The sequence below is a fragment of the Moschus berezovskii genome, chromosome X, assembly GCF_049115385.1.
Source record: "Moschus berezovskii isolate FMDL1 chromosome X, NW_MosBer_1.0, whole genome shotgun sequence".
Classification (NCBI taxonomy): Eukaryota; Metazoa; Chordata; class Mammalia; order Artiodactyla; family Moschidae; genus Moschus; species Moschus berezovskii.
The window spans coordinates 82,001,625-82,073,713 of record NC_142488.1 but is presented as its reverse complement, the minus strand read 5'-3'; positions in this window follow the sequence as shown (position 1 = coordinate 82,073,713).

Genomic DNA, 72,089 nt, shown 5'->3' with positions numbered 1-72,089 from the left:
AATGATAACAGGTTCACTGTAAAACATTATAGAAAAGTCACACAAAACGAGTTGAAATTCCAAGCTTGTTGTTCAGGTGCTAAGTTGTGTCTGACTCTTTGTGACCCCAGGAAATGCACAACATTAAGCTTCCCTGTTCTTCACTGTCTCCATGAATTTGTTCAAATGCCTGTCCATTGAGTGATGCCATCCAACCATCTCATCCTCTGTTGCCCCATACTCCTCTTGCCCTCAATCTTTCCCAGCACCAGAGTCTTTTCCAAACAGCTGGCTCTTCACAGCAGGTGGCCAAAGTATTGGAGCTTCAGTATTAGTCTTTCCTATTAATATTGAGGGTTGATTTCCTTTAGAATTGATTGATTTGATATCCTTGCTATTCAAGGGACTCTCAAGAGTCCTCCAAGCTTCTTAATGCTAATTTAGTACATCAGTGTACTAAACAACTTTCACCTCTGACTTACATTAATTATCTCTTTTCTTCCTAGCTAGGTCAAAATAATTGATCAGTTGACAAGCACATGGCAGTCCAGTTAGAACGTCATGTTTTAAAATTATATATATATATATATATATATATATATACAAGCCAGAAAAAAATTAGAATCTGAGTATTGCTCATAAGTAAGTTGTGTGTAGATAACATCACAAAAGTGGGGTCCATTATAATTTTTTCTAATCACTAAGGACGCCAGCTCCAGCAAAACCGACCATGCAAGCAGAAGCGTGGCCGAGGCCAGGGGCGGCAGCCAAGAGGAGCTACCCCACGTCAAGAGGCGGTGGCTGCGCGGGCACAGGAGGGATGAGAGGAGCTACCACACGTTCAAGGTCAGGAGAGGCGACCTTGAGGAGATACACTTTGTCCAAGGTAAGGTGCAGCGGCTGTGCTTTGCTGGAGCAGCTGTGAAGAGATATCCCACAATCAAGGTAAGAGAAAGCCAAATAAGACAGTAGGTACTGCGAGGGGGCATCAGAGGGCAGACACACTGAAATCATAATCACAGAACACTAGTCGATCTGATCACATGGACCACAGCCGAATGTGGTCCACTGGAGAAGGGAATGGCAAACCACCTCAGGATTTTGCCTTGAGAACCCCATGAACAGTATGAAAAGGCACAATGATAAGATACTGAATGAGGAATTCCCCAGGTCGGTAGGTGCCCAGAATGCTACTGGAGATCAGTGGAGAAATAACCCCAGAAAGAATGACAGGATGGAGCCAAAGCAAAACCAATGCCCAGCTGTGGATGTGACTGGTGAGAGAAACAAGGTCCGATGCTGTAAAGAGCAATATTGCATAGGAACCTGGAATGTTAGGTCCATGAATCAAGGCAAATTGGAAGTGGTCAAACAGGAGATGGCAAGAGTAAACGTAGACATTCTAGGAATCAGTGAACTAAAATGCACTGGAGTGGATGAATTTAACTCAGATGACCATTATATCTACTATTGTGGGCAGGAATCCCTTAGAAGAAATGGAGTAACCATCATGGTCAACAAAACAGTATAAAATGCAGTACTTAGATGCAATCTTAAAATAAACAGAATGATTTATGTTCACTTCCAAGGCAAACCATTCAATATTACAGTAATCCAAGCCTATGCCCCAACCAGTAACGCTGAAGAAGCCAAAGTTGAATGGTTCTATGAAGACCTACAAGATGTTTTAGAACTAACACTCAAAAAAGATGTCCTTTTCATATTAGGGGCCTGGAATGCAAAAGTAGGAAGTCAAGAAACACCTGGAGTAACAGGCAAATTGGGTCTTGGAGCACGGAAAGAAGCAAGGCAAAGGCTAATAGAGTTTTGCCAAGAGAAGGCACTGGTCATAGCAAACACCCTCTTCCAAAAACACAACAGAAGACTCTACACATAGACATCACCAGGTGGTCAACACCGAAATCAGATTGATTATATTCTTTGCAGCCAAAGATTGAGAAGCTCTATACAGTTAGGAAAAACAAGACCAGGAGCTGACTGTGGCTCAGATCATAAACTCCTTTTTGCCAAATTCAGACTTAAATTGAAGAAAGTAGGGAAAACGACTAGACCATTTAGGTATGACCTAAATCAAATCCCTTATGAATATACAATGGAAGTGAGAAATAGATTTAAGGGACTAGATCTGATAGACAGAGTGCCTGATGAAGTATGGACGGAGGTTCATCACACTGTACAGGAGACAGGGTCCAAGAACATCCCCATGGAAAAGAAATGCAAAAAAGCACAAGGGCTCTCTGAGGAGGCCTTACAAATAGCTGTGAAAAGAAGAGAAGCAAAAAGCAAAGGAGAAAAGGAAAGATATAAGCATCTGAATACAGAGTTCCAAAGAATAGCAAGGAGTGATAAGAAATGCTTTTTCAGTGATCAATGCAAAGAAATAGAGGAAAACAACAGACTAGGAAAAACAAGAGATCTCTTCAAGAAAATTAGAGTTTCCAAGCGAACACTGCATGCAAAGATGGGCTCAATAAAGTACAGATATGTTATGGACTTAACAGAAGCAGAAGATATTAAGAAGAGGTGGCAAGAATACACAGAACTGTACAAAAAAGATCTTCACGGCCAAGATAATCACAATGGCGTGATCATTGACCTAGAGCCAGACATCTTGGAATGTGAAGTCAAGTGGGCCTTAGAAAACATCACTATGAACAAAGCTAGTGGAGGTTATGGAATGCCAGGTGAGCTATTTCAAATCCTGAAAGATGATGCTGTGAAAGTGCTGCACTCAATATGCCAGCAAATTTGGAAAACTCAGCAGTGGCCCCAGGACTGGAAAAGGTCAGTCTTCATTCCAATCCCAGAAAAAGGCAATGCCAACGAATGCTCAAACTACCGCACAATTGCACTCATTTCACATGCTAGTATAGTCATGCTCAAAATTCTCCAAGCTAGACTTAAGCAATATGTGAACCATGAACTCTCAGATGTTCAAGCAAGTTTTAGAAAAGGCAGAGGCACCAGAGATCAAATTCCCAACATCCGCTGGATCATGGAGAAAGCAAGAGAGTTCCAGAGAAACATCTATTTCTGCTTCATTGACTATGCCAAAACCTTTGACTGTGTGGATCACAATAAACTGTGGAACATTCTGAAAGAGATGGGAATACCAGACCACCTGACCTGCCTCTTGAGAAACTATGTAGATCAGGAAGCAACAGTTGGAACGGAACATGGAACAACAGACTGGTTCCAAATAGGAAAAGGAGTACATCAAGTTTGTATATTGTCACCCTGTTAATTTAACTGATATGCAGAGTACATCATGAGGAATGCTGGGCTGGAAGAAGCACAAGCTGGAATCAAGATTGTTGGGAGAAATATCAATAACCTCAGATATGCAGATGACACAACCCTTATGGCAGAATGTGAAGAGGAATTCAAAAGCCTCTTGATAAAAGTGAACGAGGAGAGTGAAAAGATTGGCTTGACGCTCAACATTCAAAAAACTAAGATCATGGCATCTGGTTCCATCACTTTTTGGGACATAGATGGGGAAACAGTGGAAACAGTGTCAGACGTTCTTTTTTTGTGCTCCAAAATCACTGTGGATGCTGATTTCAGCCGATAAATTAAAAGATGCTTACTCCTTGGAAGGAAAGTTATGACTAACCTAGATAGTATATTAAAAAGCAGACACATTACTTTGACAACAATGGTCCGTCTAGTCAAGGTTATGGTTTTTCCCGTGGTCATGTATGGATGTGAGAGTTGGACTGTGAAGAATGCTGATCACCGACGAATTGATTCTTTTGAACTGTGGTGCTGGAGAAGACTCTTGAAAGTCCCTTGGACTGCAAGGAATTCCAACCAGTCCATTCTAAAGGAGGTCTATCCCTCGTGTTCATTGGAAGGACTGTTGTTAAAGCTGAAACTCCAATACTTTGGCCACCTCATGTAAAGAGTTGACTCACTGGAAAAGACTCTGATGCTGGGAAGGATTGCAGACGGGAGGAGAAGGGGACGACAGAGAAAGAGATGACTGGATGGCATCTCCGACTCAATGGACATGAGTTTGAGTGAACTCCGGGAGTTGGTGATGGACAGGGTGGCCTGGCGTGCTGTGATTCATGGGGTAGCAAAGAGTCGGACACGACTGAGCGACTGAACTGAACTGAACTGAACTGAAGGGCAATAATGATATATTAAGAATAAATCCAGAAGAATTCCAAATAGGAAACGGTGAAGGATTGATAGAAAATCATCATTTTTACAACTTTTATAGTAATAACTTTTTCAGGAAAACTCAAATAGATTCTAATTGTTTTCTTCATGAGAGTATGCTGGGAGGAATGTGTATGCTCTCAAAATCTTTCTATAGATTTCTTATTCCGTTCCATCCCGTTCAGTCGCTCAGTCGTATCCGACTCTTTGCGACCCCGTAGACTGTAGCCTACCAGGCTTCTCCGTCCATGGGATTCTCCAAGCAAGAATACTGGAGTGGGTTACCATTTCCTTCTCCAGGGGATCTTCCATACCCTGTTATCAAACCTGGGTCTCCTGCATTTGAGGCAGACGCTTTAACCTCTGAGCCACCAGGGAAGCCCAGATTTCTTATTAGCTAATTACAAAAGGGAAATATTTATCTCTATGGTGAAGAAAGCAGTCAGGTACAACTTTGTCTGTGGTAAAGAAGTACTTTAAGACCATGAAAAGAATCTTTTTCTGGTTCTGGTAATAAATAAATGTCAATGTCTACTCAACAAAGCCTGAAGAATATCCCCGTCAAATGGCTACAGTGTAATTGACATGGATGGAACGGTTAGTTATTCTGCTGTGACCTTCATATTTTTCAAAATGCTTGTAGTTGTATTTTTTAGTTGATTTATTATATTTCATAGATCACACCACAGGAAGTCTCAGTTGACATTCATGAGCCATAGAGTCTGTAGTGTCAAAAAGATTTCAGTTATAGCATGTCTAAAAGCCTTAATTCTGCTTTTATCGTTATGTTGACATTTGAGGAAAGCATCATAAAATAAAGAGCCCTATTGAGATAAACACATGCTGTCTTCTGGAGTGTTAAGCTATTGACAAGGATAACTTCAACTAAATAACCGCAGCAGTTGGGCCCAGAATCAAGCATATGTACAGTGCCCCTCTTACATACTCTTCATTGATGGTTGTTGTTCAATTGCTATGCTAGTTTTTTTTTTTTTTTCCTTTCACAGTAAAACATGAGGATAGGTTTATGTAGCTATCGGACTATTGATACTAAAAAGTTCTTTTTGGATTTTGTTTTCATTATTACTCCTCAGCATTTGAAGATCAGAGTTCCTTCTTATGAAAATGATCATAAAAGCTACTGTAATCTTTTGCTCTATAAAAAGCCTTCATTACCTTTGAAACTTTGATTGTTCTTAACTTCTATTAAACAGGACATCTTGTTAGATGGACAATCTGAGAGTTTCTTTCCCACTCTGTGAAAACTGTCTCTCCAACATTCAATGGAGTCCTATGGTCTAAAAGTAAAGATAGGAAGAGTGTAAAAGAGAAAAATTGTTTATGCAAGGTGAAACAGTGTCAATACAGAAGCTAGTCACTGTAAAAATGCATGCCCCTGGGTTATTTACCTCATTAATTCAACTAACATTCTCATTATTAAAAAAAAAAAAAATGACCAGAATATTTACTGCTAGCAATAAGTCAGTGCTTTCCAGAAATATTTGGCAATATTTTTGTCTTTAATAAAACATCTTGAATACAGAACACTGAAAAAAATACATATGTTACATATATATAAGTAGCCATGTAATAGGCAACAAAGAAAATATTAATACTTAAAAACAGGAAAAGGAAAATTCATATTTCGGACTTGCAGATAAGGATGTTGAATTGATTGCATGCAGCTACTTTTACTTCTTCCCAGTCCACATTTTCCCTCCCTGCCAAAATGTAAATTATAATTTCCTAAGCTCTCAACCCAAAAAACTAGAAGAGAGATGAATGAGTTTTAAGTGACATAGTAAACCAGAGAAAACTGAATCCAAACCTACAGGTGAGGAAAGCCTAGAGCCGACTCAGTCAACAAGCAGAATCCTAAAACACTCACGGATTGGTAGCAACGAATGCTTTTGGAAATGGAGAAGAAGAGGACTATAAAATAGGATAATTTGACAATTTGTTTTAGAAATAGAATCCCAAATCATGTTTCCTATCCTAGTAACAAAAAAAAAGTTTTTTTGTTTTTTTTTTTTTAAGAGCTAAACCAGACACCTTCTGGATTGGGGAACATTGGGTACAATTGTGTGGGATTAGCACACTGAAAATTAAGAGTTTTAAAATGAATATTTTCTTCTTGGGTGCTGAACCATGACCCTCCCAGCTGTTTAACCCCTTTTTGGCTCTCAGATACTGGCAACCATATTCACGTGTAAGCAGGAAATTTGGATGCTTTCTCTAGAGAAGTCAAAACTGTCTTAAAAGCAAAGAGAAATAATGATATCAGTAGTTCCAGGAAATAAGCTCAGCTAATAGTAGTGCTTAGAACTTCAAATCAAATGTTTTAGACTCCATTTTCAATTAATCAATTAATGAGGAATCAATTGTTACAATATATTTGAGGAAAGTCTCCAAGGAAACCAAACAGGGAAACAATACAACTTGGAGGAAATGGTGACTGTTTATAAATTAAAAATCTAAAAAAAAAAAAACTATTAAAAAAGGGACATTCAGATAATTTTTTTAAATGATAGATAGCAAAAATTTTTAAAAACTTGAAGATAAAATCACACAGAAAAGAGAGCAAAAAAAGAATGAGATGGAAATTTGGAGAGAAAAAAATATTAGGAAACAAATCCAGGAAGTCCAATATCTGAAGATAGAAATTCTGGAATGATAGCAGAGATAAAATGGGGGCGGGGAAATAATCACATCAAACAATCAAAATTATTTTCCATAAACGAAAGACATCATTTAAAGGGGCTGCCCGGTATGCCAAAGATTTGAAGTAAAATATAAATAAAACACATTAAAATAAAAACAAAGATGTTACAAACTTTCAGAAAGAGAGGGAGAAGTCAAGTACAAATTATTGACAGTCAGAATGGCATTTAATTTCTTAACAGTAACATGAGAAACTAGAAGACAATGTGGTTACTTACCACACAGAGAAATCATCAGTTAAGATGAGGTTAGAAAAAAAGTCACTTTCAAACATTCATGGTCACAAACAACTACCTCTCATAAATAATTTCTCAGGAGTCTACTGGACAATATACTCAATATAAATGAGAGGAAAAAAGTTAAAAAGAAGAAATATAGAATACAAGATATTGGAGATCCAAAATGAGAGAGCGATGAAGAAATCTCAAGGAAAATGGTGAAAAAAAGTCCCAGAATGACTGCTCAGAAAAAAATGAAAAGGTCAACTTGGTCTGTATTGAGGCATGTGAGAAAGCTCTAGGAGAGAGTTCTCTGTAAAGAAAAACTAAATAGAACACCAGGTGTCCGAATATATTGAAAAGAGATTTCTTTTAAAATTTGTCCAGAATTTAAGTTTTGAAGGAATAAAAAATACAATGATACTGTACTAAATGACTTAGTACTAGCATCACCATAGTCTTGGTAAAGTATGAACTGAATATGAATGAAGCCCAAATTATGATATAACTATATTTAGAATGATCAGGAAGGTACATGCGAGTGATGAATGGGTCATGAGGAAAGATAATCCTTAGCTTTCATAGTGGAAAGTCAATAGAAAATACTTAAAATAGAAAATTTAAGAAGCAAAAATGAAAGTGTTTTAATTAGAAATATAGAGGTAAGTACCAAAACGATCAGCTGAAAATTTAAAAGTTAAAAAATTTTAAAGAGTAATTGAGAGGAGGGGACATGAGACTGTTGTTAAAATACTCACTTTAAACAAATCTTGGGTAAGTATTAGACTGTGTATGAGTAACTGTTTAAAGTAAACATTACATTAAAATAACATGTTCCTTTTCTTCCATAAAGTAAGTTAATGTAAAGCTTAGATTGTCTTTTATGTATATAATCATTCTAGTTCCAAAAAATATTTTCCTTAGAATTTTTTTCTGGAAATAAAGTACTATAAATCAATCAGATAAGACAATAAAATATGATATGGAAGGCTTCCTAAGACATCAGTGCAAAGAAATAGAGGAAAACAATAGAATGAGAAAGACTAGAGATCTCTTCAAGAAAATCAGTGATACCAAAGGAACATTTCATGCAAAGATGGACCTAATAAATGACAGAAACAGTATGGACCTAACAGAAACAGAAGATATTAAGACGACGTGGCAAGAATACACAGAAGTACATATGAAATATCTTAATGAGCCAGATAATCATGATGGTGTGATCTCTTACCTAGAGCCAGACATCTTGGAGTGTGTGAAGTCAAGTGAGCCTTAGGAAGCATAACTACCAACAAAGACAGTGGAGATGATTGAATTCCAGTTGAACTATTTCAAATCCTAAGAAAATGGTGCTGAGAAAGTGCTGCACTCAATATGACAGCAATTTGGAAAACTTAACAGTGGCAACAGGACTGGAAAAATCAGTTTTCATTCCATTCCCAAAGAAAGGCAATGCCAAAGAATGTTCAAATTACTACATAATTGCATTCATTTCACATGCTAGGAAAGTAATGCTCAAAAGTATCCAAGACAGGCTTCAACAGTATGTGAACTGAGAACTTTCTGATGTTCCAGCTGGATTTAGAAAAGGGAAAGGAATGAAAGATCAAATTGCCAGCATCTGTTGGACCATAGAAAAAACAGAGAATTCCAGTAAAACATTTACTATTGCTTCATTTCCTGCACTAAAGTCTTTGACTGTATGGATCAGAACAAACTGGAAAATTCTTCAAGAGGTAGGAATACCAGACCACCTTACCTGTCACCTGAGAAACCTGTACGCAGGTCAAAAAGCCACAGTTAGAACCGGACATGGAACAACGAATGGCTCCAAATTGGGACAGGAGTACATCAAGGCTGTATCTTGTCACCCTGCTTATTTAATTTCTATGCAAAGTACATCATGCAAAATGCCTGGCTGGATGAAGCACAAAATGGAATCAAGTTTGCTGGGAGATATGTCAATAACCTCAGATATACAGATGACACCACTCTTATGACAGAAAGCAAAGAGGAATTAAAAATCCTCTTGATGAAGGTTAAAGAGGAGAATGAAAAAGCTGGCTTAAAAGTCAACACTCAAAAAACGAAGATCATGGCACTCAATCCCATCACTTCATGGCAAATAGATAGGGAAAGAATGAAATAGTGACAGACTTTACTTTCTTGGGTTCCAAAATCACTGCAGATGCTGACTACAGGCGTGAAATAAAAAGACACTTGCTCCTTGGAAGAAAAGCTATAACCAACCTAGATAGCACATTAAAAAGCAGACATTACTTTGCAGACAAAGGTCCACCTAGTCAAAGCTATGGTTTTTCCAGTAGTCATGTATGGATGTGGAAATTGGACCATAAAGAAGTCTGAGCACCAAAGAATTCATGCTTTTGAACTGTGGCATTGGAGAAGACTCTTGAGAGTTCCTTGGGCTGCAGGGAGATAAAACCAGTCTATCCTAAAGGAAATCAGTATGGAATATTCATTGGACGGACAGATGCTGAAGCTGAAACTCCAACACTTTGGCCACCTGATGTGAAGAGCCCACTCATTAGAAAATACCCCGTTGCTAGGAAAGATTGAAGGCAGGAAGAGAAGGGGACAGCAGAGTATGAGATGGTTGGATGGCATCACTGACTCAATAGACATGAGGTTGACCAAACTCCAGGAGATGGTGAAGGACAGGGAAGCCTGGCATGCTGAAGTCCATGGGGATCTCAAAGAATCAGACATGACTGAGCAACTGAACAATAACAACAATAATGGAAGCATTGGGAAAAGGTAGAAGCAAAATTATCATTTTATGCAGATGATTTATGCTATGTTTATATTAAGGAAACCTTAGAAAATCTATTTCAAAAACAATTTGAAGCAATAGAAAGCTTTAGAAAGTCATTTATAAATTTAATATACACAAAGTGATAGCTATTTTATAAACTAGCAGCAGTCATTTAAATATAAAAGATGATAATATGAAAAACAAAACATAAAATATTTAGGGATGTACTCAGGAGGACATGTTTAGGACCAATTTGAATAAAACTTTGAAACTTACCTATGCCTGCTAGAAAAAGAAAAAGAAAAAATAAAACTTAAATGCAGAGACATATATCCTTCCTTAGATAAAATGGACATTTAGTGTATTGATTCTCTTTAATCAACCATTCCAATGCAATCCCAAGCAAAATCCTAATTACGATTTTAAATATCCTGAGGGAATTAATCTAAAGTTTATCTGAAAGAAGAAAAATGTGAAAATATCAAGACAATTCTGAAAAAATGTCTTGCCCCACCCTCCTTCTTTCTGTATAAACCTTCCATTTGTACAACTCCTCAGAGTATCTTCCTATTTGCTTGACGGATTGGTGCCTGATTCATGAATCACTTAATAAAGTCAGTTAGATCTTTAAATTAACTTTGTTAAATTTTTATTATTTAGCAAATCAGAATTTCCGTTACTTGCAACCAAATGCTTTCTGACTGATGCACGTATATTATCAATATTTAATAAGTTGTACCATAACAACATTTCCCACTTTGTTCCTTGGGCCAAAATAAATTTCCGTTGAATCTAAGATTTACTTCCAAAAAAGAAATCATAATATATTATTAGAAAATATGAACATGAGATACCTTTACAAATTTAGTGCTAGATACATGTAAGGAATTGTAGTTATTCCAAACAGTAGAATTTCAGAATCAGTACCAAAATTAATTGTTCTTCATACTTTGAATGGGCCATCAATGAGGCCCAGAAATGGAGGTCTCTGCTCTTGAATAGGCATTTTTGTCAGTTTGATTAGATGTTTTAGTCTTATCCAATTTTGCTGAGATGATGCACTATGAATGATGCATGATATACACCATGCTCCCACATCCCACAAAGAGGTACTCTTCGGGGGGTTTGAATTGCAATAATATGCAATTAAAAATAATGTTGTTATAATTTTTACTAAACACTTTTTGAATGGAAAACACTAATCTTTTACTACAAATGTTATTACAACCCTAGTTCTTATATTTCTCACTAACAATAAATTATAGATGAGAAATTAAGAGGATTAACCAAATACAGTCATTAGACGCTTAGCAATCTAAAACATTTCATTAATGATTTCAGAGACTAGTAATATTTGCTACTGTTCTCTTGTGAATTTGGCTTTATGTTTTTATATAAAGCTTTATGTTTTTACAACATTCAACATATATTCCATTTCTTCAAAAGACCCTTTTCTTGAAATTGCCTCATCATGAAACTGTTGAAATTTCAAAGGTGTGTATCCAACTTGAATTGTAAACAGAAAAGAACTGAAATCTTTGTGCCAAATAAGAGGTTACAGTATAATAGATATACTACTGCGAAGGACAACTTTGTTAATCTAATATATGAAAATACTGAAGAAAGAATTATTAGGCATAAAATGAAGAGAGTATATCTCATTTGGCAAATAATACATTTAAATTCCCTTCATCCATTCTAAATATATTTATTAAATATATATGTACTATGTGCCATATACTAGTGATATGCAATGAACCAACCAATTGAGACAATGCCTCTGCCCTTACAAAAACAAAAAGATAATGGGAAGGCCATACATTAACCAAATAAAACAACTAGATAAAATAATTACAAGAATCAATATCCTGTTTCCAAAAACAAAATATAAACAAATATAGAAGTAAATCTAAACATCATAAAAATGTGTTTCTCCATAAGCTATTAAGAATAATCAGAGAATGTTAGAGCCTGAAGATAATTATAAATTCAACTTGTCTGTCTTCTTTTACTAAGGTGAAAACCGGCATAAAAAAAATTTTTAAAAATTTTCCAAGGTTGCCTAGCAATAGCAGAGATAAGACTATAACTAAGTTGTCTGAATCCTAGTCTAATATTCTATTATATTATGTTGCCATAATGGACATTTAGATGAATGCTGATGAATCCCTTTTTCATGTTCAGGAAACATATATTATTAGGAAGATAAAGTCTAATATTTTATTAATGTTTCCATCTTCTTATATGAGGTTTAGACAAAAGAAGAACAGAACATTTAACAAAGCCATGGACTATAAATTTTTATTTCCTTCAAGGTTTTACTTCAATTTCTTTATTTATTTTATTTTTGTTTGTTTATTTTATTGGAGGCAAATTGCTTTATATTAATATATTGGTTAGTTTTGCCATAGATTGACACGAATCCGCCCCAGGTGTACATGTGTTCCCTTTCTTGAACGCCCCACCCACCTCCCTCTTCCCCATATCCTCCCTCCAGGTCCTCCCCGTGCACCAGCCCCAAGCATCCTGTATTGGGATCAGCATGCATCTATTTATATTGAAGGATTTACCTCAGGTTAATTAATTCCTGCAAGGATTTTTTTTTTTTTTTAACCAGAATAGGCTCTCAATGAAGAGAATAAGCTCATTGAAAGGCTAATGTTTTTTCAGGAATCAATTTAGATTTTTTTTTTTTTTTACCGTGATCTTTAATTTTTTTAAAATTTATTTTATTGGAGGCAAATAACTTTACATTTATATATTGGTTGGTTTTGCCATACATTGACACGAATCCGCCCCAGGTGTACACGTTTTCCCTTTCTTGAACAAATCTCCCACCTCCCTCTTCCCCATATACTACTTTCAGGTCATCCACGTGCACCAGCCCCAAGCATTCTGTATCATGGGTCGAACCAGGACTGGTGATTCATTTCACATATGGTAATATGTGTGCTACAATGCCGTTCTCCCCAATCATCCCATATTCACCCTTTCCCACAGAGTCCCAAAGACTGTTCTATATACCTATGTCTCTTATGCAGTCTCGTAGAAAACTCAGCAGTGGTCACAGGACTGGAAAAGGTGAGTCTTCATTACAATCCCAAAGAAAGGGAATGCCAAAGAATGCTCAAACTACTGCACAATTGCACTCATCTCACACACTAGTAAAGACATGCTCAAAATTCTCCAAGCCAGGCTTCAGCAATATGTGAACCATGAACTTCCAGATGTTTAAGCAGGTTTTAGAAAAGGCAGAGGCAACAGAGATCAAATTGCCAACATCTGCTGGATCATGGAGAAAGCAAGAGAGTTCCTGACAACACATCTATTTCTGCATCATTGACTATGCCAAGGCCTTTGACTGTGTGGATCACAAAAAACTGTGGAACATTCTGAAAATGATGGGAATAACAGACCACCTGACCTGCCTCTTGAGAAACCTGCATGCAGGTCAGGTAGCAACAGTCAGAACTAGACATGGAACAACAGACTGGTTCCAAATATGAAAAGGAGTACGTCAAGGCTGTATATTGTCACCTTGCTTATTTAACTTACATGCAGAGTACATCATGAGGAATGCTGGGCTGGAAGAAGCACAAGGTGGAATCAAGATTGCCGGGAGAAATATCAATAACCTCAGATCTGCAGATGACACTACCCTTATAGCAGAAAGTGAAGAGGAACTCAAAAGACTCTTGATGAAAGTGAAAGAGGAGAGTGAAAATGTTGGCTTGAAGCTCAGCATTCAGAAAACAAAGATCATGGTATTTGGTCCCATCATTTCATGGGAAATAGATGGAAAAACAGTGGAAACAGTGTCAGACTTTATTTTTGGGGGCTCCAAAATCACTGCAGATGCTGATTGCAGCCAGAAAATAAAATGACGCTTATTCCTTGGAAGGAAAGTTATGACCAACCTTGATAGTATATTAAAAAGCAGAGACATTACTTTGCCAACCAAGGTCCGTCTAGTCAAGGCTATGGTTTTTCCCGTGGTAATGTATGGATGTGAGAGTTGAACTGTGAAGAAAGCTGATTGCCGAAGAATTGATGCTTTTGAACTGTGGTGTAGGAGAAGACTCTTGTGAGTCCCTTGTACCGCAAGGAGATCCAACTAGTCCATTCTAAAGGAGATCAATCCTGGGTGTTCATTGGAAGGACTGATGCTAAAGCTGAAACTGCAATACTTTGGCCACCTTATGCGACGAGTTGACTCACTGGAAAAGACTCTGATGCTGGGAAAGGTTGGGGGTGGGAGGAGAAGGGGAAGACAGAGAATGAGATGGCTGGATAGCATCACCAACTCTGTGGACATGAGTTTGTGTGAACTCCGGGAGTTTGTGATGGACAGGGAAGCCTGGCGTGCTGTGATTCATTTGGTCGCTGAGAGTCAGACACAACTGAGCGACTGAACTGAACTGAACTGAACTAATACAGGGTTAAGGTTACCATCTTTCAAAATTCCATATATAGGCGTTCAGTTCAGTTCAAATTCAGTTCAGTCGCTCAGTCGTGTCTGACTCTCGGCAACCAAATGAATCACAACACGCCAGGCCTCCCTGTCCATCACCAACTCCCAGAGTTCACTCAAACTCATGTCCATCGAGTCGGTGATGCCATCCAGCCATCTCATTCTCTGTTGTCCCCCTCTCCTCCTACCCCCAATCCCTCCTAGCATCAGATTCTTTTCCAGTTAGTCAACTCGTCGCATGAGGTGGCCAAAGCATTGGAGCTTCAGATTTAGCATCAGTCCTTCCAGTGAACACCCAGGATTGATCTCCCTTAGAATGGACTGGTTGGATTTCCTTGCAGTCCAAGGGACTCTCAAGAGTCTTCTCCAACACCACAGTTCAAAAGCATCAATTCTTCGGCGATCAGCCTTCTTTACAGTCCAAATCTCACATCCATACATGACCACGGGAAAAACCATAGCCTTGACTAGACAGACTTTGGTTGGCAAAGTAATGTCTATGCTTTTTAATATACTATCAAGGTTGGTCATAACTTTCCTTCCAAGGAGTAAGCGTCTTTTAATTTCATGGCTGCATTCAGCATCCGCAGTGATTTTGGAGCCCAAAAAAATAAAGTCTGACACGGTTTCCACTGTTTCCCCATCTATTTCCCATGAAGTGATGGGAACAGATGCCATGATCTTCGTTTACTGAATGTTGAGCTTCAAGCCATCCTTTTCACTCTCCTCTTTCACTTTCATCAAGAGGCGTTTGAGTTCCTCTTCATTTTCTGCCATAAGTATGGTGTCATCTGCATATCTGAGGTTATTGATATTTCTCCCGGCAATCTTGATTCCAGCTTGTGCTTCTTCCAGCCCAGCGTTCCTCATGATGTACTCTGCATATAAGTTAAATAAGCAGGGTGACAATATCCAGCCTTGACGTACTCCTTTTCCTATTTGGAACCAGTCTGTTGTTCCATGTCCAGTTCTAACTGTTGCTTCCTGACCTGCATACAGGTTTCTCAAGAGGCAGGTCAGGTGGTCTGAGATTCCCATCTCTTTCAGAATTTTCCACAATTTATTGTGATCCACACTGTCAAAGGCTTTGGCATAGTCAATGAAGCAGAAATAGATGCTTTTCTGGAACTCTCTTGCTTTCTCCATGATCCAGCGGATGTTGGCAATTTGATCTCTGGGGCCTCTGCCTTTTCTAAAACCTGCTTGAACATCTGGGAGTTCACGATTCACATATTGCTGAAGCCTAGCTTGGAGAATTTTGAGCATGACTTTACCAGCGTGTGAGATGAGTGCAATTGTGCGGTAGATTGAGCATTCTTTGGCATTCCCTTTCTTTGGGATTGTAATGAAGACTGATCTTTTCCAGTCCTGTGGCCACTGCTGAGTTTTCCAAATTTGCTGGCATATTAAGTGCAGCACTTTCACAGCATCATCTTTAAAGATTTGAAATAGCTCAATTGGAATTCCATCACCTCCACTAGCTTTTTTCGTCGTGATGATCTCTAAGGCCCACTTGACTTCACATTCCGCGTTAGTATACTGTATTGATGTTTTTCTTTCTGGCTTACTTCACTCTTTATAATAGGCTCCAATTTCATCCAGCTCATTAAAACTGATTCAAATACATTGTTTTTGATGGCTGAAAAATACTCCATTGTATATATGTACCAAAGCTTTCTTATCCATTCATCTGCAGATGGACTCTAGGTTGCTTCCATTTCCTGGCTATTATAAACAGTGCTGCGATGAACACTGGGGTACACGTGTCTCTTTCAATTCTGGTTTCCTCTGTGTGTATTCCCAGGAGTGCGATTGCTGGATCATATGGCAGTTCTATTTCCAGTTTTTTGAGGAATCTCCACACTGTTCTCCATAGTGGCTGTACTAGTCAAATTAGATTTTATTTTATTTTGTTATAAATTGGTTGTGTAATACAGTAATAAAATTATTGGAAAATATTCAGTGATAGAAATGATTCAAAGAATTATAGGTAAAGGCAGAAATTTTAGAGTATTTAATTTCTTTAGTTCATAATTGTTAGTCGTTTTGAGTTTTCCGTCTCTTGTCTGTAAAACAAGCCCTCAAACTGAAATTGTGCTCGAGGGAAAAAACAAACTTTTCGCAGGTAATATCCCTGGAATGCCTTTTTGTAAATTTTTAAATCAAAGTTTCTGATTAAATTGTTTTCTACAAGTTTTGCTCTGCTACTGTTTCAGATTCTTTTAATTCTGAAGAACTCTATCAAATGAGTTATAATAGTTTTGATGTAGTGGAGAAAAGCAATTCCAGTTACCAATAACATTGCTGACATTTCAGTTTTAAACAGTATTTAGTAGTAGGTAGAGCAGTAATTTTCAAACATCTTAGACTGCTACCATGAATAAGTAGTATATTTTACATTGTAATCCAGTTTACAAGAACACATATTAAAAAAAAATAGTTTCCTGAAATAATACTGTTTCTAGGGGTATGCTCTGATATGTTCTTTTATTCTTTTTTTTTTAATTTATTTTATTGGAGGCAAATTACCTTACATTAATATATTGGTTGGTTTTGCCATACATTGACATGAATCCGCCCCAGGTGTACATGTGTTCCCTTTCTTGAACCCCCCTCCCACCTCCTTCTTCCCCATATCCTCCCTCCAGGTCATCCCCGTGCACCAGCCCCAAGCATCCTGTATCATGTGTCAAACCTGGACTGGTCACTTATGATAATGTACATGCTACAATGCCGTTCTCCCCAATCATCCCACCTTCACCCTCTCCCACAGAGTCCCAAAGACTGTTCTATATGCCTATGTCTCTTTTGCAGTCTCGTATACAGGGTTAAGGTTACCATCTTTCTCAATTCCATATATATGCGTTAGTATACTGTATTGATGTTATTCTTTCTGGCTTACTTCACTCTGTATAATAGGCTCCAATTTAATCCACCTCATTAAAACTGATTCAAATGCATTCTTTTTGATGGCTGAAAAATACTCCATTGTGTATATGTACCAAAGCCTTCCTATCCATACATCTGCAGATGGGCATCTAGGTTGCTTCCATGTCCTGGCTATTATAGACAGTGCTGCAATGAACATTGGAGTACATGTGTTTCTTTCAATTCTGATTTCCTCGGTGTGTATGCCCAGGAGTGTGATTGCTGGATCATATGGCAGTTCTATTTACAGTTTTTTGAGGAATCTCCACACTGTTCTCCAAAGTGGCTGTACTAGTTTTCATTCCCACCAACAGTTTAAGAGGGCTCCCTTTCCTCCACACCCTCTCCAGCATTTATTGCATGTAGACTTTTGCATAGCAGCCATTCTGACTGGTGTGAAATGGTATCTCATTGTGGTTTTGATTTGCATTTCTCTGATTATGAGGGATGTTGAGCATTTTTTCATGTGTTTGTAGCCATCTTTATATCTTCTTTGGAGAAATGTCTGTTTAGTTCTTTGGCCCATTTTTTGATTGGGTCACTTATTTTTCTGGAAATGAGCTGCAGGAGCTGCTTGTATATTTTTGAGATTAATTCTTTATCAGTTGCTTCATTTGCTATTATTTTTTCCCATTCTGAAGGCTGTCTTTTCACCTTGCTTAGAGTTTCCTTTGCTGTGCAGAAGCTTTTGATTTTAATTAGGTCCCATTTGTTTATTTTTGCTTTTATTTCCAATATTCTGGGAGGTGGGTTTTGGAGGATCCTGCTGTGATTTATGTCAGAGAGTGTTTTGCCTACGTTCTCCTCTAGGAGTTTTATAGTATCTGGTCTTACATTTAGCTCTCTAATCCATTTTGAGTTTATTTTGGTGTATGGTGTTAGGAAGTGTTCTAGTTTCATTCTTTTACAATTGGCTGACCAGTTTTCCCAGCACCATTTGTTAAAGAGACTGTCTTTTGTCCATTTTATATTCTTGCCTCCTTTGTCGAAGATAAGGTGTTCATAGGTGCGTGGGTTTATCTCTGGGCTTTCTATTTTGTTCCATTGATCTATATTTCTGTCTTTATGCCAGTACCATACTGTCTTGATGACTGTGGCTTTGTAGTAGAGCTTGAAGTCTGGCAGGTTAATTCCTCCAGTTCCATTCTTCTTCTTCAAGATTGCTTTGGCTTTTCGAGGATTTTTGTATTTCCATACAAATTGTGAGATTATTTGTTCTAGTTCTGTGAAAAATATAGTTGGTAGCTTGATAGGGATTGCATTGAATGTGTAAATTTCTTTGGGTAGTATACTCATTTTCACAATAGTTATTCTTCCAATCCATGAACACGGTATATTTCTGCATCTGTTAGTGTCCTCTTTGATTACTTTCACTAGTGTTTTATACTTTTCTATGTAGAAGTCTTTTGTTTCCTTAGGTAGATATATTCCTAAGTATTTAATTCTTTTTGTTGAAACAGTGAATGGAATAGTTTCCTTAATTTCTCTTTCTATTTTCTCATTATTAATGTATAGGAATGCAAGGGATTTCTGTGTGTTGATTTTATATCCTGCAAATTTACTGTATTCATTGATTAGCTCTACCACTTTTCTGGTAGAGTCTTTAGGGTTTTCTGTGTAGAGGATCATGTCATCAGCTAACAGTGAAAGTTTTACTTCTTCTTTTCCAATTTGTATTCCTTTTATGTCTTTTTCTGCTCTGATTGCTGTAGGAAAATCTTCCAGAACTATGTTGAATAGTAATGGTGAGAGTGGGCACCCTTGTCTTGTTCCTGACTTTAGGGGAAATGCTTTCAGTTTTTCACCATTGAGGATAATGTTTTCTGTGGGTTTGTCATATATAGCTTTTTTTTTATGTTGAGGTATGTCCCTTCTATTCCCACTTTTTTATCATAAATGGATGTTGTATTTTGTCAAAGGCTTTCTCTGCATCTATTGAGATAATCATATGATTTTTATTTTTCAGTTTGTTAATGTGGTGTATTACGTTGATTGATTTGCGCATATTGAAGAATCCTTGCATTCCTGGGATAAAGCCCACTCGGTCATGATGTATGATCTTCTTAATGTGTTGTTGGATTCTGATTGCTAGAATTTTGTTAAGGATTTTTGCATCTATGTTCATCAGTGATATTGGCCTGTAGTTTTCTTTTTTTGTGGGAACTTTACCAGGTTTTCGGATTAGGATGATGGTGGCCTCATAGAATGAGTTTGGAAGTTTTCCTTCCTCAGCAATTTTCTGGAAGAGTTTGAGTAGAACAGGTGTTAGCTCTTCACTAAATTTTCGGTAGAATTCAGCTGTGAAGCTGTCTGGACCTGGGCTTTTGTTTGCTGGAAGACTTCCGATGACTTCCTCTAGTACCGTGCTTGTGATGGGTCTGTTCAGATGTTCTATTTCTTCCTGGTTCAGTTTTGGCAAGGTATACATTTCTAGGAATTTGTCCATTTCTTCCACGTTATTCATTTTATTGCCATATAATTGCTGATAGTCTTCTCTAATAATCCTTTGTATTTCTGTGTTGTCAGTTGTGATCTCTCCATTTTCATTTCTAATTTTATTGATTTGGTTCTTCTCCCTTTGTTTCTTGATGAGTCTGGCTAGTGGTTTGTCAATTTTATTTACCTTCTCAAAGATCCAGCTTTGGGCTTTGTTGATTTTTGCTATGGTCTCTTTGGTTTCTTTTGCATTTATCTCTGCCCTAATTTTTACGATTTCTTTCCTTCTACTAACCCTGGGGTTCTTCATTTCTTCCTTTTGTAGTTTCTTTAGATGTAGAGTTAGGTTATTTAGTTGACTTTTTTCTTGTTTCTTGAGGTGTGCCTCTATTGCTATGAACTTCCCCCTTAGCACGGCTTTTACAGTGTCCCAGAGGTTTTGGGTTGTTGTGTTTTCATTTTCATTCATTTCTATGCATATTTTGATTTCTCTTTTGATTTCTTCTATGATTTGTTCATTATTCAGCAGCATGTTGTTCAGCCTCCATATGTTGGCATTTTTAATAGTTTTTCTCCTGTAATTGAGATCTAATCTTACTGTATTGTGTTCAGAAAAGATGTTTGGAATGATTTCAATTTTTTTTTAATTTACCACGGCTAGATTTATGGCCCAGGATGTGGTCTATCCTGGAAAACGTTTCGTGTGCACTTGAGAAAAAGGTGAACTTCATTGTTTTGGGGTGAAATGTCCTATAGAGATCTATTAGGTCTAACTGGTCTATTGTATCATTTAAAGTTTGTGTTTCCTTGTTAATTTTGGTGTTTAGTTGATCTATCCATTGATGTAAGTGGGGTATTAAAGTCTCCTACTATTATATTGTTATTGTTAATTTCCCCTTTCATACTTGTTGTTAATTGTCTTACATATTGCGGTGCTCCTATGTTGGGTGCATAAATATTTATAATTGTTATATCTTCTCCTTGGATTGATCCTTTGATCATTATGTAGTTTCCTTCTTTGTCTCTTTTCACAGCCTTTGTTTTAAAGTCTATTTTATCTGATATGAGTATTGGTACTCCTGCTTTCTTTTGGTCTCTATTTTCTTGGAATATCTTTTTCCAGCCTTTCACTTTCAGTCTGTATGTGCCCCTCGATTTGAGGTGGGTCTCTTGTAGACAACATATATTGGGTTCTTGTTTTTGTATCCATTCAGCCAGCCTTTGTCTTTTGGTTGGGGCATTCAACCCATTTACGTTGAAGGTGATTATTGATAAGTATGACCCCGTTGCCATTTTCTTTATTGTTTTGGGTTCGAGTTTATATAACCTTTCTGTGTTTCCAGTCTAGAGAAGATCCTTTAGCATTTGTTGGAGAGCTGGTTTGGTGATGCTGAATTCTCTCAGCTTTTGCTTGTCTGTAAAGCTTTTGATTTCTCCTTCACATTTGAATGAGATCCTTGCTGGGTACAGTAATCTGGGCTGCAGGTTATTTTATTTCATCACTTTAAGTGTGTCTTGCCATTCCCTCCTGGCCTGAAGAGTTTCTGCTGAAAGATCAGCTGTTATCCTTATGGGGATCCCCTTGTGTGTTATTTGCTGTTTTTCCCTTGTTGCTTTTAATATTTGTTCTTTGTGTTTGATCTTTGTTAATTTGATTAATATGTGCTTTGGGGTATTTCGCCTTGGATTTATCCTGTTAGGGACTCTCTGTGTTTCTTGGATTTGGGTGATTATTTCCTTCCCCATTTTAGGGAAATTTTCAACTATTATCTCCTCAAGTATTCTCTCATGGTCTTTCTTTTTGTTTTCTTCTTCTGGGACTCCTATGATTCGAATGTTGGGGCATTTAATATTGTCCCATATGTCTCTAATATTGTCCTCATTTCTTTTAATTCATTTTTCTTTTTCCATCTCTGTTTCATTTATTTCTACAATTCTATCTTCTAGCTCGCTTATCCTGTCTTCTGCCTCCGTTATTCTACTGGTTGTGCCCTTGACAGTGTTTCTGATCTCATCTATTGTATTATTCGTTATATATTGACTCTTTTTTATTTCCTCTAATTCCTTATTGAACCTTTCTTCCATCTTCTCAATCCTTTCCTCCAGTTTATTTATCTGTAACTCCATTTTGCTTTCCAGATTTTGAATCATTTTCACAATTAAAATTCGAAATTGTTTATCGGGTAGGTTCCCTATATCTTCCTCTTTTGTTTGTGTTGGTGGGCATTTATCCTGTTCCTTTACTTGCTGGGTATTTCTCTGCCTCTTCATCTTGCTTATATCGCTGTGTTCGGGGTGGCCTTTCCGTCTTCTGGCAGTTTGTGGAGTTCTCTTTATTATGTAGTTACCTCGTTGTGTGTGGGGTTGGATGGGTGACTTGTCAAGGTTCCCTGGTTAGGGAAGCTTGTGTCGATGTTCTGGTGGGTGGAGCTGGATTTCTTCTCTCTGGAGTGCAATGAAGTGTCCAGTAATGAGTTTGAGTTGTCAATGGGTTTTGAGTGGCTTTGGGCAGCCTGTATTTTGAAGCTCAGTGCTATTCTCCTGTGTTGCTGGATAGTTTGCATAGTATGTTTTTCACTGAAACTTGTTGACCCTTGGGTGGTGCCTTGTTTCAGTGTATGTATGGAGGCATTTGATGAGTACCTATCAAATAATGTTCCCTGGAACAGGAGATCTCTGGTGTTCTCAGGATTTGGCCTTAAGCCTCTGCCTCTGGTTTTCAGTCTTATTCTTGCAGTAGGCTCAAGGCTTCTCCCTCTGTTACTTCCAAGGCAGTTCCTTCTGTTGAAAAAGCTCTTCTGTTTTCTGGTCTCCTCAGTTTCTAATTCCCATCCTGACAGCAGGATGCGGTGGTGGACAATTTTTTTTTTTTTTTCCTGATTCACCTATTCAGTCCTGCTATGCGGAGAGAGGAACAGCTAACAAATATCCCTGGCGTCTATGGGGAGCGCTCGCAGTGTCTTGGCTACACTTGGAATGCTCCTGCTCGAGGCATGTGTGCTTTCCCTGTTTATGCTGCTTAGGCTTTAGTTTGCTCTGCTGCGAGCTGTCTGCGGCTGGCGCTGGGTTGCATGCACTTGCCAGGTCTGAGCGGCTCAGGTTCAGGTCCTCGGGTACTCGACAAAGGCGCAGACTTGGCTGGGCCTGCGTTTTGTGCCTTCCCCGGTCCGAGCAGCTCAGGTGACCAGGCGTTTGGCGAGCGTGGTCGCTGCGACTTATCACCTTCCCGGTCCCTGCTGCTCAGTTTTCTGGGAGTACAACTGGCGCACTTTGCCAGGCGGATATCTAACTGCCCGAACCCAAGAAGTCCTGGCCAGCAAGGAAGCCTGCCTGCAGCTTGGCAAGGGAAGCCTCTCTGGGGCCGAAGCTGCCCCCGCCCCAGCGCTGGCTGCCCTCCCCACCCGCGTTGGAGGGGGCTGGGCAAGGGCCGCCAGCTGCCGGTTCGCTCCGCTCAGCACCCAGTTCTGTGGGCGGGGCTGGCGGAGTCCTGGGCTGGGGCTTTTCGCAGGCTTTTCCTAGCGTTTTCTCCTTTTGGTATCTTAAGTTCGAGCCCTCAGTTTGCCCTGGGGATTTCAAGCCTGGTTCTAAGCGTGCAGCCCCTTCTCCCTCGCCTGCTAGTGAGGGGCATGGGCGTCTGCGCTGCTTCTCTGCTGAGAGTTTCCTCTGGGCACTTAGTCTGTGAATTTAATTATTTATGTCTTTTGTCTCCCAGTTATGTGGCCCTCTGAGATTCCATTCTTCAGTGTTTCCAGGTGTTTGGAAACTTCTCTTTTTTTTTTTAAGCCTCCCTTCCCCGGATGGAGCTCCATCCCTCCCTCCTTTGTCTCTCTTTTTTTCTATTTCCTACCTCCTTTCGTCGACTATGGGCTGCTTTTCTGAGTGCCTGATGTCCTCTGCCAGTATTCAGAAGTTTTTTTTGTGGGATTTACTCAGCGTTCAAATGTTCTTTTGTTCATTTTGTGGGGGAGAAAGTGGTCGCCCCATCCTTTTCCTCTGCCATCTTCCCGTGCTCCCCCAACTTAGATTTTAAATAGACAGGTTAGAGCTGATCTTTCCTAAACCACCTCAAGGTTATCGGTTGTCAATAGATTCAAAAAAAATTTAAATATCTGTGTTGATGGAAACAGCTCTGAACACAAATCATATCGAAATCACCTGTGCTCAGCTGTGGAATGTGCTATGAGAAGGCAGAACTTCTGTTAATCTGTCTCACTGGTAAAGAGGTACAGCCTGAATGACACATCATTGAGATAAATTCTGACTCAGATATATACAGGAACTGTAATCAAGCTAAAAAAATTTATTGCTTTATAAAATATTAGATTTGGTATATTCATTACAAGTAAGTAATTGAAACCCTCCAAAGAACGCCAGTTTTATGATTCAGGGTTCTCAAGAGACACAGAATCAATAGGGTTAAATAGATCCAGTAGTATATTCATTTATTTGGAGGAATTGTCTAATGAAATTATGGAAGCTGAGAATTTTGAAGAGCTGAATTTGCAAGCTGGAGGCCCAGAAAGTCAGTGGTATACTTCAGTCCATGTCTAAAGGCTTGAGAACCAGGAACCCAATGATGTAAATCTCAAAGAGCAGGGGAAGACTGCTGTTCCAGATCAGAGGCCATGCAGAAAAAAGGAGAAGTCCTCCTTCATGCACATTTTGTTCTATTCAGGCCCTCAGGGATGACCACCCACGTTGTGGAGGGCAATCAGATTTAAAAAGTCCACTGATTCAAATGCTAATCTTATTTGGAAACACTCTCACAGACACACTCAGAAATAACTTAACCAAATATCTGGGTACCTTTTACCTAGTCAAGTTGATACATAAAATCAACCATCATGTGTTTCTTGAAAATAATCCGCTTTCCTAAGTGATTTACATTTACAAGAGATGGTTGTTGTTGTGCTAAGGGCAACTACAAAGTTAAAAAAAAAAGCTGCACATTTAACATTCTAAAACATAGGAGTTTTATAAAACATTTCTGAATAGAAAGCTGAGAAGAGGAAGTATCTTAGGACTAATAAACTCTGTGCCTTTTATATCAGACCAGAGGCTTTGATGACTGATGTCAGGGTTAAGCATTAGTAGGACAAATAAAGAAATATTATAACACTCTCAGACACAGCCAGAGCATCCCTCTCTGCTGATAAAGCCTTCCTTTTGTTTCTACCTCTGCTGACCAACATGGCATTATTTAATTTAAAATTCCCTCAACCTGCCTAGCTTTGTAGCCTGGACACAGGTGCCAAAGTAAACCTATCTGAAAGCAAGGGTGTGGTTGGTTATGTTGATGTCCTGCACTGAAGAGCCATTCTCTTCAAAGCCAGCTTTAGAGTTGGTTTATGTTATTGCCTCCTATATAAAAACTTTTAGGAGTTGCAACTCATTGTAAATCTGAAAGTCATTCAATACAGTATCAGGGTCTTTTCTACTGAGTTGGCTCTTCTCATCAGGTGGCCAAAGTATTGGAGCTTCAGCTTCCGCATCAGTCCTTCCAATGAATATTCAGGATTGATTCCCTTTAGCATTGAATGGTTGGATCTCCTTGCAGTCCAAGGGATTCTCAAGAATCTTCCCCATGCCATAATTCAAAAGCATCAGTTCTTCTGTGATCGGTCTTCTTTATGGTAAAACTCTCACATCCATACATGACTACTGGAAAAACCATAGCTTTGACTGGATGGACTTTTGTTGGCAAAGTAAAGTCATCTCTTTGCTTTTTAATATGCTGTCTAGGTTGGCCATAGCTTTCTCCAAGGAGAAAGCGTCTTTTAATTTCATGGCTGCAGTCACAATTTGCAGTCATTTTGGAGCCCATGAAAATAAGTCTGTCACTATTTCCATTGTTTCCCCATCTATTTGCCATGAAGTGATGGGATGTGATGGGATGTCATGATTTTAGTTTTTTAAATAATGAGTTTTAAACCAGCTTTTTCACTCTCTTTCACTTTCATCAAGAGGCTCTTTAGTTCCTCTTCGCTTTCTGCCATAAACCTGGTGTCATATGTATATCTGAGGTTACTGATATTTCTCCTGGCAATCTTGATTCTAATTTGTGCTTCAATTAGCTGGGCATTTCACATGATGTACTCTGCATAGAAGTTAAATAAGCAGGGTGACAATATACAGCCTTGACATACTCCTTTCCAGTTCATTGTTCCACGTCCAGTTCTAACTGTTACTTCTTGACCTGCATACAGGTTTCTCAGGAGACAGGTAAGGTGGTCTGGTATTCTCACCTCTTGAAGAATTTTCCACAATTTTTTGTGATCCACACAGTCAAAATCTTTTGCATATTCAATGAAGCATAAGAGATGTTTTTCTGGAATTTTCTTGCTTTTTCTATGATCCAATGATTGTTGGCAATTTGATATCTGGTTCCTCTGCCTTTTCTAAATTCAGCTTGAACACCTGGAAGCTCACAGTTCACTTAGTATTGAAGCCTGGCTTGGAGAATTTTGAGCATGACTTTGCTAGCATGTGAAATGTTCAACGGTGTGGCAGTCTGAACGTTCTTTGGCACTACCCTTGTTTGGGATTGGAATGAAAACTGATTTTTTCCAGTCTTGTGGCCACTGCTGAGTTTTCCAATTTTTCTGGCATTTGAGTAGAGCACCCTAACAGCATCATTTTTTTTTTTAAGATTTAAAATAGTTCAGCTGGAATTCCATCACCTCCACTAGGTTTGTTAGTAGTGGTGTTTCCTACGACCCACTTGACTTCTCACTCCAAGAGGTCTGGCTCTAGGTGAGTGATCACACCATCGTGGTTTTCTGGTCATAAGATCTTTCTTTATAGTTCTTCTATGTATTCTTGCCACCTCTTCTTAATATTGTCTGCTTCTGTTAGGTTCATACAGTTTTTATCCTTTATTGTTCCCATCTGTGCATGAAGTGTTACCTCTGTATCTCTAATTTTCTTGAAGAGATCTGTAGTCTTTTTGATTGTATTATTTTTCTCTATTTCTTTGCATTGTTCACTGAGGCTTTCTTCTCCTTGCTATTCTTTGGAACTCAGCATTCAGATGGGTATAGCTTCCCTTTTCTCCTTTGCCTTTAGCTTCTCTCCTTTTTTCATCTATTTATAAGGCCTCGTCAGACAACTATTTTGTAATTTTGCATTTCTTTTTCTAGGGGATGGTTTTGGTCACTGCCTCCTGTACAATGTTACAAACCTCTGTCCATAGTTCTTCAGGCAGTCTGTCTATCAGACCTAATCCCTTGAATGTATTTGTCACTTCCTCTGTATAATCGTAAGGGAGTTGATTTAGTTCATACCTGAATGGCCTAAGGATTTTTTCCTACTTTCTTCATTTTAAGTCTGAATTTTTCACGTAGTTCGTGGTATGAGCCACAGCCAGCTGCTGGTCATGTTTTTGTGGACTATATAGACCTTCCCCATCTTCAGCTGCAAAGAATATAGTTGATCTGATTATACTTACTATATTCCAAACCTATGCTAAGCATTTTTTGTGTTATCTTATGTCACTGGGTCAGGAAATATGATAGTTGCCACTGCTCTATTTCTTTCCTTCGCTCCCTCACCAATTTTATCTCCTGAATCAATATAGTATTTTAAAATATTACTCATATCATAATTCTTAGTGATTTCTTTAAGGTTTTGGGTTCTGTGTTTCTGAGGCTCCTCTCCTCTGATGATCTTGGTCCACCAACCCTCAGCCATCCCCTTTCAACGCTCTAAGGCCACACCCACAGGTGAACATAGTGAAAAATAAAAGCACACATCTATGTTTATTAGTTTCACTTTAAATTCATGGCCACTAACCTCAGGTAGGACTTTAATGTTGCCCTTTAATCTATCTCGAGTATTTTTCTTTATTGCTTTCCCTATTCCATTCTACTAGATGGTCATCACAGTTTCTTGTTTTCACACACCCAAAACTTTTTTCATGCTCCTCAATCCAATGTAATGACCTTATTCCTTGATCACTGAGAAAATCAGAACAATAAGAAAGGCAGTATCTCATGTCCCTCAACACCTGTGTGTATTTGTGCACATATATTCTACCTAGAAAGGCTGTCACTATAGATTAACTGATCATGATCTTATTTAAGTGCAGCTTCTTTACTTAGAATTTTCATTCATTTTCACACATTTAACATCATTTCACTAATTCTCAATTCTCTCTAACATTATTAATTTATTCCTTTCTATTGGACCATGCCCATCAGCATATAAGTGTGCTGCATTTACTCTCTGCTTTAAAAAAGCCTGTCTTAACTCTTCAACATCTCTCCATACTTGCATGTGTGCTGTCTCTTCAGTTGTGTCTGACTCTTTGAGACCCCATGGATTGCAGCCCACCAGGCTCCTCTATCCATGGAATTCTCCAAGCAAGAATACTAGAGTGGGTTACCCTGCCCTTCTCCAGGGGATGGTCCAGACGCATGACTGAACCAATGTCTCCTGAATTGCAGGCAGATTCTTTACCATATGAGCCACGAGGGAAGCCCCCAGCATCTTTCTACTCCCTTTTAAAGTAAAGCTTTTCATGAGTTGTCTGTACCTTTCATCTCCTAAATTATCTTCACCCATTTTCAATGTTTTCCAATCAGACAATTACTTCCAACCACTGTACTGAAAATAGCTTTCATAAAGGGGCCCAATAGCTCCATATTACTAAATATAGTCTTCATCATTCTTAATATACAAATAGCAATTCCTTTTTTTCACTCTGTTTCCATGACATAGCACAATACTTGTTTCCTCCTCCAAACTTGAATTTCCTTCTTGACCTCCTTTGTTTTTCCCTCCCCATTTACCTATGTGACCCATGATCCACACTCTAAACTTCAATTCAATCTATAGTCATTAAGGTGATCTCCTCTGGTATCATGCCTCTAAAGACCACCCTAGGACTGATTCTATAAATTAGAAGTTTTGTGATCCTTACCTATGAATTCTGGAAATATATATCCTAATCCCCTCGTGATGTTTCCTCTTAATGTCTACTGTGCATCTCAACCTTAACATACCTAAGAATAAACTTCTGAATTCTACTTCTAGATTTTTTCAACACATAATGTTCTTGATCTCAGTAATAGCAACTCCTTCTTGCTCAAATCAAAATTAGTAGAGCTGTCTTTAATGTTCAGTTCAGTTGCACAGTCGTGTCCGACTATTTTTGACACCATGAATCACAGCACTCCAGGCCTCCCTGTCTATCACCAACTCCCGGAATTCACACAAACACATGTCCATCGAGTCGGGTATGCCACCCAGCTATCTCATTCTCCGTCATCCCCTTCTACTCCTGCCTCCAATACCTCACAGCATGAGTCTTTTCCAGTGAGTCAACTCGTCACATGAGGGTCAAAGTATTGGAGTTTCAGCTTTAGCATCAGTCCCTCCAATGAACACCCAGGACTGATCTCCTTTAGAATGGACTGGTTGGATCTCCTTGCAGTCCAAGGGACTCTCAAGAGTCTACTCCAACACCAAAGTTCAAAAGCATCAATTCTTCGGCACTCAGCTTTTTTCACAGTCAAAATCTCACCTCCATACATGACCATTGGAAAAAACATAGCCTTGACTAGAAGGACCTTGGTTGGCAAAGTAATGTGTCTGCTTTATAATATGCTTTCTAGGTTGGTCATAACTTTTCATCGCAACGAGTAAGCATCTTTTAATTTCATGGCTGCAACCAGCATCTGTAGTGATTTTGGAGCCCAAAAAATAAAGTCTAACACTGTTTCCACTGTTTCCCCATCTATTTCCCATGAAGTGATGGGACCAGATGCCATGATCTTAGTTTTTTGAATGTTGAGTTTCAAGCCAACTTTTTCAATCTCCTCTTTCAATTTCATCAAGAGGCTTTTTAGTTCCTCTTCACTTTCTACCGTAAGGGTGGTGTCATCTGCATATCTGAGGTTATTGCTATTTCTCCCAGCAATCTTGATTCCAGCTTGTGCTTCTTCCATCCCAGCGTTCCTCATGATGTACTCTCCATATAAGTTAAATAAGCAGGGTGACAATATACAAATTTGACTTACTCCTTTTCCTATTTGGAACCGGTCTGTTGTTCCATGTCCAGTTCTAACTGTTGCTTCCTGACCTACATACAGGTTTCTCAAGAGGTAGGTCGGGTAGTCTGATATTCCCATCTCTTTCAGAATGTTCCACAGTTTATTGTGATCCACACAGTCAAAAGCTTTGGCATAGTCAATGAAGCAGAAATAGATGTTTTTCTCGAACTCTCTTGCCTTGTCCATGATCCAGCAGATGTTGGCAATTTGATCTCTGGTTCCGCTGCCTTTTCTAAAACCAACTTGAACATCTGGAATTTCACAGTTCACATATGACTGAAGCGTGGCTTGGAAAATTCTGAGCATGACTTTACTAGCGTGTGAGATGAGTGCAATTGTGTGGTAGTTTGATCATTCTTTGGCATTGTCTTTCTTTGGGATTGGAATGAAGACTGACCTTTTCCAGTCCTGTGGGCAATGCTGAGTTTTCCAAATTTGCTGGCATATGGAATGCAACACTATCACAGCATCATCTTTCAGGATTTGAAATAGCTCAACGGGCGTTCCATCACCTCCACTAGCTTTGTTCGTAGTGATGCTTTCTAAGGCCCATTTGACTTCACATTCCAAGATGTCTGACTCTAGGTCAGTGGTCACATCATCTTGATTATCTTGGTCATGAACATCTTTTTTGTACAGTTCTTCTGTATATTTTTCCCACCTCTTCTTAATATCTTCCGCTTCTATTAGGTCCATAGTATTTCTGTCCTTTATTGAGCCCATCTTTGCATGAAATTTTCCCTTGGTATCTCTAATTTTCTTGAAGAGATCTCTTGTCTTTCCTATTCTGTTGTTTTCCTCTATTTCTTTGCATTGTTCGCTGAGGAAGTCTTTCTTATCTCTCCTTGCTATTCCTTGGAAATCTGCATTCAGATGCTTATATCTTTCCTTTTCTCCTTTGCTTTTCGCTTCTCTTTTTTCACAGCTATTTGTAAGGCCTCCCCAAACAGGCATTTTGCTTTTTTTACATTTCTTTTCCATGGGGATGGTCTTGGTCCCTGTCTCATGTACAACGTCAGGAACCTCCGTCCATAGTTCATCAGGCATTCTATCTATCAGATCTAGTCCCTTAAATCTATTTCTCACTTCCACTGTATAATCATAAAGTATTTGATTTAGGTCATATCTGAATGGTCTTGTGGTTTTCTCTACTTTCTTCAATTTAAGTCTGAATTTGTCAATAAGGAGTTCATGATCTGAGCCACAGTCAGCTCCTGGTCTTGTTTTTGCTAACTCTATAGAGTTTCTCTATCTTTGGCTGCAAAGAATATAATCAATCTGATTTTGGTGTTAACCATCTGGTGATGTCCATGTGTAGAGTCTTTTCTTGTATTATTGGAAGAGGATGTTTGCTATGACCAGTGCCTTCTCTTGGCAAAACTCTATTAGCCTTTGCCCTGCTTCATTCCATGCTGCAAGGCCAAATTAGCTTGTTACTCCAGGCGTTTCTTGACTTCCTACTTTTGCATTCTAGTCCTCTGTAGTGAAAAGGAAATCTTTTTTGGGTGTTAGTTCTAAAAGGTCTTGTAGGTCGTCATAGAACTGTTCAACTTTGGCTTCTTCAGCATTACTGGTTGGGACATAGGCTTGGATTACTGTAATATTGAAAGGTTTGCCTTGGAAACTAACAGAGATCATTCTGTCTTTTCTGAGATTGCATCGAAGTACTGCATTTCGGACTCTTTTGTTGACCATGATGACTACTCCATTTCTTCTAAGGGATTCCTGCCCACAGTAGTATATATTATGGTCATCTGAGTTAAATTCACCCATTCCAGTCTATTTTAGTTCACTGATTCCTAGAATATCTATGTTCACTCTTGCCATCTCCTGTTTGACCACTTCCAATTTGCCTTGATTCATAGACCTAACATTCCAGGTTCTTATGCAATATTGCTCTTTACAGCATTGGACGTTGCTTCTATCACCAGTCACATCCACAACTGGGTATTGTTTTTTCTTTGGTTCCATCCTTTCATTCTTTCTGGAGTTGTTTTTCCACTGATCTCCAGTAGCATACTGGGCCCCTACCGACCTGGGGAATTCCTCATTCAGTATTCTATCATTTTGCCTTTTGATACTGTTCATGGGGTTCTCAAGGCAAGTATACTGAAGTGGTTTGCCATTCCCTTCTCCAGTGGGCCATATTCTGTCAGACCTCTCCACCATGACCCGCCCATTTGGGTGGCCCCACATGACATGGCTTAGTTTCATTGAGTTAGACAAGGCTGTGGTCCGTGTGATCAGATCGACTAATGTTCTGTGATTATGATTTCAATGTGTCTGCCCTCTGATACCCTCTCAAAATACCTACTGTCTTATTTGGATTTCTCTTACCTTCTTCTCATATTCCATATCAGAGGACCAACAATCCTCTTGATTTGTATCAAGAATCTGATCACTTCTCAGCACCTTCACTGCTGTTCACCATATCCAAGCACTGTCATCCATCATCTGGGCAATTGTAGTGTTCTTATTGTAGACCTTCCTGGTCCTGTGCTTTAACCCTTCAGCTTATCTCAACATAATAGCCTGGATATATCTAGCTAAATCTAAGTGAAACCATGTTAAAACATTGTTTATTGCTCTACATGATTTGGCTCTCAAATGCCATTTTTTTTTTCTTTTTTTCTTACTTTTTAATTTTTTAAATTTTATTTGGAGGCTAATTACTTTTCAATATTCTATTGGTTTTGCCATACATTGACATAAATCCGCCCCAGGTGTACATGTGTTCCCCATACTGAATCCCCCTCCCATTTCCCTCTCCGTACCATTCCTCTGGGTCACCAGAGTGGACCATTCCTGAAGATCCTGTATCATGCATTGAACCTGGACTAGTAATTTCTTTTAAATATGATAATACACATGTATCAATGCCATTCTTCCAAATCATCCCACCTTTGCCCTCTTCCACTGAGTCCAAAAGACTGTTCTATACATCTGTGTCTCTTTTGCTGTCTCGTATACAGGGTTATCGTTACCATCTTTCTTAATTCCATATATATGCGTTAGTATACTGAATTGGTGTTTTTCTTTCTGGCTTACTTCACTCTGCATAATAGGCTCCAGTTTCATCCACCTCATTAGAACTGATTCAAATGTATTATTTTTAATGGCTGAGTAACACCCCATTGTGTATATGTACCACAGCTTTCTTATCCATTCGTCTGCAGATGGACATCTAGGTTGCTTCCATGTCCTGGCTATTATAAACAGTGCTTCAGTGAACATTGGGGTACATGTGTCCCTTTCAATTCTGGTTTCCTTGGTACGTATACCCAGGAGTGGGATTGCTGTCATATGGCAGTTCTATTTCCAGTTATTTTTTTTAAGGAATCTCCACACTGTTCTCCATAGTGCTGTACTAGTTTGCATTCCCACCAACAGTGTAAGAGGGTTCCCTTTTCTCCACACCCTCTCCAGCATTTGTTGCTTGTAGACTTTTGGATAGCAGCCATTCTGACTGGCATGAAATGGTACCTCATAGTGGTTTTGATTTGCATTTCTTTGACTATGAGTGATGTTGAACATCTTTTCATGTGTTTGTTAGCCACCTTTATGTTTTCTTTAGAGAAATGTTTCTTTAGTTCTTTGGCCCATTTTTTGGTTGGGTGGTTTATTTTTCTGGAATTGAGCTGCAGGAGTTGTTTGTATATTTTTGAGATTATTCCTTTGCAGGTGCTTCATTTGCTATTATTTTCACCCATTCTGAAGGCTATATTTTCGCATTGCTCGTAGATACCTTTGTTGTGCAGAAGCTTTTAAATTTAATTAAGTCCCATTTGTTTATGTTTGCTTTTATTTCCAATATTCTGGGAGCTCAGTCATGGAGGATCCTGCTGTGATTTATGTCGGAGAGTGTTTTGCCTATGTTCCCCTCTAGGAATTTTATAGTTTCTGGTCTTACATTTAGATCTTTAATCCATTTTGAGTTTATTTTTGTGTGTGGTGTTACAAAGTGTTCTAGTTTTATTCTTTTATAAGTGGTTGACCAGATTTCCCAGCACTACTTGTTAAAGAAATTATCTTTTCTCCATTGAATATTCTTGCCTCCTTTGTCAAAGATAAGGTGTCCGTAAGTGCATGGATTTATCTCTGGGCTTTCTATTTTGTTCCATTGATTTATATTTATGTATTTGTTACAGTATGATACTGTCTTGATGACTGTAGCTTTGTAGTAGAGCCTGAAGTCCAGCATGTTGATTCCTCCAGTTCTATTCTTCTTCCTCAAGATTGCTTTGGCTATTTGAAGTTTTTTGTATTTCCATAGGAATTATAAAATTATTTGTTCTAGCTCTGTGAAAAATACCGTTGGTAGCTTGACACAGATTGCATTGAATCTATATATTGCTTTGGGTACTATACTCATTTGCACAACATTGATTCTTCCAATCCACGAGCACAGTATATTTCTCCATCTATTTGTGTCCTCTTTGATTTCTTTCACCAGTGTTTTATTGTTTTCTATATATAGGTGTTTTGTTTCTTTAGGTAGATATATCCCTAAGTATTCTATTTTTGTTGCAATGGTGAATGGAATAGTTTCCTTAATTTCTCTTTCTATTTTCTCATTATTAGTGTATAGGAATGCAAGGGATTTCTGTGTGTTGATTTTATATCCTGCAACTTTACTGTATTCATTGATTAGCTCTACTACTTTTCTGGTAGAGTCTTTAGGGTTTTCTGTGTAGAGGATCATGTCATCAGCGAACAGTGAAAGTTTTACTTCTTCTTTTCCAATTTGGATTCCTTTTATGTCTTTTTCTGCTCTGATTGCTGTAGCCAAAATTTCCAGAACTATGTTGAATAGTAGTGGTGAGGGTGGGCACCCTTGTCTTGCTCCTGACTTTAGGGGAAATGCTTTCAGTTTTTCACCATTGAGGATAATGTTTGCTGTGGGTTTGTCATATATAGCTTTTATTATGTTGAGATATGTCCCTTCTATTCCCACTTTCTGGAGGGTTTTTATCATAAATGGATGTTGAATTTTGTCGAAGGCTTTCTTTGCCTCTATTGAGGTAATCATATGATTTTTATTTTTCAGTTTCTTAATGTGGTGTATTACATCGATTGATTTGCGGATATTGAAGAATACTTGCATTCCTGGGATAAAGCCCACTTGGTCATGATATATGATCTTCTTAAAGTGTTGTTGGATTCTGATTGCTAGAATTTTGTTAAGGATTTTTGCATCTATGTTCATCAGTGATATTGGCCTGTAGTTTTCTTTTTTGGTGGAATCTTTACCGGGTTTTGGGATTAGGGTGATGGTGGCCTCATAGAATGAGTTTGGAACTTTCCCTTCCTTAGCGATTTTCTAGAAGAATTTCAGTAGAACAGATGTTAGCTCTTCTCTAAATTTTTGGTAGAATTCAGCTGTGAAGCCGTCTGGACCTGGGCTTTTGTTTGAGGAAGATTTCTGATTACAGCCTCTAGTTCCTTGCTTGTGATGGGTCTGTTGAGATTTTCTATTTCTTCCTGGTTCAGATTTGGAAGGTTGTCCTTTTCTAGGAATTTGTCCATTTCTTCCAAGTTATTCATTTTATTGCCATATAATTGCTGATAGTATTCTCTAATAATCCTTTTTATTTCTGTGTTGTCAGTTGTGATCTCTCCCTTTTCATTTCTAATTTTATTGATTTGGTTCTTCTCCCTTTGTTTCTTGATGAGTCTGGCTAGTGGTTTGTCAATTTTATTTACCTTCTCAAAGAACCAGCTTTGGGCTTTGTTGATTTTTACTATGGTCTCTTTGGTTTCTTTTGCATTTATTTCTGCCATAATTTTTAGGATTTCTTTCCTTTTACTAGCCCTGGGGTTCTTCATTTCTTCCTTTTCTAGTTTCTTTAGATGTAGAGTTAGGTTGTTTATTTGACTTTTTTCTTGTTTCTTGAGGTGTGCCTGTATTGCTATGAACTTTTCCTTTAACACTGCTTTTACAGTGTCCCAGAGGTTTTGGGTTGTTGTGTTTTCATTTTCATTCATTTCTATGCATATTTTGATTTCTCTTTTGATTTCTTCTATGATTTGTTCATTATTCAGCAGCGTGTTGTTCAGCCTCCATATGTTGGCGTTTTTAACAATTTTTCTCCTATAACTGAGATCTAATCTTACTGCATTGTGGTCAGAAAAGATGCTTGGAATGATTTCAATTTTTTTGAATTTACCAAGGCTAGATTTATGGCCCAGGATGTGATCTATCCTGGAAAAGGTTCCGTGTGCACTTGAGAAAAAGGTGAACTTCATTGTTTTGGGGTGAAATGTCCTATAGAGATCTATTAGGTCTAACTGGTCTATTGTATCATTTAAAGTTTGTGTTTCCTTGTTAATTTTCTGTTTAGTTGATCTATCCATAGGTGTAAGTGGGTTATTAAAGTCTCACACTATTATTATGTTATTGTTAATTTCTCCTTTCATACTTGTGATTGTCTTACATTTTGCCGTGCTCCTATGTTGGGTGCATAAATATTTATAATTGTTATATCTTCTTCTTGGATTGAACTTTGATCATTATGTAGTTTCCTTCTTTGTGTCTTTTCACAGCTCTTGTTTTAAAATCTATTTTATCTGATATGAGTATTGGTACTCCTGCTTTCTTTTGGTCTCTATTTGCGTGGAATGTCTTTTTCCAGCCCGTCACTTTCAGTCTGTATGTGTCCCTCGTTTTGAGGTGGGTCTCTTGTGGACAACATATATGGGGTTCTTGTTTTTGTATCCATTCAGCCAGTCTTTGTCTTTTGTTTGGGACATTCAACCTATTTTCATTTAAGGGAAATATTGATAAGTATGATCCCATTGAAACTTACATTGTTGTTTTGGGTTCGGGTTTATACACTCTTTCTGTGTTTCCTGTCTAGAGATGGTCCTTTAGCATTTGTAGGAGTGCTGGTTTTGTGATGCTGAATTCTCTCAGCTTCTGCTTGTCTGTAAAGCTTTTAATTTCTCCTTCATATCTGAATGAGATCCTTGCTGGGTACAGTAATCTGGGTTGTAGGTTATTTTCTTTCATCACATTAAGTATGTCCTTGCCATTCCTTCCTGGCCTGAAGAGTTTTTATTGAAAGATCAGTTGTTATCCTTATGGGAATCCGCTTGAGGCTTCAGTGTTGTTTTTCCCTTGCTGATTTTAATATTTGATCTTTGTGTCTGATCTTTCTTAATTTGATTAATATGTTTCTTGGAGTATTTTGCCTTGGGCTTATCCTGTTTGGGACTCTCTGGATTTCTTGGACTTGGGTGATTTTTTCCTTACCAATTTTAGGGAAGTTTTCTTTCTTTCCTCATTATTTTTTTTAATTTATCTGTTTTAATTGGAAGCTAATTGCTTTACATTACTGTGTTTGTTTTGCCATACATTGACATGAATCTGCCCCGGGTGTACATTTGTTCCCAATCTTGAACCCACCTCCCACCTCCCTCCCCATACCATCCCTCTGGTTCATCACAGTACGCTAGCCCGAGCATCCTGTATCATGCATCGAAAGTGGACTGGCGATTTATTTCAAATATGATAATATACATGTTTCAGTGCTATTATCCCTTTATCATCCCACCCTCGCACTCTCCCACAGAGTCCAAAAGACTGTTTTATACCAATGTGTATTTTTTGCTGTCTCGTATACAGGGTTATCGTTATCATCTTTCTAAATTCCATATTTATGCATTAGTATACTGTATTGGTTTTTTTCTTTCTGGCTTACTTCACTCTGTATAATAGGCTCCAGTTTCATCCACCTCATTAGAACTGATTCAAATGTATTCTTTTTAATGGCTGAGTAATACTCCATTGTGTTTATGTACCACAGCTTTCTTATCCATTCTTCTGCAGATAACTATTATCTCCTCAAGTATTTTCTCGTGGTCTTTCTTTTTTTCTTCTTTTTCGACTCCTATGGTTAGAATATTGGGGCTTTTAACATTGTCCCAGAGGTCTTTGAGATCATCCTCATTTCCTTTAATTCGTTTTTCATTTTCTGCTCTGTTTCATTTATTTCTTCCCTTCTATCTTCTACCTCACTTATCCTATCTTCTGCCTCTGTTATTCTACTGTTGGTTCCCTCCAGAGTGGTTTTTATCTCATTTATTGCATTATTTTGCATATTACACATTACATTGACTCTTCTTTATTTCTTCTAGGTCCTTGTTAAAGGACCTATCTCTTCCTCTTTTTTTGGGTTGGTGGCCATTTATCCTGTTTCTTTACTTGCTGGGTATTTCTCTGCCTCTTCATCTTGCTTATATTGCTGTGTTTGGGGTGGCCTTTTCATCTTCTGGCAGTTTGTGGAGTTCTCGTTATTGTGCTGTTTCCTTGCTGTGGGAGGGGTTGGATGGGTGGCTTGTCAAGGTTTCCTGATTAGGGAAGCTTGTGTCGGTGTTCTGGTGGGTGGAGCTGGATTTCTTCCCTCTGGAGTGCAATGAAGTGTCCAATAATGAGCTATGAGATTTCAATGGGTTTGGAGTGATTTTGGGCAGCCTGTATATTGAAGTTCAGGGCTATTTTCCGGTGGTGTTGGAGAATTTGTGTGGTATGTCTTGCTCTGGAATTTGTTCGCCCTTGGGTGCTGCTTGGTTTCAGATTAGGTATGGAGGCATTTGATGAGCTCCTATTGATTAATGTTCCCTGGAGTCAGGAGTTCTCTGGTGTTCTCAGGATTTGGATTTGAAGCCTCCTGCCTCTGGTTTTCACTCTTATTCTTGCAGTAGCCTCAAGACTTCTCCATCTGTCATTTCCTAGGTGGCTCCCTCTGTTTTAGCTTCTCCTGTTTGCTGGTCTCTTCAGTGTCTAATTTCTGGCCTGACACAAAAGGGCGGTGGTGGATGCTTTTTTTAGGCTCACTTGTTCCCTCGTGCTGTGGGGAGGGAGGAACACTGCAAACAAATATCACTGGCGTCTGTGAGGAGTGCTCACAATGTCTTGGCCTCACTGGGTTTGCCCCCCACTCACAGCATGTGTGCTTTCCCTGTCTACACTGCTTCGGCTCTAGGTTGCTCTGTTGGGAACTGTCTTAGGCAGGCCCTGGATTTCATGCACTTCCCTGGTCATAGCCGCTCAAGTTCAGGTACTCGGGTACTCCACAAAGGCGCAGAATTACTTTGGCCTGCGTTTTGTGCCCTTCCACAGTCCGAGCAGCTCAGGTGACCAGGTGTTTGGAGAGCGAGGTCTCTGCAACTTAATGCCTCCCCGGTCCCTTCTGCTAGGTTTTCTGGGTGTACAACTGGCACACCTTCTCAGGCAGATGTCGACCGTCCAGAATCCGAAGAAGTCTTGGTTAGCAACAAAGTTTGCTTGCAGTTTGGTAGATGATACTTCTCTGGGGCCGCGATTTCCCCCTTCTGGCTCTGACTGCCCTCCCCTGCCTGTCTCGGTGGGGGATGGGCCATCTGCAGCAGGCTAGCTCTGCTCAGTCCTTTGTTCTGTGAGCAGGTCTGGTGGTGTCTTAGGTTAGGGCTTTTCCCCTTTTCATGGGGTAGCTATCCCACAGTCTGCACTGCTATCTCAAGTTAGCTCCCTCAGATTGTCCTCAGGGCATTCAGACATGGTCCTTACTCTAAGCAATTCAGTCCGTGCCTCCCTGCCCAGCCCCTGCTTGCTAGTGGCAGATGTGGACGTCTGCTCTACTTCTCCACTGGGAGATACCATTGGGCATGTAATCCATGGGTTTTAATTATTTATTTATTTTTCCTCCCAGCTATGTTGCCCTGTGAGGTTCCAAGGCTCGCCACAGACTCACCAGTGAGAGTGTTTCCTGGTGTTTGGAAACTTCTCTCTCTCTCTCTCTTTTTTTCTTTTTTTTGTGGCTTTGTAGTAGAGCCTGAAGTCCGGCAGTTTGATTCCCCCAGTTCCATCCTTCTTTCTCAAGATTGTTTTGGCTATGCGAGGTTTTTTGTATTTCCATACAAATTGTGAAATTATTTGTTCTAACTCTGTGAAAAACACCATTGGTAGCTTGATAGGGATTGCATTGAACTTATAAATTACTTTGGGTAATATATTCATTTTCACAATATTTATTCTACCAATCCAAGAACATGGTATATTTCTCCATCTGTTAGTGTCCTATCTGATTTCTTTCACCAATGTTTTACAGTTTTCTATATATAGGTCTTTTGTTTCTTTAGGTAGATATATTCCTAAGTATTATATTCTTTTCATTGCAATGGTAAATGGAATTGTTTCCTTAATTTCTCTTTCTATTTTCTCATTATTAGTGTATAGGATTGCAAGGGATTTCTGTGTGTTGATTTTATATCCTGCAAATTTACTCTATTCATTGATTAGCTCTAGTAGTTTTCTGGTAGAGTCTTTAGGGTTTTCTGTGTAGAGGGTCATGTCATCTGCAAACAGTGAGAGTTTGACTTCTTCTTTTCCAATTTGAATTCCTTTTATGTCTTTTTCTGCTCTGATTGCTGTTTCCCAAACTTCCAAAAAAATGTTGAATAGTAGTGGTGAGGGTGGGCACCCTTGTCTTGTTCCTGACTTTAGGGGAAACACTTTCAATTTTAAAATGATGAAAGAAAATAACCTACAGCCCAGATTACTGTACCCAGCAAGGATTCATTCAAATACGAAGGCGAAATCAAAAGCTTTACAGACAGGCAAAAGCTGAGAGAATTCAGCATCACCAGACCATCTCTCCAACAAATGCTAAAGGAACTTCTCTAGACAGGAAACACAGAATGAGTGTATAAACTTGAACACAAAACAATGAAGAAAATGGAAACAGGATCATACTTATTAATAATTACCTTAAATATAAATGAGTTGAATGCCCCAAACAAAAGACAAAGACTGGCTGAATGGATACAAATACAAGACCCCTATATATGTTGTCTACAAGAGACCCACCTCAAAACGAGGGACACATACAGATTGAAAGTGAAGGGCTGGAAAAAGATATTACATGCAAATAGAGATCAAGAGAAAGCAGGAGTAGCAATACTCATATCTGATAAAATAGAATTTAAGACAAAAGCTGTGAAAAGAGACAAAGAAGGAAACTACATAATGATCAAAGGCTCAATCCAAGAAGAAGATATAACAATTATAAATATATATGCACCCAACATAGGAGCACCACATTATGTAAGACTAATGCTAACAAGTATGAAAGGGAAAATCAACAATAACACAATAATAGTGGGAGACTTTAATACCCCACTCGCACCTATGGATAGAGCAACTAAACAGAAAACAAGGAAACACAAAAGTTAAACGATACTTCTCTCTTTTTTAAGACTCCCTTACCGGGATGAATCTCTGTCCCTACCTCTTTTGCCTCTCTTTTTGTCTTTTATATTTTTTCCTACCTCCTTTCAAAGACAATGGGCTGCTTTTCTGGGTGCCTGATGTCCTCTGCCGGCATTCAGAAGTTGTTTTGTGGCATTTACTCAGTGTTCAAATGTTCTTTTGATGAATTTGTAGGGGAGAAAGTGGTCTCCCCCTCCTATTCCTCCGCCATCTTAGGACCATCCCCTTCAAATTCCTCTATGAATTTCTCACCATAACGGCCTCCTCACTGTACACTGAAAATGCCAAGTAGACCTCAAGGATATCATACATGCTGTGCCTTCTACCTGAAATGCTCTTCCCCAGATAGAACACAGTTTTCTCTCTTCCTTTCTTCAAATATCTATTCAAATGTTCCCACACTACAGATGATTTCCCTAGTCACCATATATGAAATAACAATGTCATCCACATCTAATCATACATCTCTGCTCTTTACTCTGCTGTGTTTTTCTCTGTAGCACTTATCACCATCTAGCACATTTTATATTTACTTGATTATTTGTTTACTCCTCTCCATCACCATTAGAATGCAAACTTCATTAGTGCTGAGCCTTGATTTTGTTAACTGCTTTATCCTCACTGTGTATCCCTTCAGTGGCTCTGTTGTTCAAAGACTTTAGAGTTGACCCTTGAACAACATGGATTTGAATGGCTTAGGTCCACTTATACACAGGTTTTTTTAAGTAGTACGTGATCTGAAGTCGGTTGATTCCACAGTTGCAGAACTGAGAATATGGAAAAACTGTGTACACAAACGGCTTACTATAAGTTATAAGTGGATTTTCCACTATGCATTAGTTTGATGCCTCTAATTACTGTTTTATCATGGGTGAACTGCATACCTGCTAACTTTTTTGGAAATACTTTTTGATGTTTAACATTTTTTTTTATTATTAGATGGTAATGTCTTTTTCCAGCTGTGACATTGGTCCTAGAGGTGTTATTTACTCTTGTGAATACCTTGCGTGTAATACCTTTTACTTTTGTATTCCAACATGAATGAAATGAAGAAATTCATCTCATATGTCTCTTCCCTGTAGTTAGTTCACAAAACCATTCAGTCGTCCTATCTTGTTCTTTTTTTAATTGCTCTATAAAAACTGAAAATTACTTTTTTCTTCAAGTAAAACACATGGTCTTTTTTGTGGATATTCATTTTTAAGTCCTATGAAAAAATATACTCATCTCCACATTGTTCTTTACATTAAGAAGACTTTTTTAAAAGTAATTATCCACTTAGAGGCTAAATTTTAGGAGTGAGACTGTTTCCAGGTTCTTGAGTGTTCTAGGTTTTCAAAGCACATGCATACAGATACACACATATACTGCGTCTCTCTCTCTCTCTCTCTCTCACACATATATCATCAGTTCAGTTCAGTCGCTTATTCGTATCCGACTCTTTACGACCCCATGAATCACAGCATGCCAGGCCTCCCTGTCCATCACCAACTCCCGGAGTTCACTCAAACTCATGTCCATAGAGTCAGTGATGCCATCCAGCCATCGCATTCTCTGTCGTCCCCTTCTCCTCCCGCCCCCAATCCCTCCCAGTATCAGAATTTTTTCCAGTGAGTCAACTCGTCGCATTAGGTGGCCAAAGTAGTGGAGTTTCAGCTTTAGCATCAGTTCTTCCAATGAACACCCAGGATTGATCTCCTTTAGAATGGACTGGTTGGATCTCCTTGCAGTCCAAGGGACTCTCAAGTGTCTTCTCCAACATCACGGTTCAAAAGCATAAATTCTTCGGCAATCAGCTTTCTTCACAGTCCAACTCTGACATCCATACATGACCCCTGCAAAAAAAAAAAAAATAGCCTTGACTAGATTGACCTTAGTTGGCAAAGTAATGTCTCTGCTTTTTAATATACTATCTAGGTTGGTCATAACTTTCCTTCCAAGGAGTAAGCATCTTTTAATTTCATGGCTGCAATCAGCATCCTCAGTGATTTTGGAGCCCCCAAAAAACAAAGTCTGACACTGTTTCCACTGTTACAAATAGCTATGAAATGAAGAAAATCGAAGCGCAATGGAGAAAAGGAAAGATACACCTATTTGAATGCAGAGTTCCAAAGAATAGCAAGGAGAGATAGTACAGGCTTCCACAGTGACTAATGCAAAGAAATTGAGGGAAAAAAAATAGAATGGGAAAGACTAGAGATCTCTTCCAGGAAATTAGAGATACCAAGGGAATATTTCATGCAAAGATGGGTCATAGTTAAGGACAGAAATGGTATGAACCTAACAGAAGCAGAAGATATTAAGAAAAGATGGTACACAGAAGAATTCTACAAAAACGATTTTCATGACCCAGATAAACACGATGCTGTGATGACTCACATAGAGCCAGACATCCTCGAATGCAAAGTCAAGTGGGCCTTCACTATGAACAAAGCTAATGGAGGTGATAGAATTCCAGTTGAGCTATTTCAAATCCTAAAAGTTGATGCTGTGAAAGTGCTGCACTCAGTATGACAGCAAATTTGGAAAACTCCGCAGTGGCCATAGAATTGGAAAATTCACTCTTCATTCCCATCCCAAAGAAAGGCAATGCCAAAGTATGATCAAACTAGTGCACATTTGCACTCATCTCACATGCTAGCTGGAGAAGGCAGTGGCACCCCACTCTAGTACTTTTGCCTGGAAAATGCCATGGACCGAAGAGCCTGGTAAGCTGGAGTCCATGGGGTCGCCAAGAGTCAGACACGATTGAGCGACTTCACTTTCCAGTTTCATGCATTGGAGAAGGAAATGGCAACCCACTCCAGTGTTCTAGGCTGGAGAATCCTGGGGACGGGGAAGCCTGGTGGGCTGCCATCTATGGGGTCGCACAGAGTTGGACACGACTGAAGTGACTTAGCAGCAGCACATGCTAGCAAAGTAATACTCAAAATTCTCTAAATCGAGCTTCAACAATACTTGAACCATGAACTTCCATATGTTTAATCTGGATTTAGAAAAAACAGAGGAATCAGAGATCAAATTGCCAACATCAGCTGGATCATTGAAAAAGCAAGAGAGTTCCTGAAAAACATCTACTTCTGCTTCATAGACTATGCCAAAGCCTTTGACTGCATGGATCACAAAACAACTTTGGAAAATTCTTCAGGAGATGCGAATAACAGATCACCTGACCTCCCTCCTAAGAAATATGTATGCAGGTTAAGAAGCAACAGATAGAACTGGACATGGAACAACAGACTGGTTCCAAATTGGGAAAGGAGTACATCAAGGCTGTATATTGTCACCCTGTTTAGTTAACTTATGTGCAGAGTACATCATGAGGATAGCTGGACTGGCTGAAGCACAGGCTGGAAACAAGATTGCTAGGAGAGATATCAATAACCTCAGATATGCAGATGACACTACCCTTATGGCAGAAAATGAAGAAGAACTAAAGAGCCTCTTAATGAAAGTGAAAGAGGAGAGTGAAAAAGTTGGTTTAAAGCTCAACATTCAGAAAACTAAGATCATGGCATCTTGTCCCATCACTTCATGAGTAATAGATGGGGAAACAGTGACAGACTTTGTTTTGGGGCTCCAAAATCCCTGCAGATGGTGACTGCAGCCATGAAATTAAAAGACGCTTACTCCTTGGAAGAAAAGCTATGACCTACCTAGACAGCTTATTAAAAAGCAGAGACATTACTTTTCCAACAACATTCCATCTAGTCAAAGCTATGAGTTTCCAAGTAGTCATGTATGGATTTGAAATTTGGACTATAAAGAAACCTGAGGGCCGAAGAATTGAGTCTTTTGAACTGTTGTGTTGGAGAAGACTCTTGAGAGTCCCTTGGACTGCAAGGAGATCCAACCAGTCCATCTTAAAGGACATCAGCCATGAATATTCATTGGAAGGACAGGTGCTGTGGATGAAACTCCAGTACTTTGGCCACCTGATGCAAAGAACTGACTCATTTGAAATGCCCATGGTGCTTGGAAAAATTGAAGGCCGGAAGAGTAGGGAATGACATTCGATGAGATGGTTGGATGGCGTCACTTACTCAATGGACATGAGTTTGAGTATATTCAGGGAGTTGGTGATGGACAGGGAGACCTTCCATGCTGAAGTCCATGGGGTCACACGGAGTCAGTCATGACTGAGTGACTGAACTGAACTGAATTCAACCAGGGATTAGAGAAAAGCCTGACACTTCTTGCTTTCTGTCCTCCAGTAATCATTTCTCAAGTTTTCAGCATATGCCACTTTTTCCTCTCTAAATGATGCTTAGAAAGCATACCTATTCTCATAAAAGGTTTTGCTGCACAGGTGTTCTATTATCAGATTGAGCTTGCTAAGTACACATCTAAATGAATCATTCACAGTAACACCCTCAATTTTCCATGTAGAAGATGTGTCCTTCTATGTCTATAAATTATCATCATTTACTCACTTTTTCAGATTGGAAATGTTGAAGTGTTTCTTTCCTTTTAACTAATATTTATTGAGCATTTATTATTGCAAGACACTGTGAAAAGATCTGGGAAATTTTGTACTTAGACCTGTTCTTTTTTTAAAAAAAATGTCCCCTATATTTGTTTGACCTCCCCACTGTTCATCAGTCTTTCATTTCTGAATTAGTCTCAATCTATAATATAATGCTTCATAAGTGCTTTCTTGATTGAGTTTTGAAATCACGGATAAAACTTTCAATTCCCCTTCACTGGCGGTTTGCTAAATCCCCACCCCAATCTCTTCCTTTATCTATATTTTTGAGATTAATCCCTTGTCAACGTCTTCATTTGCAAATGTTTTCTCCAATTCAGAGGATAGTCTTTTCATTTTGCTTGTGGTTTCCTTTGCTTTTAAGTTTAATTAGGTCCCATTTGCTTATTATAATTTTTATTTTCATTACTCTGGGTGAATAACCTACCAAAGGAGGCAAAAGACCTTTATTCACAAAACTATAAGATGCTGATGAAAGAAATCAAAGATGACACAAAAAGATGGGAGACATACCATGTTCCCTATTGAAAGAATCAATACTGTGAAAATGACTATACTACACAAAGCAATCTACAGATTCAGTGCAATTCCTATCAAATTACCAGTGGTATTTTTCACAGAATTAGAACAAAAGTTGTTATAATTTGTATGGAAACACGAAAGACTGCAAATAGCCAAAGCAATTTGAGAAAGAAAACCAGAGCTGGAGGAATCAGGCTTCCTGACTTCAGACTACTCTACAAAGCTACAGTCATCAAAACAGTATGAAACTGGCACAAAAACAGAAATACAGATGAATGAAATAGGATAGAAAGTCCGGAGATAAACCCCTGCACCTAAAAGTCACCTAATCAAGACAAAGGAGGCAAGAATATACAATGGGAAAAAAAAATCTTCTCAATAAGTGGTGCTGTGAAAATTGGACAGATAAATGTAAAAAGACGAAATTAGATCACCCCCTAACATCATAAGCAAAAATAAACTCAAAATGGATTAGAGACCTGAAATGTAAGGCCAGATACTATAAAATTATTAAAGGAAAATGTAGTCAGAACAGTCTTTGATATAAATAGCAATGAGAAACCTTTCTAAACTCAAACTGCTGGAATGGCCCCCTCATCTAAAATTTAACTCACAGACTCCTTAAGGATTTAATCAAGGATAAATACAAAATTTAAAAGTCTTTCCAAAAGTAGCATGGCCTTAGTTATCTGAGAAAATTAATTTAATTAATTCATTTAATTGTACTGTTATTTATAAACTAGTAAGTTTATATTGTAATAATTGATTCATAACAACGTTTTGAAGTGAATCTAGGAGATTTCTAGTTACATTTGTTTATAAGCCTATGTGCACATTATGCACATGTTTCTACCTTTACATGGTATTATTGAAATTAAATTTATAAAATATCTCTATTTCATTGACTTAAAAGTAAGTAATTACAAACAAATTATTTCTGGATATAAAGGAAACTATCTAAACTGAATTTCAGGTTCACACTATTTAAGAACTATTTAGCATTAATTTAATATCTGGTATTAAAGTTAGTTTAGGCTTGTTGATTTAATTGGTACAGACATCTCTTTGGAGACATTGACATTGACTATTGTAGTTTTTTTGTACTTTGATTTACTAAATATTAATAGGTTCATTTTATTTTTGTTGCAAACTTAGCAAGAAAAATTGACTTAGTATGATGATATTTTCATGAGTTATAAAATAGAAATAAATTAGATAAGAATTTTTGGTGAACTATTTAGGAATAATTATGTTTGGAGTATGTGTGTCAAATAACTTCTCCAGAATTTTTTATTAATTTGAAAATTTTGAAATTATCTACTTTAATTTAAATGATGGGAATCAGCTGAGTATCTAGACCATTTCAAATAAGGTAAAATACTGAAACATTATTGATAAACAGTCCTCAGTTTACCTAATTTTGTCTCCTTATGAGAGAAGAACAAAAGATATTTGGGTTTATTAGGCACACATTTTGTACCACATTGAGAAAAAAAGTATACTACAGAAAATATATGGTTCTACAGGTGATGAAATATGTTCATAAGTTTGCCAAATCAGAAAATGCTGGTGTGACAAATAGTTTGCAATTAATCGCTTCTTGGTTTTAATTTCTTGCTTCTTTGGGTTAAAGTTGTAATGTACATAATTAAATCTATAGGGATAATAAGGGAAACATTTCAGGAAGCAAGAAAATCAGAATGTATACTTTCAATAAAATAAAAGGGAAAAAGGAATAGAACTGCATTAAGGAAATATAAATTAATTTTGTCCTGGAGAGAGAAGAAGAAAGAAAACAAGTAGGACAAATTCTGAATGTGAGAAGAAGGTTTGTGGTAAAAGAAATCAAGAAAAGTTTTGAACAAGGTGAGAACTGATTAAGATTAAAAAAAAAATTAACAGAGTAAGCAAATTTTAATATTAAAAGTAACCTGGCACAAAACTAGAATTTGGTTTTTCCCTCTGTGTTAAATTTTCATGGAATATTGATCTATTTAAATTATAAAGTTTCCTTACCTCATTTTGAGAAGTCTGTTGAAAGTGAGGGAAGTTGCTCAGTCATCTCTAACTCTGAGAACCCATGGACTATAGCCTACCAGGCTCCTCAGCCCATGGGATTTTCCACGCAAGAGTACTGGAGTGGGTTTCAATTTCGTTCTCCAGGGTATCTTCCCGAACCAGGGATAAAACCGGGTTTCCCCCATTGTAGACAGACGCTTCACTGTCTGAACCACCAGTCTCTTGAAATGATCCATATAAAGGTAAAAGTATTTTACTGTTGCCTTGGTTGAATGAGTAAGCATTGTTTCACAGTGTCCTCAGTTCAGTTCAGTTCAGTGGTGTCCAACACTTTGTGACCCATGAATCACAGCACGCCTGGCCTCCTATCCATCAACAACTCCGGGAGTTCACACGAACTCATGTCCATCGAGTCGGTGATGCCATCCAGCCATCTCATTCTCTGTCGTCTCTTTCTCCACCCGCCCCCAATCCTCCCCAACTTCAGAGTCTTTTCCAGTGAGTCAACTCGTCACATGAGGTGGCCAAAGTATTGGAGTTTCAGCTTTAGCATCAGTCCTTCCCATGAACACTCAGGATTGATCTCCTTTAGAAAGGAATGGTTGGATCATCTTGCAGTCCAAGGGACTCCCCAGAGTCTTCTCCAAAACCACAGTTCAAAAGCATCAATTCTTCAGCGATCAGCTTTCTTCACATTCCAACTCTCACATTCATACATGACCACGGGAAAAACCATCGCCTTGACTACACGGACCTTGGTTGGCAAAGTAATGTCTCTGCTTTTTAATATGCTATCTAAGTTGATCATCAGAGAAGGCAACGGCAAGCCACTTCAGTACTCTTGCCTAGAAAATCCCATGGATGGAGCAGCCTTAATGTCCTGGCTGCAATCAGCATCTGCAGTGATTTTGGAGCCCCCAAAAATAAAGTCTGACACTGTTACCACTGTTTCCCCATCTATTTCACATGAAGTGATGGGAACAGATGCCATGATCTTCGTTTACTGAATGTTGAGCTTCAAGCCAACATTTTCACTCTCCTCTTTCACTTTCATCAAGAGGCTTTTAAGTTCCTCTTCACTTTCTGCCGTAAGGGTGTTGTCATCTGCATATCTGAGGTTATTGCTATTTCTCCCAGCAATCTTGATTCCAGCTTGTGCTTCTTCCAGCCCAGCATTCCTCATGATGTACTCTGCATATAAGTCAAATAAGCAGGGTGACAATATACAACCTTGACGTACTCCTTTTCCTAATTGGAACCACCCTGTTGTTCCATGTCCAGTTCTAACTGTTGTTTCCTGACCTGCATACAGGTTTCTCAAGAGGCAGGTCAGGTGGTCTGAGATTCCCATCTCTTTCAGAATGTTCCACAGTTTATTGTGATCCACACAGTCAAAGGCTTTGGCATAGTCAGTGAAGCAGAAATAGATGTTTTCGGGAACTCTCTTGCTTTCTCCATGATCCAGCGGATGTTGACAATTTCATTTCTGGTGCCTCTGCCTTTTCTAAAACCTGCTTGAACATTTGGAAGTTAACGGTTCACATACTGCTGAAGCCTGGCTTGGAGAATTTTGAGCATAACTTTATTATCGTGTGAGATGAGTGCAATTGTGCGGTAGTTTGAGCATTCTTTGACATTCCCTTTCTTTGAGTTTGGGATGAAGACTGACCTTTTCCAGTCCTGTGGCCACTTCTGTGTGTTCCAAATTTGCTGACATATTGAGTGCAGCACTTTCACAGCATCATTTCTCAGGATTTGAAATAACTCAATTGGAATTCCATCACCTCCACTATCTTTGTTCGTAGTGATGCTCTCTAAGGCCCACTTGACTTCACATTCCAAGCTGTCTGGCTGCAGGTGAGTGATCACACCATCGTGATTATCTTCGTCGTGAAGATCTTTTTTGTACAGTTCTTCTGTGTATTCTTGCCACGTCTTCTTAATATCTTCTGCTTCTGTTAGGTCCATACAATTTCTGTCCTTTATCGAGCCCATCTTTGCATGAAATGTTCCCTTGATATCTCTAATTTTCTTGAAAAGATCTCTTGTTTTTCCTATTCTGCTCTTTTCCTCTATTTCTTTGCATTGATCGCTGAGGAAGGCTTTCTTATCTCTCCTTGCTATTTTTGGAACTCTGCATTCAGATGCTTATATCTTTCCTTTTCTCCTTTGCTTTTCGTTTCTCTTCTTTTCACAGCTATTTGTAAGGCCTCCCCAGACAGCCATTTTGCTTTTTTGAATTTCTTTTCCATGGGGATGGTCTTGGTCCCTGTCTCCTGTACAATGTCACGAACCTCCGTCCAGAGTTCATCAGGCACTCTATCTATCAGATCTAGTCCCTTAAATCTATTTCTCACTTACACTGTATAATCATGAGGGATTTCATTTAGGTCATATCTGAATGGTCTAGTGGTTTTCCCTACTTTCTTCAATTTAAGTCTGAATTTGTCAATAAGGAGTTCATGATCTGAGCCACAGTCAGCTCCTGGTCTTGTTTTTGCTAACTGTATATACTTTCTCCATCTTTGGCTGCAAAGAATAAAATCAATCTGATTTTGGTGTTGACCATTTGGCCATATCCATGTGTAGAGTCTTCTTTTGTGTTGCTGGAAGGGGGTGTTTGCTATGACCATTGCATTATCTTAGAAAAACTCTATTAGCCTTTGTCCTGCTTCATTTCGTGCTCCAAGGCCAAATTTGCCTGTTACTCCAGGTGTTTCTTGACTTCCTACTTTTGCATTCCAGTCCCCTATAATGAAAAGGACATCTTTTTTGTGTGTTAGTTCTAAAAGGTCATAAAACCGTTCAGCTTCGGCTTCTTCAGCATTACTGGTTGGAGCATAGAATTGAATTACTGTAATATTGAATGGTTTGCCTTGGAAACGAACAGAAATCATTCTGTCGTTTTTAAGATTGCATCCAAGTACTGCATTTCTGACTCTTTTGTTGACCATGATGGCTACTCCATTTCTTCTAAGGGATTCCTGCCCACAGTAGTAGACATAATGGTCATCTGAGTTAAAATCACTCATTCCAGTCCATTTTAGTTCACTGATTCCTAGAATGTCGACATTCACTCTTGTCATCTCCTGTTTGACCACTTCCAATTTGCCTTGATTCATGGACCTAACATTCCGGGTTCCTATGCAATACTGCTCTTTACAGCATTGGACCTTGATTCTATCACCAGTTACATCCACAACTGTGTATTTGTTTTGCTTTGGCTCCATCCCTTCATTCTTTCTGGAGATATTTCTCCACTAATCTCCAGTAGCATACTGGGCACCTACCGACCTGCAGAATTCCTCATTCAGTATCCTATCATTTTGCCTTTTGATACTGTTCATGGGTTTCTCAAGGCAAGTATACTGAAGTGGTTTGCCATTCCCTTCTCCAGTGGAACACATTCTGTCAGACCTCTCCACCATGACCCGTCCGTCTTGGGTGGCCCCACACGGCATGGGTTAGTTTCACTGAGTTAGACAGGGCTGTGGTCCATATGATCAGATCAACTAGTTTTATGGGATTATGATTTCAGTGTGTCTGCCCTCAAATGCCCCCTCACAATACCTACCGTCTTATTTGGGTTTTTCTTACCTTGGTTGTGGAATATCTCTTCACAGCTGCTCCAGCGAAGCACAGCCGCTGTACCTTACCTTGGACGTGGGGTAGCTCCTCTCGGCCACGCTTCTGTGTGTGGTCGGTGGGCCGAGATGGCATCTCTCGCGTCTGTGCCACCGGAGCTGGTGTCTTTCGCGTCTGTGCTGCTGGAACCATACAGTGTCCTACTAACACCCAAAAAAGATGTCCTTTTCATTATAGGGGACTGAAATGCAAAAGTAGGAAGTCAAGAAACACCTGGAGTAATGGGCAAATTTGGCTTTGGAGCACGGAATGAAGCAGGGCTAAGGGTAACAGAGTTTTGCCAAAAGAAAGCACACATCATAGCAAACACCTTCATTCAACAACACGAGAGAAGACTCCACATGTGGACATCACCAGATGGTCAACACCAAATTCAGATTGATTATATTTTTTACACCCAAATTTGGATAAACTCCATAGAGTTAGCAAAAACAAGACCAGGAGCTGACTGTGGCACAGATCATGAACACCATATTGCCAAATTCAGAATTAAAATGAAGAAAGAAGGGAAAATACTAGACCATTCAGATATGATGCTAAATTAAATCCCTTATGATTATACAGTTGAAGTGAGAAATAGATTTAAGGGACTAGATCTGATAGACAGAGTGCCTGATGAACTATGAGCAGAGGTTCATGACATTGTACAGGAGACAGGGACCAAGACCATCCTATGGAAAAGAAGTGAAAAAAGCAAAATGGCTGTCTGAGGAGGCCTTACAAAAAATAGCTGTGAAAAAAAGAGAAACGAAAAGCAAAAGAGGAAAGGAAAGATATAAGCATCTGAATGCAGAGTTCCAAAGAATAGCAGGGAGAGATAAGAAAGCCTTCCTCAGTGATCAATGCAAAGAAATAGAGGAAAACAACAGAATAGGAAAAACAAGAGATCTCTTCAAGAAAATTAGAGATATCAAGGGAACATTTCATGCAAAGATGGGCTCGATAAAGGACAGATATGGTATGGACATAACAGAAGCAGAAGATAATTAGGAAGAGGTGGCAAGAATACACAGAAGAAATATACAAAAAGATTTTCACAACCAAGATAATCCCGATGGTGTGTTCAATCACCTGGAGCCAGACATCTTGGAATGTGAAGTCAAGTGGGCCTTAGAAAGCATCACTACAAACAAAGCTAGTGGAGGTGATGGAATTCCAGTTGAGCTATTTCAAATCCTGAAAGAGGATGCTGTGAAAGTGCTGCACTCAATATGCCAGGAAATTTGGATAACTCAGCAGTGGCCACAGGGCTGGAAAAGTTCAGTTTTCATTCCATTCCCAAAGAAAGGGAATGCCAAAGAATGCTCAAGCTACCGCACAATTTCACTCATCTCACATGCTAGTAAAGTCATGCTGAAAATTCTCCAAGCTAGGCTTCAGCAATACATGAACCATGAACTTCCAGATGTTCAAGCTGGTTTTAGAAAAGGCAGAGGAACGAGAGATCAAATTGCCAAGATCTGCTGGATCATGGAAAAAGCAAGAGAGTTCCAGAAAAAACATCTATTTCTGCTTCATTGACTATGACAAAGCCTTTGACTGTGTGGATCACAACAAACTGTGGAAAATTCTGAAAGAGATGGGAATACCAGTCCATCGGATCTGCCTCTTGGGAAACCTGTATGCAGGTCAGGAAGCAACATTTACAACTGGACATGGAACAACGGACTGGTTCCAAATAGGTAATGGGGTACATCAAGGTTGTATATTGTCGCCCTGCTTTTTTAACTATATGGAGAGTACATCATGAGGAACACTGGGCTGGAAGAAGCACAAGCTGGAATCAAGATTGCCAGGAGAAATATCAATAACCTCAGATATGCAGATGATACCACACTTATGGCAGAAAGTGGAAAGGAAATAAAAAGCCTGTTGATGAAAGTGAAAGAGGAAAGTGAAAAAGTTGTCTTGAAGCTCAACATTCAGAAAACTAAGATCATGGCATCTGGTCCAAGCATTTCTTGGGAAATATGGGGAAACTGTGGAAACAGTGTCAGACTTTATTTGGGGGGGGAGGTCCAAAATCTCTGCTGATACTGATTGCAGACATGAAATTAAAAGATGCTTACTCCTTGGAAGGAAAGTTATGACCAACCTAGATAGCATATTAAAAAGCAGAGACATTACTTTGCCAACCAAGATCCAGCTAGTCAAGGCTATGGTTTTTCCAGTGGTCATGTATGCATGTGAGTGTTGGACTCTGAAGAAAGCTGAGCACTGAAGAATTGATGCTTTTGAACGGTGATATTGGAGAAGATTCTTGACAGTCCCTTGGACTTCAAGGAGATCCAACCAGTCCATTCTAAAGATCAGTCCTGGGTGTTCATTGGAAGGACTGACGCTAAGCCTGAAACTCCAATACTTTGGCCACCTCATGAGAAGAGCTGAGTCACTTGAAAATATTCTGATGCTGGGAGCGATTGGGGACAGGCGGAGAAGGAGAGGACAGAGAATGAGATGGCTGGTTGGCATCACTGACTTGATGGACATGAGTTTGAGTGAACTCCAGTAGTTGGTGATGGACAGGGAGGCCTGGTGTGGTAGGATTCATGAGGTTGCAAAGTGTCGGAAATGACAGAGCAACTGAACTGAACTGAACTGTTGATCCTATCTGACCAAATGTTTTAAAACCTTTTGATATATGTGGCAAAATTTACCGTCAAATTCTAAATGAAATTCTTTTGATTTCTCTCTAATTTTGGGATGTTTCAATGGGCCCCTGAAATGTTTCAAAGAGCGATATTAATTAAGTTTTCTGGGGGGATTTTGTTAAATTACACAGGATACATTGTCAAATAAGTGGTGATAAATCCTTTTTAGTTTATATTGTATAGTGAAATGCCATTAATAGTAATATCCTGATATTTTTATAGAAATCATAAAAATCTGGTATGACCTGCTAAAATGTTATCAGTCATAATTCTAGTTATTGTCTAAAATGTTTTATGTCACAGAGATAAACAAGTTCTCAAATGCCTTATAATCAGACATTTAACAGTACAATTTTAAGTCTTTTGCCATTAATTCAGTTCATTTCAATTCAGTCGCTCAGTCATGTTCGACTCTTTGCGACCCCATGAATCACAGCAGGCCAGGCCTCCCTGTCCATCACCAACTCCCAGAGTTCACTCAAACTCATGTCCATAGAGTCGGTGATGCCATCCAGCCATCTCATTCTCTGTCGTCCCCTTCTCCTCCTGACCCCAATCCCTCCCAGCATCAGAGTCTTTTCCAGTGAGTCAACTCGTCGCATGAGGTGGCCAAGTATTGGAGTTTCAGTTTTAGCATCAGTCCTTCCAATGAACACCCAGGATTGATCTCCTTTAGAATGGACTGGTTGGATCTCCATAGACAGTGGTTATTTTACACTGATGCTTTTATAAAAGCATCAAGATTAATAAAATGGAAATTCTGACAAATATAATTTTCTAATGAATTTTAGATGGTACCACTGAACTGGGTAAAAAAAAAAAAACACATAAAATTCTAATGAAAAGTCTGATGATTTTAGATCAACAGAAATTAATTACATGAGAGAATAAACTGATAAATGTGTTCTATAATTTTAGGACATTTTGTCTGAAATATTACTGGCATTTTTTGTTTGCTTTTCAGAAAGTGTTTCTTTTTACACTAACTATGACCTACAACAAGTTGATGAAGTATATCTTTGTAAGCAAAGATGAAATATTTATTTTTCTCTCTCTGTTTGAGCCCTGTAGAATTTGGCTTCACCAGTCGACTCCCCTCTGGACTTGATGGCTTACTGCAAATAGATTGCAACTATTTATAATAGTCACTGTTTTAATTTGTTCTCTATTATTTGTTTTCAAATATTTTATGATTTGTGTCTCTCTCTGCTCTACTATGATCTTGTAAATGTTGCTATACTACTTATAGCCTATCTATTTTATAAGATTTTTGTCTCTTGCATCGCTAAATGTGTAACCAGGCCTCTGACAAAATTAATGATCACCAAACATCTTGATACATTTCATCATATATATGAAATTCTATATAGAATTATTATAAAAGTACAGTTCTAGATGTAGGAAGAAGCAACAGGGAAAAATATTTCCTGGACAATAAAGCTAATAAGACAAACTATCCATTGAATTTTATACTATGAATGGGGCCTAATACAAAAAAATAGCACATTGATTGACCTATCAACAAAATCTTTGTCTGATTTAAGAATGAAAATTCCTAGTGCTATGGAACAAATTGGTCATGAATTGCCTCCCGAAATTTGACTGACTATATGACCAAGAGGGAGCACTGTGGACAAACATGTTACCTGCCTTTTCAATAATAATAATAATAATAAAGGGATTCTCAGGTAGCTCAGTGTTAAAGGTGCTCAGCCTTTACCAATGCAGGAGTCACAGGAGACGGGTTCTACCCCTGTGTGGGGAAGATACTCTTGAAGAGGAAATGACAATCAACTCCAGTATTCTTGCCTGGAAAATTCCGTGGACAGAGGAGCCTGGTGGGCTACAGTCCATGGGGTCCCAAAGAGTCAGACACAACTGAGTGACTGTGAGTTATCAAGGTATCAGCCACTGTAGATGCCCCCAATGTAGAAAAACAGTATACTGGCTCTAGATATTTGGGGTGCATATTGAAGGTATAATTTCAATGAACCCAGACACTTGCATCTTCCCACACACAGAAAAGCACTAAAATCATTAACTTGAGACATTTGGTTTTTATGATTAGCAGTAATCTTTTGATATTTGACTGCCTCTTTTTGTTTGTTTGTTTTTAAGCAAAACGCCCTATATATCATGTTTCCTCCTTTGGAAGAGTTCCTCAGTGCTGTCTGAAAGTTGATCTCCCAAGCTATAATCCTCAGTAAGTTCCCCAAATAAAACATTACTTGCAACTTTTAGGTTGTGCATTTTCCTTCAGTTGACATTCCCCTGCTATTATTCTATGTGTTAATTGATTTTAATAAATACTTTCAAGTCTTCAATTAAAAGTAAACACTATTAATTTTCTAAAGCTTTCAGACTATCTAATTAGGAAATATCAAATATGTCGTCCTGTTACAAAAATTACTTTCTTAGTTCCTCTTTTATTTAGTAAAGAGTTAAAACTGTTAAGAGGCATATCACTATGTTCTGTCTGTGGTGGAATAAACCTAAGTTGACACCTTTCAAAATCAAGAGACAAGCCACATATTTATTTAGATTGAAAACGTGTTTCTGAACAAGTTTATTTTGCTTAATCATAACTGGTTAGGAAGGAAAAGGCCCCAAAAAGTGATTGGGAGTGGGGGAAGACAGATTGGAACAATGTGCTTGAAACAGTCTAATACCAACAACACTATATCTCATAAATAAGTACAGAATCAATACAGACTAGTAATTTCCATTAGTTAGCTCAGTTTTTTCATTGTGTTGGTTGTGGTGGAAAAGGGGTCTTCATAGGGACAGCAATGTTGCCCTCAGATGTCTCAACTTGTTATACATAGGCAATGAGGCAATTGGCTGTCTTCACAAAGAAAACCTAAGAGGCTGTGCAAACTGAATAAGCACTTAATCTTCAGTCAGTTACCTTACTTTTCATTGTCATATAGAACACAGCTAGTTAATCACAAGACATTCTGGCCAGAAATCCTTTACCACCACCTCAGATCCCTGCCTCTCCCCAATTACTGAAATGCAGGCTCTTAAAAAGATGAGAAGAAACATAAAACTTGTCAGAACCAGTATTTTTTTGTCTCCCAAAATAGACAAAGTACATCTGGACTGTTACTTTTTCAAGAAAAAAATATTAATTAACCTTATAAAGAGTACATAGATGGATTCATTAAAATGAGTTTTTGAAAATGAAGGCCCAAGTTTATCTTCCATTAATATGAGGATTTTTATAGACAAAGGAGGAAACTATAATATGCAATTAGCCATGGTGAAAAATAAAATCAGTTCAGTTCAGTTCAGTCGCTCAGTCATGTCCGATTCATCGCCACCCCATGAATCATAGCACGCCAGACCTCCCTGTCCATCACCAACACCTGAGTTCACTCAAACTCATGTCCATCAAGTTGGTGATGCAATCCAGCCATCTTATTCTCTGTTCTTCTCTTCTCCTCCCGCCCCAATCCCTCCCAGCATAAGTCTTTTCCAGTGAGTCAACTCTTCGAATGAGGTGGCCAAAGTCGTGGAACTTCAGATTTAGCATCAGTCCTTCCAATGAACACCCAGGACTAATCTCCTTTAGAATGGACTGGTTGGATCTCCTTGCAGTCCAAGGGACTCTGAAGAGTCTTCTCCAACACCACAGTTTTAAAGCATCAATTATTCGGCGATCAGCTTTCTTCACAGTCCAAGTCTCACATCCATACGTGACCATATCTAGGTTGGTCATAATTTTCCTCCCAAGGAGTAAGCGTCTTTATTTTCATGGCTGCAATCAGCATCCGGAGTCATTTTGGAGCTCAAACAAATAATGTCTGACACTGTTTCCACTGTTTCCTCATCTATTTCCCATGAAGTGATGGGACCAGATGCCATGATCTTCGTTTTCTGAATGTTGAGTTTTAAGCCAATTTTTTCACTCTCCTCTTTCACTTTCATCAAGGGGCTTTTGAGTTCCTCTTCACTTTCTGCCGTAAGGGTGGTGTCATCTGCATATATGAGATTATTGATATTTCTCCTGGTAATCTTGATTCTAGCTTGTGCTTCTTCCAGCCCAGAGTTCCTCATGATGTACTCTGCATATCTGTTCAGTTCAGTCACTCAGTTATATCCGACTCTTTGCGACCCCGTGGACTGTAGCCTACCAGGCTTCTCCGTCCACGGGATACTCCAGGCAAGAATACTGGAGTGGGTTACCATTTCCTTCTCCAGGGGATCTTCCCGACCCAGGGATCGAACCCGGGTCTCCCGCATTGGAGGCAGACGCATTAACCTCTGAGCCACGAGGGAAGCCCCTGCATATAAGTTAAATAAAATGGTAATGAGTAATTAAAGATGAATGTGAAGTAGCCATTATGTCCAATTCTTATTCAGATGGCAGAGACATATTGCATTTTGCAAAGTTCAATTTAAAAAAAAAAATATATTACCTGAAAACAAATTCATATTTTATTGACATGCTGCTCTTTGGCAAGCTATAATAAAACTAAACGTTAAGACTAAACAACATAAAGCATTAAAATGGATTAATCAAATTACTTGTTTGTTGTCTGGGTCTTTATATTTGCCTTAATAATATTCCAAGTATTTATTTATTTTTTTGGTAATTAATTTATTTTTTATTGGAGGCAAATTATTTTACAATATTATATTGGTTGGCTTTGCCATACACTGAGGGAGGATAATGGGAGGAGGGAAGTGGGAGGAGGGTTCAGGAGGGGGAACTTATGCAAACCCGGGGCGAATTCATGCCAAGTATTTATTTTAGACTTAATGAAATGCAGTGATATAAAGTATTATTGATTTTGTGTTTGAAAGTTTGGCCTCAGTGTAATTTTTAGGCATATGAGTAACAGAGAAATCAAATTGTTCACATTATATTTCATTATATTCTACTAGAAAATCAATGCCTTAGGCATGATGCAGAATATTTTTTTCATAGTTCAACTACTTTATGAAGGTGTCTTTGACTTATAAAATATTCCTGACTAACAATGAAAATGTGCATTGTCATTTGCTTTTATAAATAGTGCTTTTAAATTTCTGCAACATCTAGTTATATTTTAAGGAAGTTTTCAGCCACTGCTTCTACACATTGAGGTTAGAATGGGAATAATTATGTTTTTTATTTTAAAACAAAATGTCAACCAAATTTATTAAAATCGTAGGCAATTAACTGAATTATTCAACAAATTTGACTATGGAGATGAGAAGACAGAGTAATTTACTCATGCTAGTAAGCCAAAATTGTTTCACCTGTCCCTACCTAGATGACACTTCTGTCATAGGGCTGTGTCTTTTGGGATATAAATCCAGGTCACAGGTCTTTTAGGGTATACATCCAGGTCACAGAAAGGTAGTTGCCTACAAAACAAATTGCCAACTTCCGCTGGATCATGGAGAAAGCAAGAGAGTTCCAGAAAAACATCTATTTCTGCTTCATTGACTATGCCAAAGCCTTTGACTGTGTGGATCACAATAAACTGTGGAACATTCTGAAAGAGATGGGAATACCAGACCACCTGACCTGCCTCTTGAGAAACCTGTATGCATGTCAGGAAGCAACAGTTAGAACTCGACTTGGAACAACAGACTGGTTCCAAATAGGAAAAGGTGTACGTCAAGGTTGTATATTGTCACCCTGCTTATTTAACTTATATGCAGAGTACATCAAGAGGAACACTGGGCTGGAAGAAGCACAAGCTGGAATCAAGATTGCTGGGAGAAATATCAATAATCTCAGAAATGCAGATGACACTACCCTTATGGCAGAAAGTGAAGAGGAACTCAAAAGCCTCTTGATGAAAGTGAAAGAGGAGAGTGAAAAGTTTGGCTTGAACCTCAACATTCAGAAAACGAAGATCATGACATCTGGTCCCATCACTTCATGGGAAATAGATGGGGAAACAGTTGTAACAGTGTCAGACTTTATTTTGGGGGGCTCCAAAATCACTGCCGATGCTGATTGCAGCCAGGAAATAAAAAGACGCTTACTACTTGGATGGAAAGTTATGACCAACCTAGATAGCATATTAAAAAGCAGAGACATTACTTTACCAACAATGGTCCGTCTAGTCAAGGTTATGGTTTTACCAGTGGTCATGTATGGATGTGAGAGTTGGACTGTGAAGAAAGCTGATCGCTGAAGAATTGATGCTTTTGAACTGTGGTGTTGGAGAAGATTCTTGAGAGTCCCTTAGACTGAAAGGAGATCCAACCAGTCCATTCTAAAGGAGATCAATCCTGGGTGTTCATTGGCAGGACTGATGCTAAAGCTGAAAATCCAATACTTTAGCCACCTCATGCGACGAGTTGACTCACTGGAAAAATGTCTGATGCCAAGATGGATTGGGGGCGGGAGGAGAAGGGAACGATAGAGAATGAGATGGCTGGATGGCATTACCGACTCGGTGGACATGAGTTTTAGTGAACTCCAGGAGTTGGTGATGGACGGGGAGGCCTGGCCTGCTGTGATTCATGGGGTCTCAAAGAGTCGGACTCGACTGAGCGATTGAACTGAACTAACTGAACTGAAAATGACTTTCTTGTCTCTTAGTAAAAATTGTCTGTCTTTCCACCTGGTATATTTGAGTTTTATCCCTTGAGGAAAATATTTATTTCCAGCTTATAATGTTTAAAATGGGGCTTTTTAGGTATCTCAGTGGTAAAGAATCTGCCTGCCAATGCAGGAGAATTGGGTTTCATCCCTGAGTCAAGAAGATTCCCTGGAGAATGAAATGGCTACCCAGTCCAGTATTCTTGCATGGGAAATCCCATGTCATAACTTGAGCTATCTTAATTAGTTTATATGATGACATTTATATGATTTGTTTAGGTTATAAAATGCTTTCTTCTGTGATGTAAAAGGATCAAATTTCTGTAGAAACTAGATTGCTGATTGAAACTTGAACAGTTGAGATTTCTTGTCTAATTTTTAATGACAGAAGGCTAGAACATATTTCCCTATATCTCTCAAGTAACCTTCATCACTGAAGACGATCTCATGTGTCTTTCTACTGTGCAACCATTAGGATGCTGATAGAAATGAACTTTTCGTATAATTGAAGCTACAACTTTATTCAATAATTTTCTTTACTGTTTAAGTCTTTTGGGGTTGGAATCTTGAGTGAATGATATAATATTCTGTCTCCTTTTAAACACAAGAGACTTATACTATATTCAGTCCCCTACCACCTATTAATTTCTATAATCAATTTTTAAAAGGACTTCAGTAAGTTTTCTCAGATTTTGACAAAATAGATCAAAGTTCAAAAAAACCACAGAATAACGCCCACCTCCAACCCAGAAAGCCAGGTTTGGACTACCACTGACGGAAAACTTTCTTTGGATATAGTTTTGTCAGGGAAGTGTGTAATTTCCTCGGTTCTGTCTTACTGCAGCAAAGATTTGAAATGGTGGACCAGTATTACAGCTCGGTTACAGCTCAGAGTTATATTTGGCAAAAGATACTACACCCTCCAGGAGTGAGGGCAGGCCGACCCCAAAGGAGAGGCCTCAATCTGGCTTGACTTCCTCCCTGACTTGTCTCCTCCCCCACTTGTCTGCCCTACACAAACTGGGATGTCCAAGAAGGGGGCATGTTTGTTTCACCTGAAGTTCTCTCTCCTGTCTCTGGATTTTCTTTTGTTCCATTTTCACGGCTTTTTCCCTTGTCTTTTAGACACCACCATTTTGGGCTCCACTTTCCTATTCTAACTACCTAACTGTGAACTTACAGATGTTCAAGCTGGTTTTAGAAAAGGCAGAGGAACCAGAGATCAAACTGCCAACATCTGCTAGATCATGGAAAAAGCAAGAGAGTTTGAGAAAAACACCTATTTCTGCTTTATTGACTATGCCAAAATCTTTACCTGTGTGGATCACAATAAACTGGAAAATTCTGAAAGAGATGGGAATACCAGACGACCTGACATGCCTCTTGATAAACCTGTATGCAGGTCTGGAAGCAAGAGTTAGAACTGGACATGAAACAACAGACTGGCTCCAAATAGGAAAAGGAGTACATCAAGGCTGTATATTGCACCCTGCTTGTTTAACTTATATGCAGAGTACATCATGAGGAACACTGGGCTGGAAGTAGCACAAGCTAGAATTAAGATTGCCGGGAGAAATATCAATAATATCAAATATGCACATGACACCACTCTTATGGCAGAAAGTGGAGAGGAACTCGAAAGCCTCTTGAGGAAAGTGAAATAGGAGAGTGAAAAAGTTGGCTTAAAGCTCTACATTCAGAAAACTAAGATCATGGCACCTGGTCCCATCACTTCATGGGAAATAGATGTTACACAGTGGAAACAGTGTCAGACTTTATTTTTATTTTTTGGTGGGGGGGGCTCCAAAATGACTCCAGATGCTGATTGCAGCCATGAAATTAAAAGATGCTTACTCACTGGAAGGAAAGTTATGAGCAACCTAGATAGCATATTAAAAAGCATAGACATTACTTTGCCAACCAAGATCCGGCTAGTCAAGGCTATGGTTTATCCAGTGGTCGTGTATGGATGTGAGATTTGGACTATGAAGAAACTGATCACTGAAGAATTGATGCTTTTGAACTGTGGTGTTGGAGAAGACTCTTGAGAGTCCCTTGGACTGCAAGGAGATCCAACCAGTCCATTCTACAGGAGATCAGTCCTGGGTGTTCATTGAAGGACTGATGCTAAAGCTGAAACTTCACTACTTTGGCCACCTCATTGGAAGAGTTGACTCACTGGAAAACCTCTGATGTTGGGAGGGATTGGGGACAGGAGGAGAAGGGGACGACAGAGAAAGAGTTGGATAGATCGCATCACTGACTCGATGGACATGAGTTTGAGTGAACTCCCGGAGTTGGTGATGGACAGGGAGGTCTGTCATGCTGTGATTCATGGGGTCGCAAAGAGTCGGCCACAACTGAGCGACTGAACTGTACTGAAATGAACAGTTACGATATAATTAATTTTTAGGTTTGTTGATAAGAAGTCTAAGGTCCCTAAGGAGGCGAAAGGGGTCTGGAGCTCTCAGGAGGAGAAAAAGAAAAATCTTTGTCACATAAGTCACATTTTTCTTTAAGCCCAGAACACACAACAAAACAACTCGTATTGTTCAAGGATAAGTTTTTTTCTGAAACTTAGTACAGATGATTATGTAACAACAATTCATACTGCTGTAGGACATGTTTCTCTTTCTTTTTATTTCTTATTTTGTGGTTCTCTTTTTGGTTTGTTTTGTTTCAAATTTTATTTATTCACTTTACTTTACAGTATTGTATTGGTTTTGCCATACATTGACATGAATCTGCACCGAGTGTACATGTGTTCCCCATCCTAAACCCCTCTCACACCTCCCTCCCAATCCCATTGCTCTGGATCATCCCAGTGCACCAGTCCTGAGCACCCTGTATCATGCTTCGAACCTGGGCTGGCTATTCATTTCACATGTGATAATTTACATGTTTCAATGCCATTCTTCCATATCATCCTGCCCTCATCCTTTCCCACAGAGTCCAAAAGACTAAGAACCTTCTGACTAATCTTGTTATCTTACAGAGTATGTTGTGGAAATGGATCTGGTAAGATGTTTCTATTGTTAGTTCTAATCCCATGGCCTTGGAACACGGAATGAAGCAGGGCAAAGGCTAATAGAGTTTTGTCAAGAGAACGCACAGGTCATAGCTAACACCTTCTTCCAACAACACAAGAGAAGACTCTACACATGGACCTCACCAGATGGTCAACACCGAAATCAGATTGATTATATTCTTTGCAGCCAAAGATGGAGAAGCTCTATAGAGTTAGCAAAAAAAAGACCAGGAGCAGACTGTGGCTCAGATCATGAACTCCTTATTGCCAAATTCAGACTAAAATTGAAGAAAGTAGGGAAAACCACTAGACCATTCAGATATGAGATAAATCAAATCCCTCATGATTATACAATGGAAGTAAGAAACAGATTTATGGGTCTAGATCTGAGAGATAGAGTGCCTGATGAACTCTGGACGGAGCTTCGTGACATTGTACAGGAGACAGGGACCAAGACCATCCCTAAGAAAAAGAAATGCAAAAAAGCAAAATGGCTGCCTGAGGAGGCCTTACAAATAGCTGTGAAAAGAAGAGAAGCAAAAAGTAAAGGAGAAAAGGAAAGATATAAGCATCTGAATGCAGAGTTCCAAAGAATAGCAAGGAGAGATAAGAAAGACTTCCTCAGTGATCAATGCAAAGAAATAGAGGAAGACAACAGAATAGGAAAAACAAGAGATCTCTTCAAGAAAATTAGAGATTCCAAGGGAACATTTCATGCAAAGTTGGGCTCAATAAAGGACAGAAATGGTATGGACCTAATAGAAGCAGAAGATATTAAGAAGAGGTGGCAAGAATACACAGAAGAACTGTACAAAAAAGATCTTCACGAGCAAGATAGTCATGATAACGTGATCACTGACCTAGAGCCAGACATCTTGGAATGTGAAGTCAAGTGGGCCTTAGAAAGCATCACTACAAACAAAGCTAGTGCAGGTGATGGAATTCCAGTTGAGTTATTTCAAATCTTGAAATATGATGCTGTGAAAGTGGTGCACTCAGAATGCCAGCAAATTTGGAAAACTCAGCAGTGGCCACAGGACTGGAAAAGGTCAGTCTTCATTCCAATCCCAAAGAAAGGGAATGCCAAAGAATGCTCAAACTACCGCACAATTGCACTCATCTCACACGCAAGTAAAGTCATGCTCAAAATTCTCCAAGCCAGGTTTCAGCAATATGTGAACCATGAACTCCCAGATGTTCAAGCAGGTTTTAGAAAAGGCAGAGGCACCAGAGATCAATATGCCAACATCCGCTGGATCATGGAGAAAGCAAGAGAGTTCCAGAGAAAGATCTATTTCTGCTTTATTGACTATGACAAAACCTTTGACTGTGTGGATCACAATAAGCTGTGGAACATTCTGAAAGAGATGGGAATAACAAACCACCTGACCTGCCTCTTGAGAAACCTGTATGCAGGTCAGGAAGCAACAGTTAGAACTGGACATGGAGCAAGAGACTGGTTCCAAATAGGAAAAGGAGTACGTCAAGGCTGTATATTGTCACCTTGCTTATTTAACTTATATGTAGAGTATATCATGAGGAACGCTGGGCTTGAAGAAGCACAAGCTGGAATCAAGATTGCTGGGAGAAATATCAATAAACTCAGATATGCAGATGACACGACCTTTATGGCAGAAAGTGAAGAGGAACTAAAAAGCCTCTTGATGAAAGTGAAAGAGGAGAGTAAAAATGTTGGCTTGAAGCTCAACATTCAGAAAACAAAGATCATGGCATCTGGTCCCATCACTTCATGGGAAATAGATGGAAAAACAGTGGAAACTCTGACAGACTTTATTTTTTTGGGCTCCAAAATCACTACAGATGCTGATTTCAGCCATGAAATTAAAAGACACTTTCTCCTTGGAAGGAAAGTTATGACCAACCTTGATAGTGTGTTAAAAAGCAGAGACTTGACTTTGCCAACAAAGGTCCGTCTAGTCAAGGCTATGGTTTTTCCAGTGGTCATGTATGGATGTGAGAGTTGGACTGTGAAGAAAGCTGATCGCTGAAGAATTGATGCTTTTGAACTGTGGTGTTGGAGAAGACTCTTGAGAGTCCCTTGGACTGCAAGGAGATCCAACCAGTCCATTCTAAAGGAGATCAATCCTGGGTGTTCATTGGAAGGACTGATGCTAAAGCTGAAACTGCAATACTTTGGCCTCCTCATGCAATGAGTTGACTCACTGGAAAAGACTCTGATGCTGGTAATGATTGGGGCGGGAGGAGAAGGGGACGACAGAGAATGAGATTGCTGGATGGCATAACCGACTCTATGGACATGAGTTTGAGTGTACTCCGGGAGTTGGTGATCGACAGGGAGGCCTGGTATGTTGTGATTCATGGGGTCGCGGAGAATCGGACACGACTGAGAGACTGAACTGAACTGAACTGAAGAAATCATTTCAGGGAAAGATAGGCACAATAAATTACAGAAATATCAAGGACCTAACAGAAGAAGAAAAAGGTTAAGAAGTGGTAAGAAAACACTGAAGAACTATGCAAAGATGGTCTTAATGATCTGGGTAACCATGATGTCTAACTCTAGGTGAGTGATCACACTAACGTGCTTATCTGGGTAGTTACGGTCTTTTCTGTATAGTTCTTCTGCATACTCTTGCCACCTTTTTTAATATCTCCTGCTTCTGTTAAGTCCATATCCTTTTTGTCCTTTGTCGTGCCCATCTTTGCATGAAATGTCCCCTTGTTATCTCTAATTTTCTTGAAGAGATGTCCAGTCTTTCCCATTCTATTGTTTTCCTCTATTTCCTTGCATTGTTCACTTAGGAAGGCTTTCTCATCTCTCCGTGCTATTCTTTGGAACTCTGCATTAAGATGGGTGTGTCTTTCCTTTTCTCTTTTGCCTATCACTTGTCTTCTTTTCTCAACTATTTGCAAGACCTCCTCTGACAAAAGTTTTACCTTTTTGCATTTTTCATTTTGGGGATGGTTATGTTCACTGCCTTATGTACAATGCTATGAACCTCTGTCCATAGACCTCCTGGCACTCTCTCAGATCTAATTCCTTTAATCTATTTGTCACTTCCACTATATAATTGTATGGGATTTGATTTAGGTCATACTTGAAAAACATAGTGATTTTCCAGCCTGTCTTAAATTTAACTCTGAATTTTGCAATAAGGATTTCATGATCTGAGCCACAGTCAGATCCTGGTCTTGTTTATGCTGTCTGTATAGAGCTTCTCCATCTTTGGCTGCAAAAATATAATCAATCTGATTTCGGTATTGACCATCTGGTGATGTCCATGTGTAGAGTTGTCTCTTGTGTTGTTGGAAAAGGGTGTTTGCTATGACCAGTGTGTTCTCTTGACAAGACTCTGTTAGCCTTTGTCCTGCTTCATTTTGTACTCCAAGACCAAACTTGCCTGTTTCTCCAGGTATCTCTTGACTTCCTTCTTTTGCATTCTAGTCCCCTATGATAGAAATGTTATCTTTTTTGGGGGTTAGCTCTAGAAAGTCTTGTAGATCTTCATAAAACCATTTACTTCAGTTTCTTTGGAATTAGTGGTTGGGGTATATATTTGGATGACTGTGATATTGAATGGTTTGCCTTGGAAATGAACAGAGATCATTCTGTAGTTTTTGAGACTGCACCCAAGTACTGCATTTTGGACTCTTTTGTTGACTATGAGGGGTACTCCACTTTTTCTAAGGGATTCTTGCCCTCAGTAGTAGATATAATTGTTATCTGAATTAAATTTGCACATCCCGGTCCATTTTAGTTCACTGGAACAGGGATGAAAATTTTTTTTAGGCAAAATGCAATGTGTCTACCTTTGCTTGGGAAAGAAATAAAGCTATCCTTTTCTATTTCACCCCAAATTTTGTCTCCAGTATTTGATTCAGCACCTGTGTACAGAGAGGCCAACCTTTCAGTAACAATGTCTCATTTAGTGAGAGAGAAACTGATAGGTAAGAATTGGATTTATTTAAAGAGGAACACTCCAAAGACACAGTGGGCCGTCTTAGAAGGCAAAAGGCCCCAAAATAAGGGGTGGTTAATTTTTATGGGCTAGGTAATTTCACAAGCTAATGAGTGGAGGAATTATTCCAACTATTTCAGGAAAGGGACAAGGATTTCCAGGAATTGGGCCACGATGCCCTTTTTCACGTTTTGTGGTTTGCCTCACAACTGTCATAGCACTGGTGGGTGTGTCATTCAGCTAATGTATTATAATGAGCTTATAATGAGGCTCTGGGTCTACTGGAAGTCAAGTCTTCTGCCATCCTGGACCTAGTTGGTTCTAACCAGTTTTTGTTGGCTCAGCTCGTAAAGAATCAGCCTGAAATGCAGGAGACCTGGGTTTGATCCCTGGGTTCGATCCCTGGGTTGGGAAGATCCCCTGGAGAAGAGAAAGGAGAGCAAGTCCAGTATTCTGGCCTGGAAAATTCCATGGACTGTATAGTCTTTGGCGTAGCAAAGAGTTGGACATGACCGAGTGACTTTCACTTTCATGTTTATGTCAGGGCTTCCCTGGTGGTTCAGTGGTTAAGAATCTGCTACCAACACAGGAGATATCTAGTTCGATATCTGGAAATGGCAACCCAATCCATTATTCTTTCCTGGAGAATTACATGGACAGAGGAGCTTGGTGGGCTACAGTCCATAGGGTGGCAAACAGTCGGACATGATTAAGTGACTAAACAACAACAACATGGCTATGTCATTCCTTTGATGTTTGTGTCCTGCTGGCTTCGCTCCTGTTTCATAGTGCATTATGAGGGCTCAGTTGCTCAATTGTATCTGACTCTTTGTTATCCCCTGGACTGCAGCCATCAGGATGGTCTGCTGCCCATCAGGCTCCTCTATCCAAGGAATTTTCCAGGCAAGAATGCTAGAGTAGGGTACCATTTCCTGCTCCAGAGGATCTTTCTGACCCAGGTATCGAATCCATGTCTCCTGCATCGGCAGGGAATTCTTTACCACTGTGACCCCTGACAAGCTGTTTCATAATGATGTACCACCAAAAAATTTAATGATCTATCAGCTCATAACTTGATTATAGCCAACCTCAATTTCATTAAAAGCAGAAAATTAAAATCCAATTGATTTGTAAAGCAATTTACTTCATAGTCTTTAGTGTCATTTAATTTCCCAATAGAAATATTGAAAATGGTTATTGGGTGCCCCAAATGCATTATACTCTAAGGCACTGTTCCAAAGCAAGATCCCTGGTAAATGAGGACTATGTCTTTCTTCTATAAGTAGAAGAGGAGATACAATAATGACAGTGAGAGACTAAAGCCTCTGTGACATCTTCCTTTTGGATACAATTTTAACAAAGTATATTTGTTACTTGAAATCCAGAATTTGATTCTTTTGAAACTATTGGAGAGTTTTTATATAACTCCAAGGGCACATGTACCCCAGTTTGAAAACCGTGGATGTGTGAAATGCTGAATCCTAAAGCTTTTGATAAGAGTCCCTTAGTAATGTGACTATCTGTAGATAAGCTTGTGACTTCAAAATAACCCAATTTCCATTTGTTCACATATGAAATTTGAAACAAGGTAAATCTACACCCCCTGTGGATTGTTTTGTTTTGATGATTTGTAAAGTCAAGAATAGAAAAAGAAATGTCAATTTTTTTCTGTCCAAATGGTGTCTTTCATTTCACACAGTATGCCACATGCATTCTAAAGAAGCTCTAAATGATAACATGCAAGACCAGCAAGAGAAATTATTGAAAGTACAGAATGAAATTCTTGAGAAAAATCGAGGGAAAAGAAGGTGCATGGGATATTTACTATATTTTTTCACATTCATTCATTTGTTCATTCATTCAGCAAATATTTATTGAGCATCTTCTATACACAATGTACCTTTCTTAGAACTTGGAACATTGCAGTGTACAAAAGGACAGAGATCTCTCCTTTCATGCAGTTTATGTTCTAGTGAAGAGAGACAGACAATAATCAATAAGCATAATAAAAGTCTATTTTATAGTGAGCTAGCCTGGAGAATCCCAGGGACGGGGGAGCCTGGTGGGCTTCCGTCTATGGGGTCACACAGAGTCGGACACGGCTGAGGTGACTCAGCAGCAGCAGCAGCAGAAGATAATAATTGTGTCACAGCTAAAAACGTAACGGCTTTAAGGGGGATTGCAACTGGGGAGTAAGGGAGTTTTGAGTGAGAGTGGAAAGAGCAGACAGTGAAGGGCTTTGTAACACACTGTGAGGTACTCCTAACTTTATTTTGGCTAAATGGGGAGACATTACACATTTTCATTTGTTTTATATTTTATCCTTCGGATTCCCTGGTAGCTCAGCTGGTAAAGAATCCACCTGCAATTCAGGAGACCCCAGTTCGATTCCTGGGTCAGGAAGTTACACTGGGGAAGGGATAAGCTACCCACTCCAGTATTCCTGGGCTTCCCTGTGGCTCAGCTGGTAAAGAATCCACCTGCAATGCAGGAGGCCTGAGTTTGATCCCTGGGTTGGGAAGATACCCTGGAGAAGGGAATGTCTATCCACTCCAGTATTCTGGCCTGGAGAATTCCATGGACTGTATAGTCCATGGGTTCACAAAGAGTCGGACAAGACAGAGTGACTTACACTTTCATATTTTTTTCTTATCACTGAAGTGGCATGTTTAGATCATGACATGACATGATCTAAAATGGTAACTTTGGCATTCCTGATTTGTTTCCTTTTTAAAAAATTGAAAAATCCGAATCAATGATATTTATGCAAATAAAGGAATACTGAGAATGAGTTATTCCCAGCACTATCCTCTAACCATTCAAAGACATTCATTAAGAAGTGTTGATTGAAAACCACTATATGTCAGACACTGTAGCAAATGCCAGTGGGCAGTATCAACAAAAAATGCACAAACATTTCTGCTTAGTCACTCAGTCGTGTCCAACTCTTTGCGATCCCATTTCCCTCTTCTGTCTGTGGGGATTTTCCAGGCAAGAATACTGGAGTGGGTTGTCATGTTCTCCTCCAGGGGATCTTCCCAACCCAGAGATCAAACCCAGGTCTCTCATATTGTGGGCTGATTCTTTACTGTCTGAGCCACCAGAGAAGCCCTCTAACTGTCTCTAGTTATGATTTATTTGGGGACTTCGTGGAGGACTATAGCCTGGGAGATAGCCTCTCAGATAGGGCTAAGGGACTGTTTCAAAGAGTTGACAGAAAAGCCATGATATATAGTGGTTTCACTGACACACACCCCCCCAAAAAATGTAGCCAAATATCAAAAGAATACTGCTAAAGACAAAAACTAAACATCTCAAGTTAATGATTCTAGTGCTTTTCTATTTATGGGAAGATGCAAAAGTCTGGGCTCATTGAAATCATTCCTTAGATATGAATCTTAACTATCTAAGGCCAGTATCCTATTTTTCTCCATTCTGAATTTCCCTCAAGGTGTACCATCAGGGAATCTGCAGTGGCTGACGGCTTGACAGCAAAAAACAGTTTTTGTTTACTGTAGTGACAGACAACATTTTTTTTTTTTTTTGTCCCAAAAAAAGAAAAGACATGGGATTCTTTCCCTGAACAGATTTATAGTCTAGTGTGGGAAACAGATGTAAACACACACCAACCAAATTACTTAGAGGAGCTTTCATGAAGAAGGAATTCAAGGATTCTCCAAATTTGAGTGATGCCTTGAAAATAGACCCACAAAGTATTTATTTGAGGAAAATATTTTATTTCTTTTGGCAATGAAGTGATACTTAGGTTTGTGTGACTCATAGTCTTTACTGTGGCATAGAAAAGTATAGGAGCAAATATACTAACATTTTCTTGATTCGGACTTTACTGTGACAATTTATTCGTTCCATCAATACTTATTAAAATATCTATAACATTGCAGATATTTAAAGTACAGCCATTTCCCCCAAAATTGGAGTCACATAGAACACTATTCTAGAAGGTATAGATTGTACTGTGATCAAAAAGTATGGGATATGCTATTTTCTATATCTTTTTCTCTTAGAAAGGCACAGTGTTCACTACTACATTAAGGTCTTTCAGATATCTGAAAATAAGGAAATTTGTATAAAAGTGTTTAACTGAGTGCTTCCTAAACTTATGGAAACTTGACACAGCTCTTTCTATAAAACAGTATTTGGCAATACATAAGTCTGGAAATTTTTGATGTTGATAAAATATTTTCTGTCCTGACTACCTATGCTAGGCTCACT